This window comes from Gallinula chloropus (assembly GCF_964237585.1).
Source record: "Gallinula chloropus genome assembly, chromosome: 3".
NCBI lineage: Eukaryota > Metazoa > Chordata > Aves > Gruiformes > Rallidae > Gallinula > Gallinula chloropus.
In genome coordinates, this window is record NC_140087.1 from 31,761,721 (window position 1) to 31,833,809 (window position 72,089).

Below are 72,089 nucleotides of genomic sequence, written 5' to 3' on the forward strand. Positions count from 1 at the left end.
CGCTACCAGCCAGCTTTAGCCAGGTGACAGAGTGCCGCCCGCCCTGATGCCGTGTCCCTGATGGCGTGTCCCTGCGGGTACTGCTCCTCCTAGCGCAGGAGAGGTCCTTAAGGCTCGTTTTGTCAGCGCATTTCCATGTCGCTCAAGGTCCGCATTTCAGCTGCATCGCCTTCTGTATTCTCAATTGGTTTGCCCTCCACACCAATTTACATAGACTGAAGGGTACAAACTACTTCAGAGCAACGAGCGACACTTCCCTGAGTTTTACCCAGAGTTAGAAGTCAGGTTTTTTCCGGCAGGTCGGGTCGTTTGCTGCCCACTTCTGCAGGGGATCCTGGCCTGAACACTCTTGCTGTTGGATTGGGGGGGGGGGGGGGGGGGGCAGTTCCAAAAGCACATTTGCAAAACAAAAAAGGCTGAAATAGGTCACTGAGATGCTCCATTTATTTTAAAAATCCTAGATAAAGCCTTAGAGAGTTTCAATCCCAAACAGGAGGCGGAGGCGCTAACCACGCCACCCCAAAACAGAGCGCCTTCCTAGTAAGCCCCGACAGAACTGAGGGTGCTGTGTCATCGACGTCTGCACTCGCTGCTTTCATGAGCACCGGCACTGGGGATGCTGAAAGAGTGACAGCAAAGGGAAAAGCTAGAAGAGAATCAGAGAGCTGATGGATGCAAGAGCCAGACAGAGGCAGCGGCCATGTAGTGATGAGTACGAAAGAGACCACGATGCAGTCACCCGACATGAGCAAGAAAGGGGAAGCATGAAGTAAGAAAGGGAGCATTCACAGGGGACAGCACAAGCACGTAGAAGTAACCTTGCTGTATATTTTCCAGCTGATGGTTACTTAAAACAAGGCAGAAGGTGGGAGTGTAAAGGCTGCAAACGCACCTGTGCTGCTACAGAAACACCTGCCGAACATCACGCCCTGCGCTGGGGCTCTGAAACGCCAAGGAAGAGACGGCCAGGGCTGAGTCAGCGCAAGGAGCTGGCTCAGAAACATGTGTTTAAAGACACCTGCTAGGATTTTATTTACTGTATTTGCAAGGCTCCTGGCTGAGAGTAGGAAGCCACTCATAAATCAATGAAAAGCACATTTTGGGAAGGCTGAGAAAAAACAGACAAGGCAGAAAGGTTCAGTGCTGTGAAGGATGGAAAGCCACAGCATGCAAGGATGTCATCAGCTGCTTCATCTTATTTTAATGACAACAGAACAAGATGTTTTACCACAGTTCTTCACAACTACCATAGCCTAATGCACAGGAAAGGTGTGTTTAAGGTATCTACACGCAAAACAAATGACCGGACAACACAGCTATAGAGGGAGCAGGAAACTTGAATGGGTGAGGGACTGGAAAGGACTGGAAAGCAGGCAGGGCAATGGAAGTTTGCAACTACAGGGAAAGAAAGGATCCCTGAAGGCTAATTCACGTGCAAGAGGCAACCTTCTCCAGAGTCCTGAGCAGAGCATTATTCTAAGCAGATGCTCTGAGTCACCCATTTCCCTAAGCAGAGGCCTTTGAGGGCATCCTCCTCATCCATAAAGCACCTGAAACAAAAGTTCTCAATTAACCTCAGACCTCAGATGAAGCCCTTTCTCCATTATAGAGAAAAAAAAAAAAGGATTTGGCAGAACATGGTAAACAAGATACTTTGTCTGTTCCTAAGTTCATAATAAAGACACAGAAGATGTAAACAGATGCCTAAATGTGGCTGAAAACAGGACTTCAGCTTCTCAGTAGCTTCAGGGAACATTTTCAAGAGCACGTGGCAGGTCAGTTCCTCAGAAGTGCACGATGCAAACACTGGACTACAGAGAAAGATGAAAAGATGGAAGTGAGATCTCAGGGTTTTGTTAAGAAGGCAGGGGATTAAATCCTTCTGGTTTTCAAGTGCACTGTGATGAGCCACAAGGCAAATTCTTCCCATTTCTCCTTCCTGAAGCTTTCAGGCAGTTTTCGGGAGGCAGCTGGAGCTCCTCCATACCTATTCCAGCAATAACTGTGTCATTCAATCCATCACTTAGAGAAATACCATTTCAGGCCCTGCCCGCAGATCTGCTGAGCACATGAACACCCTGCCAAGAGCGCCCGAGAACAATCACAGCCTTTCACAGGAACACTCCCAACGCATCAGCCGCGTTACAGGTTTGTGCTGCATATAAACCCCCCAACAAACACAGAAAGCAGCCCTGCACGTCAAGGGTGAAACCTGAGAGGTGAAAGTGACCCACGTAGGAAATCTCACAGCATCTCACCAGGTTTCAGGCCGTCCCCTCAGACCCAGCTGAGGCACAGAAACCCAAAGCTTGCTGCTGTGTGCTCTGAGCACGCAAGTGCCCGTCGCTTGGGGCAAAGGCACAAGGGTTCGCGATGCGATACCTTACGAGTGCCTGTGCCCTTCCTGTAACTGCTCTTCAACCTTTCCCAATCATAAGCAGAGGGACAAAATCCCAAATAGAGCCAACAAAGGCAAACTGAGCCCACCAAACCAACCCAAACGCCATGCTTGAAGCCACCTATTGCATACCACAGCGCTGCAACCCTGATCTACCTTCCTGATGTATAAATGCAAAAGACCAACTTCAGACCTTATCATCTCCTGCATCCCTGCACACACATGCTACCTCTTGGGGAACCCTTCCCCTCTGTGGTTTTTTGGTCATTCTGTACTGCAAAATGTGCTTGCATAGCCTCATCATGCCTTTTTGCTGAGCCAGGACCACTGCTCATTCGCCACAGCAGAATACCTCTTCCATATCATTTGGGACAAAGAACAGGGGTTCCATAAAGGTAATGAGCATTATCGATCTTTAAGTGCATCACAACTTGCTCTGCCTCAAAAATCAGCTAAAGGGAAGCAGAGCTGCAAATCACGAGCTTGGTTTGTGTTACTCACCCTTTGCATCACATCAAAAATCAAGAAGGAATTGTAATTGCACCCCCTTTGTGGGAACTGCATGTAAATCAAAAGTGGCAAGCCCCAGGCATGGCAACACGCCAGAGGGAGAAGACGCCGCTGCATTGACACCCCCCTGTCTGGCAGGAACGACAGTGTTAGTTCAGAGCTTTCCTCAGTGTTTCAGTTTACCTCTGTGAGCCGACGGTTAATTCCACAGCCGTCCCCCGCACTGGTGCTTGTCACCCTGTCCCAAAAACTCTGTGCAGGCAGAGAACTGCTGCCAGCTGGACGCTCCAGAGCCTACCACAGAGCCCGCATCTCACTCGCCAACTGCAACACAGTCCAGGAATCGTCCAGGTGGCCTTGACCCGCGGTGCCGGCGCACACCCTCTGTGTGCTAGCTTCCCTTCCAAAAAAGGAAAAAAAAGATGATGTCATACCTCTAATTTGAACAGAAATAGCAAACAAACAGGCAATTCCTGCTACATGAACAGAACACATCCCCGCGGCACTCCAAACCGCTCTTCCCTGCGGAGCATCCATCGCTCTTTGTACGGGCTCTCGACTCCACTGCTCAGACTCGGTAGGTCAACCCAACGATCCCTGGAGTCACCGGTTGGCCAGCCTGGTCTCCAAGGTTGGGCTGGTTTCAAACCACCACAGCAATCCAGTGAAGCATCACTACACCCCGTACAGAAAGGTCAACTTTAATCCTCGCAAGGGGCAGATCCCACACTCCCAGCGCACCAGATTCAGCCGTGGGCAGCAGGCAGAATTCGTACCCGCACACGCAGCCCCTTCCCCAAAACACACGGATGGGAACAGAAAGAAATTCCAAGGAGCCAAGGAAAACACCACTTCTCTTCATAAAGCATCACCAGGCTCAGCAAATGCCGCGAAGGGCTGCAACACCCTAACCAGCTGAGCGGAGACACGCGGAGCTGGTCCTTGTGTACACACTCGCTTTCTTTTCAGACGCGGGAAGCCCCGGTAAGATTACCTAAACCCCAAGTAGCCAAAGCCAAACAGCCAGCCAGATACAGCTTCCTCTCAATCGGTTTTATTTGGCAAAGTAGCAATTCCGACAGTTCACACAGCATTTATTCAAGCTCTTCAAGTCTTCTGCATTTCAACTTGTCCTCTTCTCCAAGAAGTTTGTACTTCAGAACCATTGCTCCATCACGGAGGGGTTTTCCTTGTTCAGTTCCTAATCGCTGCTCCCGGATACTCCTACCTTGTCTATCAGCAACCCCTTCAGCGGCACGGGTGCGCTCACCCCGACAGCCTTGGTCCCTGAAGTCTGACACCTCCCGAAGCGGTTCCCCCCAGAAGAGGTTGTCGCCAGGTCTCAGCTCCACCACCTCTTCCGAGTGAGGCTAGCTTATTACACTGCGTCCAGAGACAAGAGTTTGGATACAGTTGAGCTCATACCTTTCGTTTAACTGATTAGTTTAGTGAGAAGATGGAAACAAAGCTGAACTCAAACTGAATGATACAGCGACCAAAAGGTTGAACATTAGCATGCATCATTTAGGATACTTCACTTCAACACCAAGAACTAGATTCACAGTTGATTGTGGGTTAGTACAAATTTGTCAGACGCGAGTGGGTTCTTCTGAATTGTGTTTTCTAGAATACATGCTACAGCAACTCCTCTCTACGTTTAATCTTCGTGTATGTGCTCCCAGGCTGCAGTCGGGTCAGGAGGTGGTACATTAACTTCCAAACATCAAATAATTTAAACCATACATTTCTTTTTTTTTTTAAGCACAGGAATAGGGCCAACCCCACCCCAAAAGGCTATTTAAAATGTTCCTCTTTCATACTGGAAGCCTTTGAATTTTAACCCTTATGCTTTCAGGGATTTATCCCACCACAAAGTTATTGCTCTCCCACCACAGACACCCACAAGTATTTTTGCAGTGATCACTGTGGGTAGCGTGTTTTACACAAGTTACTTTATTCTATAATCTTTTTTTACCAAGTGATAACATGCTGTTTCATTTCATTCCTGGCTGCTCAACCCTGAGCAAGAGGACTCCAGACACACTTCCCCCTCTTCCCAAAGCAGCTCACCTTACTGAGCTGCTTTGCCATTTGCTGTTGACATTTTACAGTCCCAAAACAGAAAACCTGGGGCAGAAAAAAGGCTTATAGCCTTCTGACGACTTCTCTGTTTGGAAACTCAATAATTGCAGCTCTAGCTGTCTTTTGGAGCCCAGGATTCATTATTCCTCCTGCATGTATCATGTTTTCCTGGTATAGCAATTTAAAAAAAAAAAAAATAGGCCAGATCTCTTTCCTGGGTGCCCACAGTTAGAGAAATGAGAATGTTAATACAGCAAATGACCAAATGGCTTTGTCAAAAGCAACTTTCTTTCAGAACCAAATTGGAGATTTATTTTTTTTAATAAAGCAGCTAGCAGTCCATATCTCAGTGCTCTACCACACCCCACTCCTGATCTTCCACACAAGCACACAACCCCCCTTTGCTTTTAACTTTATTTGGCAAAGCAGCATTGCACAAACTGTTCAGTGGCTGGGACACAGCTTACATCATACTTAGGGATTTAAATCCATGTGCATGGCATCAGTAGTGAGCAGTAAACCAAAACAGAATTTCAAGACTCCATTAGTTAATTTTAGAAGGGGAAATCCACATCTGTTATATCCAACCCCAACAGCAATATTTGGTAAGAGCAGCCACCCACCTCCGATGTCTTGAAGTTTAATATGTACAAATGCCTGGTTTTAAGGTAATCAAGCAGCTGATTGTATCTACTACATGCTAGTCTATGACACCATGTCAAAAGCTTAAAAGGAAGTTCATTTCCTTTTAGTAGCATCTAGCAGACATTGGAACACAGAAAACCTGGTATTACCTACGTAGTGTCATAAGGTGCACAGAAGCAGTTTTACCAAGGGACACAGGAGCCGAGAGAAGTGAGTGTTCAAGTACCCCCGTCAAAATTAGAGTTCACAAGCTAGAGATCTTCACCTGCAGTTTTGCAGAACTTCACTTTGAACAGATGAAAGTAAAATAAAGGCATGTTAAATAAAACAGTGCCCACATAGAACTTTCCACCATTTCTTTATCTGATTTGCCTTGAGCATCTAAAAAAATAAAACAAACACCACGCTTTTCCATGCTGATAACAACAGTATAACAAAGTCCAAAACAAGCTGCAATGCTGTTGGTTTTCAAAAAGCTTTTAGAACTGGAGATGAGCAGTCCACTGTAACACTATGTTTGGGTCAAGATGACGTAGCCTTTACAATTCATCCCTGTAGAAAGAAAACACACGCAGTTATGTTTCTCCTGCCCTTGGAAATCATATTTGAAAAGTTTTGATACTGAATCAGATTGCATTTAAGTGCTCAAGCATATCAGCAAAACCTCAGAAGTTGTTTAAGAAAAAAAAAAAACCACAAACCCACAAAAAACAGCACAAAAACCAACCAAAGGAAAGGCAACAGCAATCCCATATCATCTCATACTATTATGTGATGTATGGTGAAACATGGGTCCCTCTACTTTACATTTAATGGACCGTTTGCTTACATGAACATCCCCCGCACCACAGAGCTAGTTACACAGCTACCTGTCATCCCAACTGCTGGCAGCGTGCCAGCAAGGAACCGAGCCAACTTACTAGAGAGGGTGTTGGCTAAAAGCATTCTCTGTAGCTGCCAACAGGCAAGGTTAGCTTCAGCTACAGCCTCTCAGGAGAGCTAGGAACACGTCCTTACATCAGCGTCACACAGTTTGTACCGCCTGTGTTATTTCATAGAGGAGCTCAATTAGCTCATGAAGGAATGGTGCTAAATCGGGACTAGGGTACGGGAGGGGGGGCACAGGAGGGGTGCGTGTTGAAAGGCGATTCAGGGAGGAGAAAGGATGCACCACAAGGTGTCTCTGAATCACTAGGAGAAATCTAGAAGAATGTGGGCTTTTGTTCCTGAGGGACATTTAAAACACGTGGAAACAGAAAGCCCACAGACCCCTTATTCCAACAGTGAGATTACCAGACATTGGGGATTTGTTTAAAGATTTCTAAAGCATTAACTTCAATGCAAAACGTCCCTCAAGTCTGAAAGCTGTGTGCTGTGCCGTTAGGAATGGCAGAAAACTCAAACAGAAGTTTACTTCCCCCCTCGCCCCTCCCAAGGCACAAACGATCTGTAACTCACAATGGCTTGCTGCAGTTTTTCTTTGAGTAGATGCATCGCCCTCAGCAAACACTGCCCGAATTAAGAAAAACTTGGCTGATGTGATTGCTGGCTCAGTACACAATAGTGTTTCCCACCACCGTGCAAACTAACCCACGAAATACACTGCTACATGCACACAAGCAAAAGCTTTCAAGTACCAAGGGCGTTATCCTCCAGGAACCACACGGCATGGGATGAGCATGCAAAACATTTCCAAAGCGACAGAAAAGGCTGTTGCAACTAGTGCTTAAATGACTCGTTTTCCATCCAATGCAGCCGGGATGCACACCTTGTGATTTGTTAGTGACAAATATTTGCATTCTTTGCACTTTGCACTGCCTTCTAACAGTGAGGTTCCAATTACACGGCTTCAGAGCGCTGCAGTCATCACAGACAGCAGAAAAAAAAGCAGAAGGGAAAAGAACACATCTTGGCAGGGCTAAAAAAAATAAATCTGTTTATAGCCACAGGTTTGGAGGTTCTCCATATTTGCCTATTTCACAGTATGGGTGTTTGCTTACTTTAAACAGATAAAAATAAATTAACATCTGATAGTTTAAAATGCAGTGCTGGTGAATTTAGGACAAGCACTTCATTCATCCTTAATGCTTCTAGGAGCTGTATCATCAGTTAGTATTTACAACTTCAGAAAGCATATGCAAGGAATGAGCACTGCTTTGCCAGTTTAGTCTCTTATGCCTAATTGCTGATGTGATTTTCATCTTGATTCCTACCGTACACTCTCATAGCTTTGTAAAAGCCTGGCCTCTTACGGTGAGAAATACTCCTTAATCCTTTAAACCCAAGCGAGATCCTCAAGAAATTATAAGCCTCAGAAAAATGCCGTATTTACTCCAAAAATATTCAACATGGTCATTTTACCCAGCCACAGATGTTGGCAAGGCTTTTGCCTAGTGTTGCTAGGGCACTTCATGTATTGAAGCGTGGGGTGTTTTTTTCCTGTGACAAAATAGTATCTGCACTTAGTTTTCAAATAAGCATTGTTAACAAGCTAATGTTTGCATTGTTTTAAGCTATTCCTGACCAAGTAATAACCTGTAAGTTACGTGTATCCTAGGTGTTACCTTCAAAATAAAGATTTTAATATTCTGCTTATTAGAACATTTACTGTATTAAGGGCATCTGCCTCCCTCAACAGATTTTCCCACTCACTTCACTACTTCATCTAAACATGGCATGCCAGCCCCAAACAATCCATGATGCAGCATTTCTTTTCTATTATGAGAAGCTGAGTTTAATTACATATATGAGAAAGTCACAGCAAACTCTTAGACCATCAGGCAGGGTAATGGTTCTCAGCTTTGCAACTAGTGTGAACAGCTCACAGACTTCGACGTTGCAAAGCAGCATCTGAACTTCAGATGGACGGAACAGAAGCTGCCAAGCTATAAATCCTGCCAAGTTGCAACTACTGGCAAAAACCAGGATCCTGTCCTATCCTCCAGTGATAGAGAGATCTATCCTGCTACAAAGCTTCACAGGAGACTCAAAAGATGACTACTGTTTCATTGGTAAAAATATCCTGCTGTCCTCTAGAGCCATAGGAAAGATCTACTAATTAACTTGTGGTTTTCTCCCTTTTTCTGGCCGTGACTATTTGCTGTCATTCTTACACAACCCATGTAATTTCCCAGCACCTTCACATACAACCTCCTTCCAATGTGCTTACTAGCTCCCACTTAGTAAGCGTACATATATTTAGGTTTTAAGTCATCACAAGTCCTTTCTCAGGCCCCTGGAATTCCAGCAAGGGAATCACTCATCAGATGTTGTCAATTGAGGCATCAAAGTAACTTCAGAAGCTGAAGTCAAAGAAAATTTCAAAAGTCATTAGATCAAAACTATTATGATTCTAAAAATAAATTTAAGAAAGTTTGGAAAACTTTGGTTTACTGGTAGGGAAAGACATATACAGGAATATTTCACATTCCCATTGGGAATATCTCACAACTAACAAGCAACATTGTCAGAGAAATCTAATAAGTAACATTGCAGGTAAATGTCAGAGTTCAGTATGGGAAAAAAAAAAACCCATAGATCTTATTAACAGTAAGAAATAACAGACATTTGGGACCCAGGAAAGCCATGAAGCTTTGTGAACTGTCTCCACCTCTTTGGTGGAAGGTGTTCAAATTAAATACTTGAACAAGCATTTGTAAGTTTCTAAGATTTGTAACTCACTCTTTTCAATTCACTTCAATTTTCTTGTCATTAGGCATCGTTTCACTTTCTCTTTTTCATACATCATTCATCTATGAAAAATATGGTGTCATTCCTGATACTGTATTTCTAATTCATATTGGGATACACACTGAATTTCAGTATTGCTGTTTCAGCAGCAAATTATTTTTCTTTGTAATTTTAAAGTAACTAGATGCAATATTTGGACTTGCAGCATAATACATACATTTTAAATTTAAACTAAAATATTTTGTGCAGACATTCTTTTTGCTGAAGTAAAATAATAGTAATTATTAGTATGCACAGCCAAAGGAATTCTGGGCAAACAATTCCTGACTATCTCAACTGAACTCAGACAACTAGCTCACTGGCGGCACTTGAAACACTGAGTAAGAGTTTTAAGTAGAAACATACTAAACTATTTCTTGATAAACAGTTTTTCCAAAAGGGTGCTTAATCATGTTTTGTGTAAAGAAAGTAGGAAACACTAACAGCCCCAGTCTAGTCATTGTGGTTTTTTGCTCAGAAAGGGTATACTGACATTATAATTTTGAATTCTATTAGCAAATATGAATTTAGCATGACATTTACAAATAACTGCTACTAATACAATATTTTAAGTTTAAAAAGTATATTGTTAACTCTTTAAAACAGCTGCCTTTTCAGAAATAAAATCTGTGATTGCAAATGAGACTCATGGCTAAGCTAACTCTTTACATTGTTATTTTCTTTAAATTGTCTTTCCATATAAGCAGCAAGTGAAATCTCACAGATAAGTAAAACCTGAGAGATCCCATTTTACACTGCCAGTAAGGCAATCAATAAGCTGTGTTCTCCACTGTGTGGCACAAGAGGTCTTCTTTCCTCCTTAGTTACCAGAAACAAAAAAAAAATAGTAATTGGGAAGTTTTATGTGAGAGGATAAACATCCTCACCAGCAGCAAAAGAAGCATGACCAGCAGGTCAAGGGAGGCGATTCTCCCCCTCTACTCCGCTCTCACAAGACCCTGCCTGGAGTACTGTGTCCAGCTCTGGGGCCCCCAGTACAAGACAGGTATGTGCCTCAGAGTGAGTCCAAAAGAGGCCACAGAAGTGATCAGGTGGCTGGAGCACCTCTCCTATGAAGACAGGCTGAGATAGTTGGGCTTGTTCAGCCTGGAGAAGAGAAGGCTCCAGGGAGACCTTACTGAAGCCTTCTAGTACCAAAAACGGGTCATACAGGAAAGCTGGATAGGGACTGTTTGTCAGGGCATGTATTGACAGGACAAGTGGCAACAGCCTTAGGCTGAAGGAGAGGAGGTTTAGATTAGATATTAGGAAGCAATTCTCCCCTGTGAGGGCAGTGAGGCCCTGGCAGAGGCTGCCCAGAGCAGCTGTGGCTACCCCTCCCTGGCGGTGTTCAAGGCCAGGCTGGATGCGCTTTGGGCAACCTGGTCTGGTGGAGGGTGTCCCTGCCCATGGCAGGGGGTTGGAGCTAGGTGGGCTTTGAGGTCCCTTCCAACCCAAACCAGTCTGTGATTCTACAATAATGACGTAAGTGGGCACCTACCACAGGATATCTGGTACATTAATCCATTTCACTTTGTACCAGCAATAAGGTTCTGGTGTAATATTCTACTTCCAGATGTCTCACGGAGTCACGCCTGATAAGACTTCCACTAATGTCTGGAGCTTAAAAATACTACTGCAGCTGAACACAAACTAGAAAATTATTGACTAAATGTAAAGAAATTCAACATTATTCACAAAATAAGATTATTTAGCAACACAGCACCAATTTATCAAAATCCAGTGAGTCTTTTCCTACCGGCTAGTCCAGATTTTCTTTTGTTAGAAGTTCCAGTTTTACATCTGAAGTTCGGTTTGGCCACAAACACCACATAGAGATGAAGTCACTGTTGTGCTGCTCTATAAGCAGCACCTTGCAGCCCTAGTAAGGAATTGTACTAACTTCTCCAACACGTAAATGTCTGAGCAAAAATTCATATGGCTTCTCTCTTGTAAACTGGAAGGTCTGCTAGCCTAGGAAAACGCTGCTGGCCTACTGATTGTGTTTTGTGAAGTTACCTGGTATTGAGAATGAAATTGCATAATGTGAACTAAGAGAATGATAAGCTAAACACACAGGATTCTTGAGCAAACCTCTTTTTTAGGAGTAGCTCGATGAATTTTAGATTTACAGCAACTATAGTCTCTCATACACTACAGGCCCTTTTTCAGAGGAGTCTCTAATTGATCTCTGCTCACAGGTCTTCAACAACTTAGAAAAGATCAATTATGATCTAGGAAGTGCAAAAAGCAAGTTACTCATCTTTCATCTTTGATGATGCTAATATAGATAGCAAATGCTGACATCTTGGCCTCACCAATAAGGAAAAGCAACAAAAAATACAGGTGTGACCTCCTGTAAGGTCAGCAGTGCACTGACAGTTTTCATTGAGAATGGAATGGGAATTTTCTTCAGTTCACAAAAAGGAAAATTAAAGAAAAAAGAAGCATTACAGGAAGCTGACTTCTGAGATTTCCTCTAACAGAGATGTCCAAATCCAAACCAAATTTAAATGCACATAACAAGGGAAAGTCTCTATGCCACTGTAATGGTCAAAGTAACCCTTCAGGCCGAGCATTTACCTTTCCTGATAAATGTTAACAATATAAATTTGCATTAAGTTAAAAATGAATAAAGTATTATTTCAGGAAAAAAACAACAAAATCACTAAGAAAATCTGGGGAGAACCACCCTAGGATGCTCATAACTGAAGAAAGCCCAAAGACGATCTGTTACTTCTTCCTGGGCCAGCAGAGCAACCGGAGTACAAAACTGCACAGAAGTCATGCAAAGACCTTAGAATTCTAGTACTTAATACACACCTCCACCTTCACCTACAGCCAAGGGTAACTAACCACTGCCATTCCAGAAACCCTTCAGTAAGCACCGATTGTAAGAACACACATTGCTGCTATGGAAAACCCCAGAATTGCTGCTACAGTCAGAGCTGGTGAAAATGCAGAAAAATGTATAAAGCCTGACTGGAAAAAGCAAGGCTTCAGAAGAATACTTCTCTTTCCTGGAGCAAGCAGAAAATGGACTCCAAATTTAAATAAAAGTCCACCACATTTGGCAGAGAAGGAAACTGACCACAAAGCAAGACAACTGAAGGCTTACCAGAGGCAGGAAACCCCAAGTACCATGCTGGGGGAATATTGGCAATATTCAAGGACAAAGTATTGATTTGCATAACAAACACAAAACATCTGAATAGCGAGCATGCTTCACAAGCTTTGAATTAAGCAGTAACTCATTAAAGTTGTTCTAAGAGTAATTTGTAGGCGGTGACTATACAGTAATTCAGGAAACACTGAAATGAGGTTTCAGTAAGCAGCGGTAATGCTAACCGCTTTGTTTGTACTTTTTATTAACATTTTGATAGCTTAAATTCTAAGTATTCATGTACCCAAATTACAAACTATACTCCAGAATATGAGGGGAAAAACCCCAAAAATCTAAACTTAGGAGCTATAAAGATCAGAAGTTGCTTTCAGAACTCAATACACATCTATGCACTTCATTAACACAGATAATACATTCACAGGCATTTTCTGCCAGGAAGCACAAAACAGGGCTGCTGCTTTGTTCATTCGCATACTAATGCCTAGCAGGGTTTAAGCTGACAGCTGTGTTATGTCTATGCAACTGGCCATTCAATTCAGCAAATTGGAAGGTTTACTACCTCTAGAAAGGCCTTCAGAGTCTGCTGCGTTGGCAAACACAAGTATGTCCCCATCAGAGACAGATGACAGACTTTTAGCAGCATGCCTGAGAAATTTTTCTGAACACTACTCAACTACTTTTACACTTAGGGAAGAAGGGATTACTTTCTCCACTTCCTGCTACTTGGAAGCTGCAGGAAGTGTGCTGTATTTCCCATGAGGGTTTTACAAAGGTTTTTCTTCATTGGTGACTCTTTGGAAAATAAAAAATGAACAACTGATTACCACTAACTTACAGGACAAAACAGTATTTATTCTTAAATGGTATTTTACACTTTACCCTAATTCCTGGGCAAGCTGGTCACAAGGAGTTTGTTAGAAGGGAAATTTAAATTTAGAAAATACTGTGTTCAAAACAACAAATAAGAAACTTCAACACAACAAAGACTAAAGAAAACATGTCCAAAAGAGACAAAGTGCAACACATGCAATATTTTTCTTCTGCTTTTAAATTAACTCAAACTTAGCATAACCTCCTTTTGGTGATGTAGTAATGCAGACCGAGTCGCTTTTCATGGTATGGAGGAGCAGAAAGCAATGACAGCAGCAAAGGCAGGCCTTGCAGTCTATCTGCTTAAAATTCACACCCTTTCACCTTGCGTGTTGTGTGTGGAAGAAGTAAGTGGAACAGAAAATCACTTCCACCTGGACCACTGCTTCTCTTTATCTGTTAAAGGCACATATATCACTCCCATCAGAGGCTTCATTTTGACACTGCCATCTTCTAGTTTGTCATACTGTTCGAGCATCTGGTTTCCCCCTGCAGGGCCAACTGGTAATATCAATCTTCCGCCGGGTTTTAACTGATCTATAAGCTAGAACACAACACAGAGGTTATAATGTAGCCAGCCACTTCAGAGCAGCCAGAGGCAAAATTTGTTACATTAGATTAATAGCTCTGCCAACAGTTATCTATCTACTGTTTTAAAAGTGCACTGAAAATGAGAGTATCACGACACGGTACATCAATGGGTATTACAGAAGCATTTCACAGTTTCATATCATTCCAAAAGGAGGCAAAATAGTCACTGGATTACCAGCTTGGTGGCAGTTTCAGGCTACGTAAGAGGGGAAAAAATGTATAAATCACAAGTTATTTTTATGGTAGATTCAATATTTTTAAATCACTAGTTTTAACCATTTTGATACTTATTATCAATACAAGCCCACTGTCTAACATTTTTGGGGTAACTGATCTCCCCTTCAGCTCTCAAAATAAGATTTGAGATTTGTGACTTCTTTAAAATTATCTTCCTGGAATAATTTTAAGTTGTCTAGAATGCACTCATTAACCAACAGCTCATCTTTCATTCTGTGAAAAGAACAGTATTTTATGAAACTAGTCTAAAATGTATGAAAGTAAGTGACAAGTAACAGAGTATGGGAGAGAAATGCTTTCCTAATTAAAATGAGGTGGCTAATCACAGTGGCCTCAAGGAAAATTCAGTACTTCCCAGAAACCATGAAAAAAATCTTAATCCTTGTTACTAAGAAAAATTGCAATTCAGAACAGTTTCCTTCACTAATAAAATTACCATTTAAATTGTCATCTGTCAACACTTTGCTGGGAACAATCCAACTGAAAAAAACCTCTCAACCAAACAAAAAACAGCTGCTAATTTCTGGAAATAGTTAACTAGTTTATAGCACCTCAAATCTCCAGTCCTTCACTATCCCTGATTAAAATTTAGATTAAAAAAAACCTTTAAATGGAATCTAGCATATCAAAACTATGCCAGGTGAAAGAAGGAGGAAAAATATTTAATCCTATCTGCAAGAGTGGACTTCATGTATGCACACTCTGAAGTGCCTAGGTACTCTTCAGCTTCTCTGAAAGCCACACACACACATTGTTTGTACTTCCAGCTGATCACATTACTTTTCCAACAGGCTTAGTGCCTTGGAACCTGGGAAGTAAATACTTAGACTTTGTAATTCAGTGTTTGATAAAACCAAATTAATTTATAAAATAAAATGCTCCAGTTCATTGTTGTATAGAGGGTTGTACACAAGTAATTTTAAAATATGTTTAGAGGAGAGTTATTAGAACATACAGCTTTTGAAAAACAACCATAAGCCAAATTATAATAGAAACAAAGAAACCACACTGTACAGTAATACTACCCTTCCCCTGATACTCCCAGCAGTGCAAGTCTACCAAGTATTTTACATATTATATATATGGACATGTGTAAAATGTTCTTTACAGTTACACACACAAAAAATAAAGGCTTACTGCTTGGGGCACAACTGGTGCTGCAGCTCCTACATGAATTGCATCATAGGGAGCTTCCTCTGCATATCCCATTCTTCCGTCTCCCACTGCAAGAAAACACATTTTTTCTTAACATTTCCAAAAGGAGGGGAGAAAACAGCTCATCTGCCATATCTATAGGTAGACAGAACACTATGCTCGGATTTCAGCTATAGTTCTGCTGAGCAGTAATAGTGTGATGAAGTCAGTTTAAGAATGTTAGCACAATTGTAAAATAGATGCAACAAAACCCCTTATATGCACACACACACTTACAAAGATATGAAATCTTACTGAAGCACCTGAAATTAGAAAGCATGGATTTATAGCATAAGTCCTAGGGGATGTGATCCACCCAGAAAAGGTACTGAAGTATTTATGTGCCCTACCATTCCAAGGCAAGTGACTTTCCCTTCATTTACCCTCTTAGAGCATACACTTAGCTTTGCCTTGCCTTTACACACACCACACCCAACATAATGCAAGTCTCAAGCATTAAATCCCAGAAGCACGTACCAGAAGACTCCAATGGTGAGGAACAGATAAAGCAAGTATTGACATGGACCACACACCTCTAACTGCACTACCAGCTGGAATGAGAGTCCACACTTACATTCATACACTAATGCAGTACTGCACTAATCCCAATGCATCCCCCTTTGCCAGCAGATGGGTCTCCCTATCCTTCCTGAGGACAACTGCTGGAGTAACACAAATAGACAGGTCAGACCATGGCTAAAGCTCCAGGTGGCTGCTGGGAGGATGTTAGGAGTAATAAACTTATTCGGATGGCTACCAATGCAGTTTCAGCTTTGGTGGAGAACCCACATAGAAGTACCCTATTACCAATGGCTCATACCATTCCAGTTATTCAGGGTAAAAGGGGAACAATGTGGGGTATTTTTAAACCACTGAAATGTAGCAAACTAAACTAGACTATGAGTTAAGTTTTGAAAGAAGACGATGTGAATGTGGCATGCACAGTATTTTACATGAAGCCAACAGGAAATTCAGAGCAAGTCAGGCAAGCTGTCTTTAGAGTTATGTAGGAACAGTAGTAGTAAGTGAGGCTAAACCATCCATAAATTCACACTCAGTGAGTGCAGAAGTCCCAGTAATCAGTCAAGAAGAAAAAGCAAGGAGGCTTAATGAACATAATCCTCTGCTCAGAACAAGTAGTTGTTTGGGGTTTCCTGGGGTCTTCAGACAGCTTTGACTCCTGTGCAATCACTGTTATCACAGGTTAATTAAAAGGCTGAATGAGTCAAAAGCAGTTCTAAGCCCCTGCCAGAGGCTGAAAATTTGTCAGCTTTTGCCTTCCAACAAGTCACAAGGTAAGAAAAATACATGGTGGCCACAGCAGGTTTGATTTGACCTCAGAAGACACCTGGAGTATAATATCACTCTTAAGAATTCAAGAGTGTACAGGAAGATGTGGACAGCTCCTTGAAATGATTAAACAAATTGGGGAGTTTGTCATCTTTCATATTAGGTCCTGAAACAAGACCCTGCAAGGACCTTCTATAGAGCATGTTTCCCCAGTAGCTGAGAAGCCCCTTAAAGCTCAGTGACTTACTTTCTCTATCATCAATTCTGACCAGCACAAGCTCCAACCAAGGGCCACAGGCACAGGCTGCCAAGCAAGAACTTCCAATGCTTCAAGAGAAGCCATGCCTATTGATTACCAATTCCACTATCAGCTTTTACTACTGTTGCCAGTAAGAAAGATGGAAGTTCCATTATTTCTAGAGCTTAATCTCTCTGACTCTGCCAAGGTGGATTCTACTGGAATAACCGCTTGAATGCAGTCAAGTATAAAATTTGTATTTGCTTAGTAGCATTGTACACCTCCTCTGAAGAGGCCGTAACAGTGTGGTACTGCACCAAGCCACTGTTCCATTAGAGAAGGCAGTGGAGAAAGACTGCTTTAGCTTAAACATAGATACTGCTTTGAATGATGTTAGCTGCACAGGGAGACAAACCTTCAGGCCCTAAGGTGCAGCAGTAGGCATTAGAAGCAGTGGTCTCTAGTACTGCTGGCAAAGAAGAGATTGCTAAGTTTAGGAAACAGCTGGGAAAGAAACCACTCCTGTTCCTTAATGAAGAATGTGTGTATTCTTAAGTGTTCCTTGTGCACTGTCCAGAGAAGTCTGAATGTCACTTCTGCACATCTTATCACTTCACTGACAGTGGTAAAAAGGACCCAAAACATCTAAACCCTTTGCTCTTAGACTCAGTAATCCAAACCAAAGCTGCTATCTTCAGAATCAGCACACAGACATCCTCCCTCCCCCCGCCCCCCATCTCCCCCAAAATCATGCTCATTTATATGCATCAAGGACAACATGCTTCTTCTAACATCCACATAAATTCTCCTGGCAACAGCTGTCAGGTATATCTCCACCCATAATGGGAACATACTTTTAGATATCCAGAAGATTTAAAAAGTTGGCATTTTTATATTCAACATGATACAAATTCTTACACTATTCAATGTCCAAGGGAAAAGAAACAACAGACCTGATTTTGAGCCTGTGCCTAATCCCAAATAACATCACCCACCCTACCGAGATTTCCAGTTACATGCAGCCTGTTAATGAAGTAATCATGGTGGTGGGTACGAGGTGGAGATGGGAGGGAAATAGTGTCATGATTTTCTGACACAAAGTTTTGTAGCTTCTTTTTGAAGACTTGATTTGCTAATCATGGTACTCAAGCCCTCAGTGTTTCTATGCAGACCTGTTACACCCAGGTCTGTAGCATGAGCACAGAAACAGAAGAAAGCTGTTTCACAGTGGCTAGAATACCCTCATCCCCTCTAGCTATGTCTGCATCAGCAAATAGCACAGTACAATAGAAGCAGATCTGTACAGCAAAACAGTTTTTGCTGAGAACCTGATGTCCATGCAACATACGCATTTCAGAATGACTTCTCTAGTCTAGTTCCAGTCTTACTGGCTCAATATCCATTAACAGATCAAACAAATTGGGTTGCTTCTTGGAGCACACAATTCAGTCTAGTCTCATGAACAGGAATCAAATTTGTGCTCTCCAGGAGTACTGCTATGTGACCCGAAGTGTGGTAAGCAGAAGCAGTTGATTTTAAGAATAAAAAAAAACCCAAACAAACTACAAACACCTTTCCCCCAAACACCTTTCCCCCAAACCAACCCCAAACTACACAAGCTAACATAGACATACCCTAAGAATACCCATTGCCTGAGTTCTCAGTGCAGTTCTGTTAGTGAGACACCCCAAGACAGTGTCGGTGCTTCTGAAATACAGTTATGGCATGTCTGAGGGGTAACAATGCAAATGGAGAATGTTTGAAGCATACTTGTCAAAAGCCAGCAACTGACTTGCCCAGTCTTAATTTACACAGTTCCCTTCCTCAGCAATCAACCTGTGCTTTCAGTGTTTTTTTTATGTTTGTGTGGTTGGAGAGGTGGGGTGTGTTTGGGTGGGTTTTGTTTGTTTGAAAAAACAGCTCTGCCTGGATTTTAGCTTCACCTCAAAGAACTGCCAGGAATTCAACACAGTTGAAACATCCTTCTCCACCTAATTCACAGAAGGGCTACTTGTTCATCTATTTGTTTTTTCAAGGTACCTCACAACAGAATTCTTTTAGTCAACCCCGCTACACAGTCAAATATAATACAGATGATGCTGTTTACTTACAATTCTATGCTCATAAGAGCAGAGTTGTTTTCAGGTAAAACCAGGAGCATTAGTCCAAATTACTCTTGTACAGCAACAATGGAAATTAGCTTCCTATTCCCCCTCTCCAGCCCCAAAAATCTCAGTAAACCTTTTTGGAAGAGAAGTTAAGGCACAAGTATTCTCAGTGAGGGACACTGCAATTTTATAAATGTGAACAAGTACTTGTGTTGATTGGCTTATTTAAAAAAAATATTTTGAAAAGTCCCTCATTTAAGGAAAAAAGACCAAGAATCAAAATAGTAATTAAGTTATGTATTCAAACCCAATTTTAAATAGCAAGTTTAATATGACAGACCTTCAGCATATAAAGTATTTTCATCAGAAAACTCTGCCCTCAAGTTTCTCCAATAGAATGATTACATACTCTAAGATTGCCAGAAGTTATATTCTCAAAACTGTTGAAGTTGATATTTTTCAAAGGCCTAAAGACAACTTGGATTTTTAAATTTCCATTTGGATCTTCTTTCTTTGGTTTAACTTCTTAAATTAGATTTTTTTTAAAACCACATCCAATTCCAGTCAGTTTCAACCAGCTGCTAGAAAGAATACCAGTTTAATTAGTAAGTATATCAGTCTGATGCTCACCAATCAGTTTCACTCTTCCTGAAGACAGCAATGTGGGATCATCTTTTTTGACATTATTTATTGAGTCATCTACTAGTTCTTTGATATGATCAATTCCTACAACTTGTCCTTTGGGACCAACCTGGAATAAAAATATAAAGTTGAGTAATTTCTGCTAGTTGTGGTTTATTTATAGAATAAGTTTTTCTATCTCTGAGCCCATTTCTCTAAAATTAAAAAAAAAAACACCAAACCAAACAGCAGTAATGTGGTATTATGTTTTTCCAATGTTATTAAAACTACTGCTTAGAATGACACATCCCGACTGCTAGAGGCAACTGGTAATTATAGTTTCTCTGTACAATCTTATAAATGCTTGTCATTGTCAGCTTTTTGAGATGTGATTCAATTAAGTTACACTATTAATACAGATTAGAGTTTTCTCCTCTGAACTTTTAGGATCAAGAGTGTCTACATTACCAGCAATAGAAAGTAGTAACTTCAAGGACAAAGACTAAATAAAACTGATTTTGTTCTAAGTCATCTCAGGAGTCCTATTTCAGAGGCAAATGCAGCAATTAATCAGGGACAAACTACTTTCCCCCTACCCTTGCATTCATGAATCTACTTTCAGATTCACAGCTCTCTTCCACAGGAAGAGTGGAACTTCTGAGAGCTCCAAATTCATAAAAGGCCACAAACCACCTGTGTACTCTGCAGGGAAAAAAGGCTTACTAACAAAAACTTCTCCAGTACAGGCTTTTCTTCCAGAATTGTGTCTATTCCAGAAATACTATTCCAACTTTGGAGAGAGAAAAAAAGGAATCCAAATCTTAAAACCTGACCATTTTTAACAGGATCAAGGCCAAAGAACACAATGACACATATATCCTTGAAGGCAATGTTGTCATACAAGTTTGTCTTTGGAGACATTTGAACGCATTCGTTATATTTCTGCATCTTACATTTCAATGTTCTTAAGACCTGGAAAATTAATAACTGGTTATCAAGTAAGATCTGGAAAATAACTAATTATCAATATAATGGTGATTTTTTCCCTGTTTTGTTCTGGACAAGTCCTATGTTAAAAACATCCAAAAAGCAGTGTTATCTCTTCAAGTGGAAGATCACAAGCCTAGCCTTTCAAATAGAGCAACACCTGGCAAGCTTTCCCTATGACAACCACAAGTTACTATTCAGAGGAACGCCTGGCAGTCAGTTGTAGCAGAAGCTGGGAAAGATTCTGGTAACATCAGAAATTAAAATTTAGCAAAACAGTCATAGCACAAAATAGCCTGGTATAAAATAAGACAACCTCCTGTTGTATGTCACGGCCCATTTCTGATTCCTCATCAATTACCTCTTGCTATTACCCTGGAACTTCAAAATGTGTGCGGCTGAGAAAATAGCAAAACGGCACAAGTTTTGAGATCCCCGTGGTCTATGTGGAATAAAAATATATCCCACTCTCTTTAGAATTCCAGCACTTACAGAATGAAAACTAAAATTAATTTGATTTGCCAGCAACCTTTAAAAGTGAATAAACTTAAGTTGTTATGCTATGCAGATAACTTTACCACAGCAGTTTAACATACAAATCCAAACAAAAATCTGGAAGATGCTTTACTGGTCTAAGTAAACATAAAGCTTTCATATAAGTACCACAAATGAGACCATCATCACAGGAGTAAAGCTGTCATGACATCAACATGCACTCGGGTACTTGTGCCACAAACATGAGCTATTCATTCTAGGTGTCTAGTAGACCGAGAAGTAACATGCACATGAGCACTTCCCCAGCTGGATTTTGATAGCACTTTACCATCGCTCCCCATAATGCCCTTCTTTCAAGCTTTTGTTACTGTTAGAAAGAACTTTACAGAGAAAGACAGAGCAATACATATTGTCCCAGCTACATTCATTCAAGTGGATGAAGCAAGACCCGCACTGCACAGTAACAACGCTACCAAACAGAACAAAAGCATTTATCCAACGTTTCACAACACAATGCCTGCAAGGCATTCCACTGCTTACAACCAAGGCAGATTCAGAAGGGCAACATGATGTTCACATGGCAATAAAAAGATGGTGTGATTTACTTGAGCAAAATTGGAGAGAAATTTTCTGTGGTGATTCTAATTTCTCTAGAGACATTTACACCTATTTTTATATAGGCCTCTTAGAAGAAAAAAATTGCACAGCCACATCTTATCATGCCTCATCTAAAAATGGTTATTCCTCTATGCATTCATAACTTTTAATGAGAAATACACATAACTTTCACAAAAGTTAACACTTTTAGGATTGGAGTTCCCATGTATGTTACTAACACTTAATTATTGACTACAAAGTTAGACCAAAAATAATAGATAGCAAGACGAATAAGTGACATTTATGATTTCCTCTAAACTGCAGCTTGGTTAATTTATTTCAATGACTTTTTTTTAATATTGCAGCTAACATTTAAAATACCTAAATACTTTCACTAATGCATTGCCTAGTCCTAAACATTCTTATCTAATTCTTAACACAGGACAGCAGAAATTGCAGAATCAACAGATCTGTGCTTGAAAACAGAAGACTAAGTAGCAAAACAACCTACACGAGAATTTATCACCCTATTCCAAACTAAGTTCTCAAAGACAAAAAAATCTAGTTGGCTGTTTGAGGTATCTTCTAATTATAAAACAATGATAAATTCCTGGAATGGAGAAAGAAGAAATGATTATATTCCATTACAGAAATTATTCTAACAGTACTGTAGTTACAGTCATCATAAACCAATTTAAATCTTCTTTTTCCTGATGTAAGACGGGGCGGAACACCATAGAAACCCCTACATACAGATTGAACAATCAAAGATTAAGTTACTTGGAAATATGTAAAAAGAATATAATATCTAACTTAGAAAAGGTTAAATGGATACTTACACTGATGCTCATGCAATATAGTAACAAGAAAAAAGAAATTAAGTTCAAAGACAATTCATATACATACAATATATTTTCATATGGAAATAGGATTCTTTTAGGTCTCACTAAGCTCTCATGATAGCAGGAAGACGTGACAATTGATCACAATGAGAACACTCATAGCCATGGACAAGACAAACAGCTCCTTCCTCCAGGCTATAAAGCAACAACTAAAAATGTAATCAAGAAAAAAACCCTTTCCCCTCTAGGCAGTTTTCTCACCACCACATTATTTACTGGACCCTTTAACTCAAACAGCTAGTATCTGCTAGGGTAAGAAGTGGATATTTATCAAACCCAGGAGACTAATTTTTTTTTCTGTAAAACTTACATCAGCCCACTGTACAAAGAATGGGTTTCCAGCCCCCCATCTAAATCAGTTGTGATACAGTTTGAGCAGTTCTGATGGCCAAGTGACTAAACCAAGTTATCTCACCATTCGTGAAAAGCATGCGGTAAGGATTCCACTTCCAGATCCTACATCAAGTGCTTTGGCTCCTTCATGTAACTGATCAGACAGAAGTTCAAGAGCATACGCATGCTAAGAGAAGATGACAGAGAAGTTCAAAATATTTTAAGGTCTGTTTTACCCAATATGTGTTCTTCAGTGACTCTGGGCAAAGCACTTCAGTTAAAACCTTTCAGAATTATTTTCTATTACAAAAAAGGAGGGGAGTTAACTACATGATATAATCATTGCCATTTCATCGATAGCCACAAATTTTGTGCGTGTGTATGTATTTCTCTTTTTTTGGTGTATATAAACTCACCTGACTATTCAGGCTTCTAGCACACACTCAATTTAGATACAGTTATTGGGAGAGACAACAAAAATCACTTTCAATTCCCTTCAGGTCTGGTGGTTCTTATTGTTCCAGCAGTATATGGCCCATAAAGAATTTAGCTTATCATTACACCATATACACTGGAATATGCTTGGACAGAGGGTAGTTGGGAAGAAGGCAGCTTTGGAGCATCAAGGAAAAAGGCTATTAAAACTACCTCGTGGTACTTGCACACTTGCTGAATCAAAGAGTAGGAAAAGAGACTGCCTGTAACAAAGGCAGACAGGTTCACACATGAAGTGTGGCACACACAGACACACTTCATGCTTTCCTACATGGTGGACCAGTACAAACTAAAACTTAGGTCACACACTACTAAAGAACAAATTGGTTTTGTATTTCAGACATAGTCATTACCACACTCTTACAGCTTAATCCATCATACATGGAAACCAGAAGTAATTAGAACATACAGTGTTCGAACATTTATTGTTAAACATTTGCTTAAAGGATACATTTCCTTTTTGCTCTAAGACTTCACATACTACTAGTGCTAAGCATAGGATAATTCAAGGATAATGACTTGGGTGAGTTAAGAGTTTTGAAAGCATAATTAATACTTATTTTCTTACTTAGCCACAGCTTTTATTTTTTTTTAATCTGGGTTTGCTTTAATAAAATCTTTCTTCTATATGAAATTCCTGGGCTTTTTTGTATCACTACCTAGGTAAATTTTTATCCAACTAAGTTGGTTTGAGTCAAAAGGAGCAGACTCACTAGGTTTTGACACTTTCCAAACACTGGAAGAACAAAACATACTTCCATGAGTCCCTCAACTCAAAGAAACACAGAAAAATCATGTCTGTGCTAGATTCCTCACGAATGTCCTGGACTCAAGCCACTTTGCAAAAAAACATCATCTCTTCCTTTTTTTTTCCTGCCCAAAGAATTAAAGGCATTACTGCACAAAAGTCAGTTATCCACTCCTGAATTCTTGTACTTTCGTAAGTTACAGAGTTGGAATAATTTAGGTTGGAAAGGATCTCTAGAAGTCCTGTGGCCCAATCCTCTTTCAACACAGGGGCAAATTACATTAGGCTGCTTAGAGCCCTGTTTAGTCAACTTCTTTGTATATCCAAGGACAGAATTTCCACAATCTGCAAAATCTGTTCCAGTACTTAACTACCCTCAGTGTGGTGGGTTGTTTTTTTTTTTTCTTTTTCACCCTAGGAACTAATCAGTATTTCCTATATTGCATGTTTTTTGTTCACTACCCCTCATCTTAGCACAGTGCATCTTCAAGAAAAGTCTGTCTCAGTTGTACTGGTTCCCTCCTACTAGGCAGTTCACAACAGCATCACTCCAATCAACTGCTCATTACATTTGCTACAATAAGTATTTCATTTCAGAAACATCTGAATGTTTACGAAGTCACCTATACTAATCACGTAATTTTAAATCTTACCATATGTGGAGCACTGATTGTTGCTTGGAAACCTGTAAAACAAGAGAATGGAAGAATGCATTGATCATTGTTCAGGTGGCAACCTTACTATCTTTATCATCCTGACTGTAAAACGAAACACCTCAATTGTTGTTCTCATTTAGGGCACTACACACACATACACTAATGGTTACACAGGTACCCTACTTTAGAAGTGAACTAAGGTACATCATCTGTAAGCTATGCTGTGCCAACTCTGGACAGGAAAAAAAAAAAAGAAAAAAAAGATATTCTATCCTTGATCTCAGTTACAATCGCCATTGTCTCACTATATTTTGCCTTAGCTGGAACAAGTATGCTGAATTCAGAAAAGCAATGTCTCAGAATAATGTAATGCCTTTTTCACTGACTGCTACTTAAAAACCTGGATTTGTTAGAGTTTGAGGTGGTGGGGACCATAAGATTTCTGGAAACAATCTCATCCATTTTGCAAACAGCACACACCTATGAGAAAACAAGGAGGAACACACACCTATACTTGTTTCTATGGAAATATATAGTCAAAAGCTTGTGTATCTTCAAAGACATCTGAATCTTCCTATCTAACTAATAAAATCCTAATACAATTCATAGTTCTCCCCACTCATGATTAATGGGGTGGGAGGAATCAAAAAAAAAAAGAGACATTAGTACATTTGCCTTGAAAATATGAAACTGGGATCTGGATGTGAAACAACTGTCCTAAACAAGTGTCCCATCAGGAGATTTTTCTAAGGAAAGTCTATTTTCATTTAAAAAAAAATCTCATGTAAAGGTTTAAGAAACTCCACATTGATCTCAACTGAAGCATTTCTATGAAGACTGTTCCCGATACAAACTGGAATCAAACAATTTTGAAGTATTTACACATCAGCCGGTGCACCAAAAGTTGCTGTGGTTTAAAAATTAAATACATATTTACACATATTAATATTGACTACAGAACGTCTATCTACTTGATACTTAGTTAAAAGGTATGGAATAAACTGATAAAGAACTAAAGCTTTCAAATTTAAAAGATTACGTTCACAATCTTAGCAGGTATATGTTCTAATTTGCATAACTGACTGCCTTTTTCAATCTCAATCATTTTTACAAGATGCTCTTACCTATAGACTGCGGAGAATCCATATAAGGGTTGTATTTTGCATAGTGGCAGCGGTCAGTAGCCAGCATTACTTCAAATACCTTGTCTGATTTGATTATTCCATTTTCTGTAAATAAACAAATAAAATTGAAGGCATTGTTTCTCTTGCCCAAGGCAAGGGCATGGGTATATTTCTAATGTGAGAAATCATGCTACTTTACCCTCTGTAGCACTCTAGTGCTTATCACAGAATCACAGAACATACCAAGTTGGCAGAAACCCATAAGGATCATCAGGTCCAACTCCACACTAAAACTTAAGCTGAGGTTCATAGATCAAACTTCCCTAGCAGTTACAGAGTCTATACTGAAACAGTAGAGATCAATTGCAAAGATCTAGCCTCTTCAAAAATTCAACTTAATTCCTACCTTTGATATATCTGAGAACACAGTCAGTAAGAAATTCATATTACTCTACACACTAAACATATACTTCATATTTTTAAGAAGCTATATAGATAATTACTGAAAAAAATATACCAAAGCAGGTTGGAAGTGTGGAACTGAACAATCCTGGCTCAGTATTTTATTTTCAAGATCTGTTTCTCTTCTGTGAGGCAAAATGAAAAAAAATCCTTTTGTAAAGAAACTCCTACAGAGTCTGCTTAGCCTGCTGGGGCAGACTAAGGCCAAAGAATTTTTATAACAAAAGACTTGGAATCTTTGTTCACTTTTCAAAATAAAATGTAAATGCACATGCATGTAAAATGTCAGCAGCACTGTGCAGTGCAGCCACTTTTCCTTGCAACTTTATTCAAGGGTTTTCTTAAACGTTGTGGGTTTTTTTTAAAGTTCTGTAGAAACATTTATGAGTAACAAAACTTCACAAAAATGGAATAAATTAATCAGTTGCATTAAAAGACATGCTATAAACTACAAATAACTGAAATTTCAAATGCTTCATTGAACCACATTAAACAAGGAAAATTTGGCAATTCTACTTAAAAGGAAAAAAAAAAAAAGGTAATTGGAGTACTTTTTAAATCTAACCCAAGATGCAGTAACATAAAAATCAGATTAAGAAGCTTTTGCAAGATTTTCCTATCTGGATTTGTATCAGTGGGTTTTTTTAAATTACTACCACCACTGACACACCTGTGACCAGGCCTGGCCCAACTTCTGCAGAGGTCTCCCTGATAGTTTACAGTGTGCTCCCAAACACACTTACCAATCACAGGATTTGCTCTTGTTTTTTTTCTTATCTACTACCTGTGTCCAGCATTTAGTTAGACTACATAACACAGGTTTCAATTCAGAGAGCAAAATACACTCAAAACTTTTTTTCTTTTTGGTCTGAATTGCAATGGGGAAACACTGCCAAATTATAAAAGAACATTCTTTTTAAATATATATATATTTGTTTTCAGAATTCTTTCTATATCTGATAAATCCCTGAAAAAGTATATACTCCCCTCATAGATTACATACTACAGGTATCCCGTGCTTTGACTTTGTTTAGAACTGTATACCACAGCTCTGGTTAAAGAAAACTCATTTGAATGCAAGGGGTTTTTTAATCTGACACAACAGGAATTTGCAGCAGTTAAGTAAGTTTACTTACTGAGCAAAATTGTACCCCAAAGACAAACACATAAATCAAACTACTGGCACTGACAGTGCAAGATACTAAGGAAAAATAATTAAATTGTTTTCCCTTGACTAATTAAAATTAGTTGTATGTCAATTCTGTGAACAAAACTGTGCCGGTTTTGGCTGGGATAGTTCGTTTTCTTAGCTAGTGGGGCTGTTTTTTGGATTTGTGCTGGGAACAGTGTTGCTAATGTAAAGCAGTTTTTTACTGCTGAGCAGCACTTGCATAGAGCCAAGGCCTTTGCTGCTTCTCACCCCACCAGCGAGGAAGCTAGGGGTGCACAAGAAGCTGGGAGGAGACAGAGCCAGGACAGCTGACCTCAACTGACCAGAGGGATATCCCATACCATATGGCATCATGCTCAGCATGTAAAGCTGGGGGAAGACAGGGACATTTGGAGTGATGGCATTTGCCTTCCCAAGTAACTGCTGTGCACGATGGATCCCTGTGCTCCTGGGGATGGCTGAACACCTGCCTGCCCACGGGCAGTGGGGAGTGAATCCCTCGGTTTGCTTTGCTTGGGTGTGAGGCTTTTGCTTTACTTCAGCTGCCCATCTCAACCCACAAGTTTTCTCATTTTTACTCTTCAGATTCTCTCCCCATCCCACCAGAGGAGAGCAAGCAGGTGGCAAATTAGTGCTTAGCTGTCACCTGGGGCTAAAGAACAACAAAAGTCCAGAAACAATTTTTTAAAAAGAAAATTATTTCCTTGGTGGTACCTAATGAGAATCTAACAGTATCTCTAAATATAAATGTATTTTTTAAAAAAAAGAGAGGGAGGAGAATAGCCAAAGGTGATAATAACACGAGTGAATAGGAAGGTTCTAGGGAGCAAAGGGGAGGTAAAGAAAAACCAGCAACTGAGAAGCACTCAGGAAAAATCTAAAATAGTGATTTATTCCTTGAGACTGCCTATTGTGCAAATAGATGCATACATTCTAAAAGCTGTAGCTAGCCATCTTCTCTTTCTTTTTGTTCCCTGGGAGGGTGGGAAAAAAACCATGCAGAGAATACACAGATCAAGCTTCCAGCTTGGAAGAACAACTGCAGGCCTCTGGCAAGGCAGACAACCTCCACTACTTTTTAGGGGACCTTCTCTGTAGTGCTGTGACTGAAGCTTCTTCCAAATCTCTTCTTTTACACTAACCAGATCTGTTTCACCATTTTACAAGACTCCATGCCTGCCACCTCTCCCAACTACTCCTGTCATCCCTTCACTTAAGAGTATCAGTAAGTAAATTCTCCTCTCAGCATTTACAAATTTTATTCCACCTCCATATTTTACCCAATTTTTCCCCCACTTGTTTAATCAGCGTATAAGAGTTCTATGGCAGAGATTGTTTGTGATGTCTACACTAAAAGCAGAAAACTTTCAGCCCAAATGCATATAACTTTGCCAAGTCTTTTGCTTACACTGACATGCAAATGACAAAAAAAGAATTTGGAAAACAGTAGCTATTAATATTCTACAAATTCGGAGCATTCAAGATGCTCTCATTCAGCAAACACTCATCTGGAACAAACTTCTATCAGATTCTCAATGAAGTACAGAAAACAAGTATGTCACCTAAAAAAGCCAATAATAAAAGTTTATATCACAAAGATGACATTCTAATTTCATGCCATCTCTAAGTGCCAAAAAAAAAAGAGACAATTAACAGTGCATTATTAATATAAAATGTCAATGCAAAATATTTTCTACTTCTTAAAAGAAAGCTATATTTTGCAGGAAAATAATTCACAATTAAATACATACAGGTTGATTATCCTTTCCAATAATAGTCTGTGCAGAAGACTCCTTAAGAAAACTGCTAGGTTTCAGGACTCTAATATCCAATTCATTTGCAGTACTGATTATCAAAGTGTTTACAAGCAAAGGCTAATGCATAAACACACTAGCTTACAGATCAAAACCAGAAGTATACTCTACAAGTCCTAAACTTCAAAGGGCTGAAGTCAAAAAGTAACCACTCAAGAGTGGAGCATGGCCTGCAGAGTTCAAGAGTTACTCTGGGCAGTGGCTGCAGCAATGACAACTTGACATAATTGGAGCGTGCTTTGAAAACTCACTCTGGTCCGCTTCTTTTCCACAAAAAAATCCCCATGAAAACAGGAAAAGAGCTCACAGAGCAGTCCTTGGATTTGAAGGTGGAAATATACCACTGCTGAATGTAACCTGGGAAACTGGGCAGTTGGCTGCCAGAACAAGGCAAAAAAAGAGCTAAGGTCTGAAAAGACACCGTGGACTTGCAACAAGCATACAACCTATCTTTTTGTTTAGCAACAAATACATTCCTGAAGTGCTTATCTTTCAAAGAACTGCTTACATCACTGACAGTATCTTGACTGTTGATCAAACAAGTTTCCAACCAAATCATAAAATACTAGCAGTCAACATCTACACTAACACTAGCTTCCAGATCAGAAAAAGGATGTCTCATTGCCACATGATAAAATTCCTCTCACAAGCCTGCTATACAAACTATAAACAGCTATTCAAACACCTCCTGCTGCTGGCTTCACATAAACAACATGCTCATGCAGATCCCAAAACCATTTACTGCAGGACTATTTCAGCATCCACATAGTTCAGTTTTTCCCCAGATAATTTGCCCATTATCACCACAGAGTACTTCACTTACAAAGATGTGTTTTCATCAAAACAGTGGTATTTTTCAATTGTACAGAGCTCTTGAAGCATGATGTAAAGCACATACAGCTCTGTATAACAGAAGATGAAGGCAAGTAGATTAAAATGACAAACAACAGTATCCAGATGTCTCCACCTGACCTACACGAACCAGATAGCAACTTTGAAGAGGAAAGTGGGCTGGAACAGAACCACATCTTGATTTTCAAGCAATGTGAAGCTAGTTTGTTTTAAGCAGCTGCTCAACTGATGTTCTTAAGGTTAGGGTATTTTTGTGTAGGGAGAGGAAGGGAAAAGATAAGAAAGCAAGCCATTCAGTTAATGAAGTTTTACTGAAGCAACGAGCATAGGAAGATTTCACTGTAAACCATGAATACAAAGAAAGCACTTTGAACAAGAAGTGATGGATCAGCATCCCAAGATTCAATAAAGGACACTGACGCAAAACATACAAAGCTCTTTGTGCTAAAGGAACTGAAAGTAGGTGTTTGCAAACAAGTGTTTTTTAAACTGCTCATACATACAAACCTCTTGTGCTCTGCTGGTAATTTCAGAGTATCTGCCTCAAATGCTTAGCTGCATGTCTGTTATCACTATGATTTGCATTCACAATACCATGTTATTCAAACAGAATGTTGCATATGGCTAGCTGGAAGGAATTAGTTGAGACACTGTGGTTTGGATAATTTCCTGTCTTTCTGTCATTGTGTAAGGGTCCACCAGAAGTTAAACACAAAAATCTAGTCACAGGAAAATCCCCCAAGGACAAAAGTAAAATAAAATATTAAAAAAAAAAGTATCTAAAGGTTACTCAAAACATGCAGAGGTAAAACCACATAGGAACCAAATGCTAGGTTCAACACAACAAACTTGTATACAGCCTCAAGATTCAGTTTAATACAAACTCCAAAATTTTACTTCTACTTTATGGGAGTACTCCTTCCATATTTAGTGATGACCACCTTCAAATAACCTGTCCATTTTGGTATAATGCATAAGAACTCTCTATCAGTTTTCATGGATCTGAAAGTTTGCAGATGACTAAGGCATATTTAACCACAGCTGTATTGCTCCCTCATATGGCAGGCCAATGTTGTAAAGTTGGTATTAACCATTTTCTTCTGTGGAGGTAGAGAAAGACATGCCAGTTCTTTGCTCAGAGTCCTCAAAAGCTATTCATAATGCACTCACACTTATCAAAATGGTTATGCTCATTTTAGCTAAATCTGTGTCAGCAGCTGAGCAAAGAAACTTTCGGGACTACATGAAAACTTCAAGGTTGGGTTGAGTCTCCAAGAACATGGAGCTGTACTTTCCAATAAATGTTAATGCCTGTGTGTAGAAGAGGCAGACTTCACATCTAAGCACACCTTGATCCCTCTACATTTGAGAGGGCTGAACTTCAGTTACAGAATGGAATGTCAAAACTCAAGAGTTCAATACAACGCAGCAACAACTATCAGTCATAAGTAAAAACTGCTGCAGAGGTTAAGATAAGTTTGGCCGGATAGGACAGACAGATAAGTAACTCTCCTCACAGCAAGGCTTGTAGCAAGACTTCTTAAATAGCTTTAGATCTTTAAAGAAAGGCAGATCCTGCACGTATTACACCTTACTGAGCAGATTCCATGCAAGAGCTTTGCTGACCTGTTTTCAGAAAAGCCAACGCTACCAAGACCAGCAGCCAGACCACACAAACAAGTGTTGTTATGAAGGTGGTTTCACTGAAACTGGCACTAGTACTGCAAAAGCTGAGGAAGATTGAGAGATCAGCAAAACACAACCCTCACTCAGGACAAAATGACATAAAGGTGTCATACTAGCAGAAACAAAGAAGAATTTCTAAAGTTGTATTTGTCTGACCATCTTTTCTAGATTTTGACAGTGCATTTAAAACTATTTTGTGCTCAAGTCCAATGTTGCAGTATTCAGGATCTGAAGTCTCAAAACATAACTCACAAGTCAACTAGTTCAGAAGAGATGTTATTCAAATAATTTACTGGGCTCAAGCTATGAAAGAGTTTCACAGAACCACAAGGTTGGAAAAGACCTTTAAGACCATCAAGTCCAACCGTCCTGTGCTAAGCCATATCCATAAGTACCTCATCTACCCTTTTTTTAAACACATCCAGGGATGGTGACTCACCCCTCTCCCTGGGCAGCCTGTTCCAGGCCCTGACAACTCTTTCAGTAAAAATTTTTTTTCCTAACATCCAATCTGAACCTGCCCTGGCACAGCTTTGTGCCATTTCCCCTTGTCCTATCTCCTGTTACCTGGCTGAAGAGACCACCCCCCACCTCTCTACAACATCCCTTCAGGTAGTTGTAGGTGGTGATAGGGTGTCCCCTCAGCCTCCTCTTCTCCAGACTAAACATCTCCAGCTCCCTCAGCTGCTCCTCATAGGATTTGTGCTCCAGCCCCTTCACCAGCCCGGTTGCCCTTCTCTGGATTTGCTCAAGGACCTTCTTATGGTGAGGAGCCCAGAACTGGACACAGTACTCAAGGTGTGGCCTCACCAATGCTGAGTACAAGTTTACTTTGGTTTTGTCAAAATGTCCTAATTTAAAAACTGGCATAAAAACAAACCTCATCTTATAATAGTCTTAAGAAAAAAAATTACTTTAAGTGTTATCCTAATACCAACAAACATGACTTGAAGGTGTTATATTCACAGAAATAATCAAAGAACACAAACATTATGCATGTCTTTCCAAGCTCACCAATAGCTCTTAGTACCACATCAAGATGAAAGAAACGGTAGCATTAAAAGAAAAGCCTGGAGTTATATCAAACCTAAAATAGATGAGATTCCCTATGTTTAACATGCCCACCAGCAACAGTAATCACCTGTAAAGCTATTTTTCCTTTCTGTTAAGATTTCTTATTTTCTGGGATGTTAAATTGTTCTAATCTACTTGAAGGTCTCTCTTACCACGTCAGGAGCATACAAATTCCTTCAAAACATTTCACTGACATAGGCAAATCACTAACAAATACATTAATCAGTAATAAGAAGAGTCTCATGGTACTCTTGTAGGCAATTACTGGAATTACTTGCTAACAAAAAAAAAAATCTAATTGCTCCCAAAACCAGCAGTTGTCAACTCTCTAACACCCAAGGCATTCTAAAATTTCTTAAATTTAGTTATAATCTTAACATCAGTGGATGTGTTAATTTTGCATTTTAAAAAATAGTTCAATTTTCAGCCATTCCACTATCTGGATGAGTTGCAATGCTTAGTCATCACTCAAGCCTCAACACAACATATATGTTAAAGGAAAGTGTGTTCACTGAATATAAACAGGCACCATAACTGCTGATATAGTAGAGGTACTAAATGTGGGTTAAGTAGCTTTTATTGGTCTAATTTTCCATTGCTATTTCCATTCTTTGATTTGGATAACCAAGGAAAATGACATCACAAGGGAGGAAAAAAAAACCCAAAACAAAACATAAACAAAAATACAATGTTTAGTCCTTGCTCAACCTAGCTTAGGCTCAACAATGCCAAGTTCAATGCCTTCACATTCATGGAGTTCTGAAAGAGATTTGTCCTCGGCAATCAGAAGCCTGCAACAAAGGTGCAGATTCATTATAGACAAGACTTTACCATGAAGAAACTTGCCAAGATGTCATCTTTAATTATTTAACATCTAAATAATAAAACACTCAGAGAAGTATCTTTAGCATGTCTAAGAATAGAATTTGCAAAGCCTGACAATATTGATACCATCTGAACATAAACTGATTCAAAACACTATCCACACTGAAAAATTAGGAACGTGTTCTCAAGTGAGGCGGGAAATTCTATGGAATCTGTGGTATTTTGTAAGCTACAATTAGTATTTATATAACAATATACATGTTCTTTTTCCAGGTTAAAGGTGACTCGTCCACCTAAATAAAGACCACTGACTAATGTCTTTTAGTAGGATAGATGACACACCATGAGTTTGAGCCCCTTTGGTCTCTACATATTATCAATACCCTACTGCTTGCCCTGTTGTCTTTTGCCCTTCAGCACTCTCCCATTAGATAGAAAGAATCAATTTATTTACAACTCATCAATTCATACAGTTGCAATTGATGTGTTTGTTAAGATCTAGTCTAGTGTTGTCCTGGAATGTTACCCAATCTTTCTTTTCTGCTTTACCTACCAACAATTCACATAGCTGGTTATGTTTCTTTATCCTAGCATCTTGCACTGCAGGGCAGTATCAAATAATATATAAGCAAATCTAATTCTCTGTCTGACAACACTGACAAGATTTAATTTGCATCTCTTGTCTTCCCCTTGCCAGAAATTCTCTCGTGGGGTAGACATGAGCTCTTAGTTGTAATGATGAGCTTTCTGTGAGGAATGTCTCTGCAATATTCAATCCAGTTGTTACTGATTTTATCCTTGTCAAAGTTAGAAATTCCATGGTCCAGGAACAGAATTTTACTCAAATTCACAAATTCCTGTTTTCATCAGTTACAGGGCCACAGAAAAATAACTTTTGCAGCAGGTATCTTCCATTCTGAGACTGGTTCCTCACAGCCTACTTCCTCTGAAAATCACCACGACTGCACTAGGGTGCCAAATAAATGGAATTTTATCCTTATCTCCTCCTGCTACAATCCATAATCTTTCAAATTCTTTCTCAATAGCCTCTTGCCAAATGACTGCTTTTACTCTCTCATGTGAAGACAGCTCAATTCTGTGTAGTCTTTGAACCTGTACACTAGGGATCAGCCCCAAGTATCTGGTAATACCCCAGCCTCCATCCTGGGTGCCTGAATGCAGGATAGCACCACAGCTAGATACTGGTAGATGTAGCCATTCCTTGACAGCAGCCTGAATTACTAAATCAAGAGTTTCCAGGTACATATCTTTTATATCAGCCTGGTCTGCTAAGTAAATCAATTGCAGAATAGTACATCCTTTTAACATATCAACTCTTTGAAGTGTCTTCAAGGAAGCCTTCCCAATCCATAGCAACAACCCTTTCACTTTTTCCGGTAGTTCTGGGTTTGATATTCCAGCCCATGGGTCAGTACATAGACCCAGGTACTTTTCAGAGCTACCAGGTTCAATCATACTGAGGGAAGTATCATTAACAGTCCACAGAGGACAGTCATTGATCATATATGAATCTTTCATAGGCTTGGTGAAACTTTTGTGATACAAGTTTATTAGATGAGTGTAGCAGGAAACAGGCCTACAAGTTGTTAACAACATTAGGAAGCATTTTAGCCACAGTCAAGTTAATTCACCTTCACCTGGAAATGTGGATTCAAAAGCATGTATATTGCTGCAAAACCATTTGCACAGCATGATCAGAAAAATAATCAAAGAAAGATTGTCATATGGCAGCATATGCTATTGACTGGAGAAGAAAGTGTAATAAAGAAACCGAATTAACTGATGGACTGTGTGTTCAGTTCTGCAGGTGGGGAGTAAAAGCTGATTTCTAAGATGCTGGCATGTAACCTAACAGAACTTGGCAAAAGCTGAAGTATAAAAGACAGAAGGAGATCACAACGAGGCAGCAATTACTCAGTCTTTTCCTGCTTTCACAGCATCCCTATACCATAAGTTATAACAAAAAGAAACTCCAGCCAGTTATGTATCTAAACACAGTCAATCATTTCTACATTTAGCATGATTTCTAGCCCTACAGTAGCCTGCATTTAAATAGCTCCTAGAATTATTGTCTTCTAAAACATCTTCATTTATATATTTTAGGGAAAAGTTTACTCAAGCTTGAAGGCACATATTCAATTATTTTTAGTAAGGAAGAATATTGAAATATTAAAAATAAAAAATTTGCCTTTACTGAGTAAATAGCTCTAATGCTGGAAGAATCAAACATTCAGATAAAAAAATGCATTTTTAAAAATGAGAATCAATGTCAAGAATCACTGGAAAATAAAGCAGCTGAATACCTCATGGAAACAGCACATTCAAGAACATTTTTCGCTGTGAAAAAAGGAGTGCATTTTAAGCAAGCTTATTTTGCATGTGTCACAAATTGTGCATCTATGATCCCTCAAATTAATGGTGAAAGAGCATATTTACAATGCAACAAGCAGCTAAGAATCAAAACCGCAAAACAAGAAGTCCTGTGACCTTCTTCGGTGTCTCAGTATGCACTGAAAAATATGCAGAGTTCCAGGGCCCTCTTTGTTAGTTCGTCCCTTTTAAGACATGAAAGCAAATATAAGACTCTTAAAGAGCACTTGCCTAAATCTGCATGCAAATACACAAAAGCATTTATCACTACTCTAACACAATGATCATTACCTTTATAAAAAAGGTAATGCTGTGGTTAAGGCAAAAGGGCAATGAGCATATGTTAATATAGTTTTATGAAATCAAAGTGCTTTATGGCCACAAAATAGAAGGGTTAGTAACTGGCCATAACCTATAACGAAGAATAATCTTTACAACTGTTTTAAAGTCCAAGTAAAGCCTACGTGAGTTTTCCACTGATATATTAATTTGGAAGCAAAACAGATCAAGAAGCTCACACTCTCCCCACCCTACTCGTACCCCAACAAAGTTCACAAAGTTCTCTAACTGCAGCAGTACAACAGCTTACATATTTTGAGGAGTTTAAACCCTGATGTTACACAAAGGGAGTAATGAGAAAGTGACCCAGTCTTACAACACAGCCTCCCTCCCAAGTCATTCTATAAGCACAGTGAAGCATAGTCTAAGGGCAGGAGTAAGAACCTTTCAACCCATCTTTGCTGCAGAAGAAAACATACTGTGTAACTACAACCTGCATTATTGTTTCCTTTATTTTCATTTATACAAATTACACAGTTACCAAGTTGCACACAAAAATGAACACTCAGACATCATCAAATTAACCTCATCTGCATTGTGCTCTTCTGGAATAAAAATGCTAGATGTCCTATGCTACTTAGCTGTTTTAGAGGGAAAAAAGACTAAACAGATTGAGGGATCTAATACATAAAAGGAATTCTCTAGAACATTTTAGTCTTTCTGTAACCACTGCTTTTTAAGTTTGTTAAAAACATATCCCAGAGAATTATACATCATATGAAACAGTACTTTCTTCTAAACTTCTTCCAAACTTTAGCAACAAACTATCATCTTGCCTGGGGAACTATCTATATGCTATGGTCTTAATCCTGCCCTACACCATCCCTGAAGTCTCACTGTGGTAAAGAACCTGATCTTACTGCAAGATTAAAAGCCTCAGTGCCTCTGCAACATTTTGTTTCCAACTCACTATTCAATACCCCCATAATATTTTGGCATCTATATGCAAACCAGAGGGGGGGAAATTACAGACTGTAATTTTCCAACTAATTACTATCACTGTATATTTTGAGATTACAATATTAAACACTTCTAGTTTACTTTCCTCTTCCCATACTACTATTGTTATATACCAATTATAATGGCGTTTAGCTTTTTCATTACCATTCTTTGTAAAGCCCTAAAGAGTCTCCATGCCTTGGAAATTGCTGCCATTGTTTTCTTCAACAATGAAATCAGTTTGCCTTCAGGTTTTCAGAGCCACAGACAATTCTGGCAGTAAATTTTTTAAAACATATATTCTGCAGCTTGACTTTCATTTTTACATGAGAAAGTTTTCCCCTGCTGTGTAAGGAATCAGGATTTCACTAAAACAGCATTTCTAATCCTTACGGTTGCAAAACAAAAACGTGCACTGCAACTCTCATAACCAGAAATGTCATTATCTATTTGTTAAATAGACAGTTTTTACAGTGAAACTGAAATTAACTTTGGCATATACATCCCTACAGTATGGAAGAGTTCTCAGAAGGGTGGCAAAAGAAAATACTGAGAAAAGACCACAGCATCAGAGGATCCTTTAACTTAAAAAGACTAGAGAAAACAACAAGGAGGATGCTCCTATGCCTCCAAAGGAGGCCAAAGATGTGAGGCTGGCTGTGGTCTTGCAGCATAGGAGTCAAGTGCCACAATAAAGGCTCCAAATCTATGTACTTTTATGTCTAGGGCACAAACTTGAGAGGAAGGAAAAGACCAACAGTAAAGAAAAGAGACGCTACAAGCAGACCTAATACAGACTAATCTGAGGCTAATATGAAACGTGGAAGGTCTGAATAGAGAGGGTATTATCTATCACCTATCCTCTCAGCCTGGATCACATGTAAATGACCCAGCAGACTTGTACTGAAGTACATCAGGGAAGAGCACCTACCCAACACTTCCACAGGCAGCACTAGGACAGAACAAACCTTCGCTAAGGACAAGGAACGCCAAGTACCGGGCAGTCACCGGAGAACTCGGCAGCAGCGTGAATCTCTAACCTCAGCAGCTCTTCTCCTCTCCCAGCGGCCCTAGCCCACCTCGGCACGGGGGCCAAAAGGGAGCATTCGGACCGCAGGAGCGGACTGCTGCCACACGCCACTTTCACCAAACAAAACCAGCCTCGGCCTCTCCGGCGCGTTTCCCAAACGCGGGCAGCTCCCGTTGCGCTGAGCCGAAGCCCGAAGCAACGAAAGGCGGTCGCTGCCCGCCCGCCCTCACCACCATTCCCCCGCCCGCCCTGCGAGGGGCCTCGGGGCGCCGCCCCCCACCGCCCGGCGGGCGTGCTGACCGGGCAGGGGCGGCCGGAGCGAAGCCAGAGGGACGCCGAGCCCGGTGCGTGCGGAAGATCACGGGCCCTCCAGAACTGCCGCCGCGGCCCCGCCTCGGCTCGCACAAGAACGTTACAGGCAGGCGGGAACGGGGCCGGGGAAGGGGGGGGGGGGAAGGCGACGGGCTGACAACAGCCACGGCCGCCGCACAGCGTTTCCCCTTCGGGACCGCCATGGGCGCCGCCCCTCCCGCCGCATCTCCTCCCGCAACAGCCCCGGCCCACCCTGCGCCAGCGGCCACCGCCCTCCGCCCGGCTGCGGGACGGCGGCGGCGTTCGCCGCGCCCTCCCGGGAGGGACCCAGACGGACACCCAGACACACACCCCCCGGCTGGGGCGCCGCCTTCGCCTCCTCCCCCCGCCGGCGCTGCTCCTTGACAGTTGGCGGCTGGGCGGGCGCCGCGGGAATGCGAAGTGCGTGCGGCCGGTAACGGTCACCGCGCAGCTGAGGCGAGACGGGCCCCGCCCGCCGGCGCCCCCCACCCGGGACTCACTGCGGAGGTTGTGGATGAGCTCGGAGTGGCTGGCGCCTCCCGACTTCCAGGCCATCGCTAGACACACTCTGCGGAGCAGGTACAGAGCCGCCTTCAGCGCCGCGACTGCGCACAGCAGCTTCCCCAGGAAGGACACAACCTCCAGCGCCGACACAGGCGCCGCCTCCTCGCCGCCTCCTCCTCCCCCCCCCGCCGCCGCCGCTGCGGCTGCCGCGCGCCCGCTGAGGGGAGGGGCCACGCGCCCACCGCCCCGCGCGCCCGACATTCTCCGGCCACCGCCGCCGTCGCCGCTCCGCCGGCCCGCGCTGACCCCCGCGCATGCGCGTCCATTGCCCCCAGGGGCGAGCGTGGGGAGATCCCCCCCGCGCGCGGGGGGAGGGTGGGGTTGCTCTGCGGCCGCCCGTCAGCGGCCGGTCCCCTCCCTCCCCGCCGAGGCTGCGGGCGGACGGGCCGCCTCTCCGCTGCTCCGGCAGCCCACGAGGGGGAACCGTGGCTTCGCGCCCCCCACCCCCACGGTCGCAGTACTATCGTGACCACCCGGTAGCAGACGAGCGTGGCCGCTCGCACGGCACTGAGGGCGCCTTGAGGCCGCGGGACATGCCCGAGCTACCGGGACACGTGGATAGACCAAGCCTCAGCGCCAGTAGCGCTCTCCCAAGCGTAGCCGCCCGGGTACCGAGCTCGCCCCCCTTCTCGCCTCGCCCCACCCCTCCCTCGTCTGCCGGCTGTGGCGCCAGTCGTGCAGGCTCAGCTGCCGCTCCCGGATCGCGGCTTTGGTTGCGGGGGCCGCGGATCCCGCGCTGGCAGCGGGGACTCGGCCCTGCCCTGGCCAAAGAAGCGGCAGGGCTGTGGGCGCTGGGGCCGGGCCAGGGCTGCGGGCTTAGGAGTTGACGAGCTCCGGTAATGAATGGGCGAGTGCAACGGCGCGTCGGTGCTTCCCCCTCCGCCCAGTTTTGGCTACTGCCGCGAAAGGAGCCGGCACACGCCGCGTACGGGCGAAAAGGACTGGCAGGGGCGGCAAGCCCCGACCCGCCGGTCACGATTGTACCGCCGCGACGGGTGGGCCGGGTCCCGCCAGACCCCGCGTAGCAGCCCGGCACGCGCCCCACCACATTTACGACGGAGCCAATTATCGCCGTCCTGCGGTGTGGCTTTTTGCACGGGGCGCGCCTATTGGCTGCGGCCAGCCCGTTCGGGCCAGGCTTACGTGTTGGAGGCTGCCATTGGCCAACTGGCTCGGGAGCGCCGGCGGCCGGGGAGCCGCCCCTGAGGCGGCAGTCGCCTCGGAGGAAGGCGGAGCGGCGTTAGGCTGACAGGGGAAGGCAAGTGTGGCTGATGCTCCTGGGGAACAACGCCAAAACATTTGTGGAGGGGTGAAAGGTTATGAGATTTGGCACCTGCGTGTGCGGCCAGAGGCTGACAGAGTACCAACGATCCGTTGTTACGCTGCAGGAGGATAAAGGTACAACTTTAAAAACTCCTTTAAAAAGGCATCTAGGTCACGAAGTCAGTAACTCGGGATTTATTACACGCCGAATGGATACCTCTGACATGGCTTTTACTCTGTCCCGCCGTAGTTACACGATGAAGTAACGATCCCGAAGGAAAAGTGGCGAGTCCGGTTCCTCCCGCAGCCCGTGGCATAGAGCAGAAAACCACCTCGTTCATTTCCTACAGGCCTGTGGTATTCCTGAACTCCTTAACGGTTAACCTTGCCACCAGCCTTCATTTGCCACCTGTTACTTGCATGTGCGCTTCTATTGTCTTTTAAGGGAAAGCAGATTCCACGACTGCAGACCGTTTCGGGCAGCCTGCCAGCAGTGCTGTGACTTTCGCGTTCGGGCCCCTTTCTGGGCCTGGCGAAAGGGGGTCCCTTCCGCACGCCCGGCTCTGCGGTTTCACAGCGTTCCCTCTCCAGGCACAGCAGTGCAGGTGTGTCATCTGTGTGGTACCAGGCAGCACGGGTTTCAGTTCTTTCCTTTTGAAACATGAGAGTAGTGTTACGTAACTAGGAATACGTAAGCGCTCTCATTTGTATGTTGTTTAAACATTAGGGAAAACAAGGTGTCATCCAGTAGATACAAATTCAAATATTATATTGTTTCTTAAAAGCCTTCTGATACAAGGACATGCACAGCCTAACATGCCACCACTGGACACACAGATATTGTCTTCTGTGCAAGAACCCATCCTGAGAGGGATGAGCCTGATCCAGTTCCACATGACACAGGCACTCCATCCCATCATTGCTGGTTCAGGTGAAGTGAAGGTGGGAGCCCGCTTTTCTGGCTAGCAGTCAATCCAAAGCAAGTCTGGCAGTTGCCCATAGCATATATCAGATCCCATCCATAGACTTCTCAGACCATTCCCATCTGGTTCTTTTAATCCTGGAGACGGATCCACTGCTTCATTCTGTATTCTCTATCTAACTTCTCCTAAGCATGATCTGGCAACTGCTCTACAGTCCATGAGAGACACCCAGCCAGCCCCGGAATATAAAAGGTCTCCCTGTTATATCCAGTGGGCTGGGAGAGTAGGAAAGAAGCCATGGAGTTAGAAGAATTCCCAAGGGCAGCAAATAGAACAGACAGACATTGTAAAAATACACACACAAAAATACTTCATTGTTTTAAATGCAAAAGACATTTTCTGTTTTCAGATGCAAACAAATTGCATTGCTCTCACATAGAGAGGCTGTTGGCAGAAGCTAGCTGGCTCATGTTAAAAAACATTCCAGGGATACTTACCCCCCAGGGAGACCAGAAACACTAAAGAAACCACTTACAAATTGACACTGCTTACCAGAACCAGTTTGAATTAGGGTTAAGCTTGGCACAGAGAAAGAGCCCACCTTGATCTCCCAGGAACTTGCAGGCTTGCCCAGGCACTTTCTGACTGAATGTACCTATTGTCCATCTGTTGGCTACATTCTTGGCATGACTGTTCCAGAGAACAAGAAGAACATAAGCGTGAGCTTTCCTGAGTGATATCTGGCATGTCTTGGATGGGTACCAGGCATGTGTAAAGGAAAAAGCATTGGTTCTGCAAGTTTCCAGGAGCTTTAAGACAAGCCAAGCCAAGTTGCCTCAAAGGGCCCTGAGACACTAATATGCACCCACAGTGGCAGGATGCACCCACTAGTGCAGTAAACAAGCATGAGGGTCCCTAGCTCTTTCTGCTTTATAACCCTAGGCCATGACTCCAGTTTTTAAACTTATTAAGAGAATACCAGTTAAGATAAAACTAAAAGGAACATAGACATTCTACACTAGAGGAAAAAAGCAGAAATTTTGAAAGGAAAAAGTTTTGTGGCCCTCAGGATTCATGTGGAATCTCTCCATCTGCTCTGACACTCAGCATTCCTGTATGTATGTCCCAACCAGCGAGAGCACCTTGGTCCCTGGATGCCCACTGTCGATGGCAAACACCCATGTCTTCCACAGGTACAGCCATCTCCCTAGCCTCTCCAGGGAGCTGGTGCATGGAGCCCATTTAGAGAAGAGGCATGGGAATGCCAGCAGCCAGAGTGGGCTGTCACTTGATTGTTCTGACATGGAGATCCCACTAATTTTAAGCACATGTCGGATCTTTCTCCTTTTCTGCACATTCACCCACATCTCAATCCTTTGGCAGTAGTTACATACATTTATATATAAACCCCTCCATGCTACTATTTCTGTTTCATCTCTCTCCTCCCACCTCATGAACCCATTAGATTTTAATTTTTTTTTAAATTTAAGAAGCATATGAAAAGTTGATCACTGATCCCATCTGCTCCTACATGTACATACCACAAGCAGAAATTTCCTTGTGAAATGTTCCCACTGAACATTTCCTCAGTTATATCCCAGGCCCCAGACTAACTGGCTTCTACACCTACAGTCACTCCTCTCCCTGCCTCTGTTCTGTTTTTAATTTAATCGCTCTCCTTCGTCTCATTTATTCTCCTGTAATCTCTAGCCAGTTTGGTGTGTACATTCATTTTGTATTTCCATCTCAGAAGTTGATGTTACTTGGAACTCGGCATCCCTTTTTTCCCAGCCCTGCACTCAAAGAGGAGCTGAGAAGGGCCCAGGCATGTTGGTGACTCTGCATGTAAGGGAGCCACAGGACTGGGACCTGTCCATGAGAGAGGGTGAGCCTGGAGCCAGGCAGCAGCACGCCATCCCACGGTGTCTGAGCAAGGCAAGCAGAGCAGGGCTGGGGGGCAGTAATGGTATTGCCATCAAGCAAAAGCAAAGCAACAAATCAGAACCCAAGTCAAGCCAGACACCAGGTCAGGGACATGGCTGGGCACAGACCTTCCTGCAACGCAGCTCAGGCCAGGAGCGGGTGGCCCAGCACAGGTGGGAGCCCCAGATGAGGGTAGGGTTTATGGATGCATTCAGGGCCCTGCACTCTGCTTGTAAATCTGCTCTGCAGTCCTCTGCACAGCTACAGCACTTGTTCAGGAGATGGAACTGGGCACAACTCCAGGAGTTATGACCAGCAGTAAATACAGCATCCCCAAATAACTTTCTTTAAATATTGTTGAACGATATTTGGAGGGAAGCAGATTATAAGCAAACAGGGTTCAGAATTAGCTTTATCCTGCCCTAGTACATCCACTGATCTAGTGCCTTCATTCCCAGGGCCCCTAACCTCTGGCAGAAAGAGAGGGATGCTTTCAGCTTTCTTCCCTTTCACTCACACTCCTAGCTTTAGCGGCATTTAAGAATAATACTCAGATGCTCCTTGTTGTCCTAGCTAATATGTTTGGTCCCAATGCCCAAGAGTTGGTTTCACCTAGACATAACTTCCTTTTTGACAACCTCAGAAATATTTGATGAGGTCTGTTTTTTCCCAATGTTTATTTTCTCCTTTTATTTGTTTATTTAAATCTGCAATTACACTGAGACAACATACTGACACAGTACACATCTTTCACAGTGATCAAACACAGAGAATATATTTAAAAGCTGACAGAGCAGCCCTAAATCCATCACAGCTCCACCATTTATCACATAACATGCTGCAAACATTTTCAAGAAGAATTGTGATTCTTCTTTCACTCCTAAAGAAAATAAGCCTCTCTGTCCGACCTGCAACCTTTTAATACCAACCTTATACTTTTGAACAAGCAATCCTGAGCAAAGAAAGAAACAAGTCAAGATCACAAGAGGAAAAATACACACAGAAATTACAAAGTAACCAGCAAAAATATTTGCTTAACAAAACATTTCAATATTCAACTGTGTCATCCTCTCATATACTTTCAGCTGTCTGGTCTGTAGCTGTATTCTGAGACTGGCTATTGACCTTTATCACAAGCGTTATGAGAATTAGCTGAAAATACCCTTGTAGTAGACGGTGACTTGCAGGATTGCTGTTAGCAGCTTAATACAGGGCACCAGAGGTGTTTGCTACCGCATGATAATAATGCTACTGCAGCACGCAACAAAGCTGGTTTAAGGCTTGCAGCACAGCAGACTGCAACAACATCCAGCCTTTTGAATGTGTTCGATGGTGGATTCTGCTCTGCGTAATTATGAAGAAAACAAAACCCAAGCAACAAACCTGCTCCTCACAATTGAAGCTTAAATTATACGTAAAGCATATAAAACATCAGTGATCTGACATCACACCTGAAGAATGACAGAGCGGCACAGCAGACTCGATGAGGAGCTGGATGGAAAAACGTGGCAGACGGCGTGGCAGGCAAACTGCAGTGACACGGCTGCAGGTCTGACCAGGCCCCCGCTGCTAACGCTGCTGAGCCCACCTGCCAGCACCTCGGAGAGCTGGCAGCCGCCCCTTTGAAAAACTGCAGCGGAGAATCAGCTTGTGAAGGCAGGAAGGTGCTTATGAAGTCCCTCACCACGCTGCAGGAACGGGACAGATCGTCCCATCCGAAGTGACCGCATAGCTGTGCCAGCCTGTGGCTCACTTTACAGCTAACCTCTGAACTTTTTCTTGCACAGTTGCTTGGATCCCGAGTGAAACACGATAAAGGAAGTACCTGTCTGCTCGTTTGATTTAATGCGCTACTCGGGAGATAACTAAACACCGTTGTACTTCTCTCTGCACAGGGGGGAACCTGCCAGAGGGAGGAGAGCGTCACTCGGGGCCTTCCAAAGCGAACCTAGGCTAGAGGTGGTTGGTCGCTGCAACCCATTTTAAGCAAACAGAAGTTGGCGACTTGGCGGAGATGACACACAGGTACCTAACTGGGAAATTCATCCCTTTATTGCTTCCTCTCCCGGACCCGGCTCCGCAAACACCGCCCGGGGGCTCCGCGCTGCCCGCCGTGGCGAAGCCCGGGCTTGTAGCGGCAGCGCAGGGCGCCCACCGGCCCCCGGAGGGCGTCGCGCCGTCACCCCAGGACGGGGACGCCCCCCCGCGCCCGGCTCCTTTGGCTGCCGGTTAGCTGATCAGGCCCGGCCCGGCCCGGCCTGTCCGTTTCCTCGGAGGCCGGCAGCTGGCGCCGAGCGGCTGCTGTACGCGGCGCTCCCCGCCGCGGCCACACCCCGCCCGAGACGGCCCAGGCGCGCTCACGCCGGCCGCCGCGCCCCAAACCTGTCCCTCCGCGCTCGCCGTCGCGCCTCAGCCAATCAGCAGGCGTGCCGCGGGACGGGCGGGAGCCGGCGCGCGGCGGGGGCGGTCATGGAGGACGTGTGCGCCAAGTTCGTGTCGCAGAAGATCAGCAAGACGCGTTGGCGGCCCCTGCCCGCCGCCGCGCTCCAGCCCCCCGACCTCTTCGCCACCGGCTCCTGGGACAACGAGGTAATGGGCGGGCGGGTTTGCAGGCGCGCCGCGTCCTTCCCGCTGGGGCGTGGGGCCGGCGGCGGCGCCCCCCGTCGCTTCGCGTGGGAGAGCGAGGCCGCAGCTTGCCGGGAGCGCTGCCCGCGCCGGCAGCCCTGGTGTCCGTTTGACTGTGTCTACCTAACTCGCGTCCCCGGGGAAGCCGGGGGGCCGCCCCGCTGCTCGGCAGGCGTATCCCGCTGGCTGGCGGTAGCTTCCTCGGGAGCGGTGCACGGCCTGCAGCCTACTGCTTTCCCTGGCTGTAGGCGTGCAGAAGTCCCTGGCTGTGACATCTGAGGTGACTTTTTGTGAGCTACTTCGGAAGGCGTTTTAGAGTCAAACTGGGGGTGTCGTTTCTCCACAGGATAACAGGATCTCCATTTGGTCTGTTGGACACCTTGGAAATGTGGGCCTCAGCGGTGAATATCAAGGAGAACCACAGCTGCTGTGTGACATCAGACACAATGGTGATGTCATGGACATGCAGGTAAAATAGCTGTGTTGAATAGATTCGTATTTTTTAAGGGCTTGTCGCTTAGGAGAAATTAAGGGACAGTAAGATAAAAAAATTATGAGAATGCAAAAAAAAAAAAAAAAGGAAGAACCAAATCAGTACCAGTGTGTAGGTTTGATTTTGTTTCCTTATTTTTTTTTTATGTTTGGGTTTTTTTCTTTACTATAATTTCCAGTACTTGAGGTTACTCTAAATCTAAAATCAAAATCATCATCTTGGTTCTGTTACCAACTAATAGTGTGCTTATTATCTCTCTCTAGTTTTTGGATCAGGAGAGAATTGTGGTTGCTTCATCAACAGGAACTGTAACTATATTCCGTCATCATCAAAATAACCAGGTAAGTAACTGGTACTGGCTTGAAGCTGCTATTCTGTGTAGCACAGGTCACTTTGATCTTGGCATAAGATTTCTCAGAACTGCTAGGTCAAGAAATATCTGCATAGCAAAGTCAATTTTTGTAAAGCCTGTTAGAAACATACAAGGAAAGAAAAAAGCATTTTGCACACATACTACATAAATTATATTCCAGAGCCAGATACACTGGGGTATCTGCTAATACACATCTATAACCTAATAGTTCATTCACTGAAAACATACTTTTAAGAGTTTACATTGTGGGTTTTGATGGACTTGTACCTGCATTCTTGAACTAAATTACTTATGGTGAATTTCTTCTCATGAGTGTCATGTGAGGGAAGATATGTAAACTCTGTAGTCTTTTGCTTTGATTATAAATCACTGGAAAAAAAGCACATAATGAATTTTATATATATTCATAATGACACAATAAAGACTAATCTGTTAAGATGTGGTAACTAAATTAAACTAAATTCCTTGCAATCAAAATCTAAAGCTGACCTTGCATTTTTTAAAGGCCTTTTTCCTTGTCCTGGGGAAAGGTTGAAGGGACAAGTCTAGCAAAAGACATTTAATGGTTTGTAAATAGATTGTGGGTTTTTTCTGATTTCTGGCTCATATGAAAAGGTGGTTCAGAGAAGAAATAGTGTTTCATTGAAGGGTTGTGTGCTTAAGAGCTGAGGAAAATTTAGATCTCTGATTCTTTTTTGTATAGGAGATTCTCATTCTTGTGAGGTAGTGTGGCTTTCCTGGAGCTTGTTTCTGGTTTTGTACGTATTCTGGAAGCTTTTGTCTGTCAGGATCACTATTTAACAGCAGACTTTCATGTCTGGTTACTGCTTAGACTTTATCTGCCAACCAGCGGTGGGAGAAAGCCCATTATCATGTGGATCAGGACACATGTTGTGGTGGAGCAGCGTGTACTGGCGTCATCTGCAACAACCCAGAAATTGTCACTGTGGGAGAAGATGGTAGAATAAATCTCTTCAAAGCTGACCAAAAGAATGCAGTAAGAACTATAGGTATGTCAAGTAGCTGTTCCTGTTAGTGTCATGTGGTTTGTTTGGGTTTTGGCTTCTGATTTTAAAAAAAGTCAGTTTAGAATTGAATTAAATACTCAGAGTTGAATGAGTTTGCTCTAGTTTATTCCTGTGTTCCTCCAGATCCCGTATACTTGAAACATTTCAGAAGTATTTCTGTATTCACTCTGGTATTTGAACATTAATGCTTTAACTGATGGAGAATTCCAAGCCTAATGTTCTCTGTAGGCTTCTGTTTCACCTGGAACTGTTAAATGCTATGATGGTATACATGAAATATGGTTAGATTTCAACAAGCATTGTGTTCAAAGCTCTACATGACTGGAGGTCAGTGAAACAGTACAAATAGTGAAATGAGTGGCCAAGATTAACCCTCATGATGTCCATATACAAACCCACCTGTTTTTCTGTGTCTAAATGAACACCAGAGACTACTGTTTGTTCTTCTGTCAGATATGGCTTATGGTGGTTGTTTCTCCCTTAGTGAAAAAGCTCTGTGTTTTCTGGAGTAATAGATGATGTGATAGAGTGAAATGTTTGTGAAAGGTGTCAAAACTTGGTTATTCTCAAATCTTATACGGTGCTGGTCTCACAGAAATAGAACAGAAGTTTGTGACACCTGTTAAACTTCAAAGCAGAAATAATTTCAAGGACAGTAACACCACGTCTGATAGTAGTAGTATTAAGCCAGGACTTTCTCCCTGAAACCTTCAGTTTGACACAGCACCTGTGTTTCTTCTCAAGCAAAATCTTTCCTCCAACGGATAAAGGAATGCACACAGTGATAAGCCAATTAAGGAAGGAAGTGCTCTGGGATTTCTAGAGGGGGTATTTGTGTGTGCGTGGCTGTATATACACACACAAGATAAATCCTATTAATTGCATACAGCCCTTTACTGAAGCTCCTTGAGAATTCCTGGAGGAAACATTTCTATGTGAGTTGTTTTCTTGTTTAGGTATTTTTATAAGTACCAGGGCACGAGGTAGATTTTATTAGCACATGCACACAAAACGTGGTAACTTCCCCTTTGAGCAGGAAGAACATAAACTAGTTTAAAAGGAGTCGTTTATTTTTAATTTTTTACATAGCACAGTGTTTTGGTACAAGAATGTTTTGCTGACTCACAGGAAACTGATGTTCAATATATTTATTTTTCTCTGATGCTTATGTACAGATTTAATGATGTGCAGGATGCAGTTGTTAATTTTCTTAGTGTTCACCCGATATTACTGTGTAAAAGTGCTTGCTTTGCAGTGATACCATCAGCCAGTGCTACGCTGCAGCAGGCTTTACATTGAGATTTTCTGGTGCATAAACATTCAAGAACTGACCTGTGAGAAATGCCCTTTTGGAAATGGGAAGGGAAATGTTGAAATAGAAATGGTCTGTAGTCAGTCAGTCATGCCTAAGTGAATGTTAACGGGAGTTACGTGGAAGGGACTAGCACATTCTCATTGACTAGAGATCGTTCTACAGTGTAAGTTGGAGAGGGGAGAGAGGACGTTTTTGAAGATGCTTTCAAGTTCTTCAGGATGGAGTTCTGTAGTGTAAGCAATCCTTTGTACTGGTTCTCAATTCACTGGCATCTTCACGTTTCCCAGGCACTCGCCTGAACCCTCAATGTGTTTTAACATGAGGATAGAACTCTTGTACCTCAGGAAGTATTTGCAGAGGAGTACCTTGCTATTTGTGCTTAATGGATTTAAGAGTATAATACAAGGATGATACATTTATAGTCAGTTGTGGTAGGAAAAAACCTCCAAAGTTAAGAGATAATGTGAAAATATTTTGGAGCCATAATGATGTATTATTGCTAAATTAAATTTTTTGAACAGAATAACAGTAAGTAAATGTTTTAAAACCTCAGTGTTCAGTAGTCTAGTATTTCTTTCTAAAGAAATGTTTTGTTTTGTTTTGTGTTTTCTTCCCCTCAGCTTTCATTTAAATGGTAGGCAGAAAAGAAAACTTACTCAAATACCTATAACCAGGCATCAACCAGCTTTGTCTTGGTAGTGTTTGATACAGGAATCAAGGTCTCCTTTTTCACAGGGTAACCTTGCAAAACTTAAGAATTCAGAACACTGGTCTGACCGCCCTGAAAATGCAGAGAGATTGTAACCATGTTTAAACAGCAGTGTTCTGTCTGAAGAGCTCCTTTGTCAGAATTAAATGCAGACGAGCATTCCCTAGGTTTACCCGGATGCTTTCCTTGTCTCTCTTGCAGACAATGCAGACAGCAGTACACTCCATGCAGTGACTTTCCTTCGCACAACTGAGATCTTGACAGTAAATTCAATTGGACAGTTAAAAATATGGGACTTGAGACAGCAAAGAAATGAGCCATCTCAGATATTTTCTTTGTAAGACCTTCATTATTTTATATATCTACTGAGAAGCAAGTGCTATTTTATATAACCTGATTTAAATCTTTTGTGATGCATTCCTTGTATCAATGGGATGATGAAGGATTGATTTTTTTTTAAGGTTTTTAACTTTTTTGCTATTTAAATAATGAAAAGCAGACTGTTTAATGGCTGAGTTACCGTTGTGTCTGAATATTGTATTTGGGTGGTCTGTTTTATGATTTAACTCTTGAAGGACAATAGCATCTGTACATTTGCTCTTTTTAAGAAGAAAAAAAACCCCTAAAACACCACAAAGCAATCCTCATCCTTTATCTTTCCCTAATTAAATATACTTTAAAATATGCTTAACATCTGTTTTTCTCCACAGTCCTAATATAAAGTTTCTGGCGTTTGAAATGTATTTGAATGATAACTTTGTGCCTACATAAGGTATTGTGAGAAAACAAACTGAGCTAGATTCAAATCCCGCTGATGTCAGTGGAGTAATTCCCCACTGCCGTTAATGGGCTGTGGTTTAGGTACCTGCTTTTGTTAACAAAGGGAGACTGGGCACTAACTCTTAGTATATGTTGAAACTGTAATTGCAACACGAATTTCAGAGTAAACTTATTGTAGGCATACTTAGAGTATATTGTCTGTGTGTCAGATGCTGTGTAAGCAGGACACAGAACCTACCGCTCCTCCAAGAGTAGCTCTGTGCTACTGCCATACCTCTGATTTCCAGTAGATGTCATGCGGCCTCAGCCTGTAGTAACCGGCTGCTACAGGAACTGAAGCTGCAGTCGATGATGCCATTACCTCGTTTGTCAGTGCTCCTATGGATTAAGGATAAAAGAAGTTAATAATTCACGTTTGGATTGGTTGTTCTGTTTTTTCCTTCTCCTTTGCAGAACAGGTGACAGAGTTCCATTGCACTGTGTGGACAGGCATCCCAATCAGCAGCATATCGTGGCCACGGGGGGCCAGGATGGGATGCTGAGTATATGGGACATCAGGCAGGGTACTATGCCAGTGTCTCTGCTAAATGCTCATGAAGCAGAAAGTAAGTGTCTGAAGTGGAGGGGGGAGAAGAAGGTGGCATTTTAAAAAAGTTTCTAATTTCTGTATAAAATGTAGCAACAACAGAAAACGACACGTAGTTACTGTGTTTTCATCTAGTTGGCTTCTGTTTGTTACTTCCTCTGTATATGAGACTGTTCTTATCTAAAAAGCCAACTCTAAACTATGACTAGACTTAGTAAGCAGCTATTTAACGAGTCATTAGATGCATTTAATCAGAATGGCTGTGTTTCTAAGGGTAGGTATATAAAGAGTCATAGAAATTGATGCTGTGATACAGAGGTATAGTAAAGCAAGAATACAGTTACTAACAGACATGGAAACATGAGAAAGGAAGGGAAACTGAAGATGGTGTAGATCCATCTGGTGACTTCACAGTGCTGAAACGTCTCGCTTTTCCTAGCAACTCTAAATGAGCAAGACAGCAATTTTATGTTGAAAATTTCTTGATCTGATGCCACAACCAAATTTAAGAAGTAAAAATAATTTTTCAGATGTTAAGTTTTACTGACTTCAATATCCTTTCCACAGTTGTATTTAGACACAAAATAATAATGGTTTAGCTGCTGTCTGCAGATTTAAATGTCATAGCAGAAAAGATGGCATGAGAACCCTTTAACAAAATGCAAAAAAATAGTGTCTTTTTTGTCTTTTTCTTTTTGAAGTAAATAACTAATGGATGGGGGTTTGGGTCTCCTGTGCACACACACGTAAGAATGTAAGGGGCGGGGGTGTGCTGGGTTCTTGCAAGTGTGTGTCCACATCATACTAGCCAAAATGCACTGAGCAAAGTACTTGATACTTGTTCTGAAGTGGTTTTGCGTGATTTTGGTTTGATACTTACAGTGTGGGAAGTTCACTTCCATCCCTCCAGCCCTGATCACTTATTTACGTGTTCTGAAGATGGATCTCTTTGGCACTGGGATACTTCTGCAGATGTAGCTGAAAAACCATCTTTTCTTCATCAAGGTAAGGATATTTGAAGTCAGTCTGCACTGACTTTGTCACATGGCAACATAATTAAAGCCAACGTTCTCACATGACCCAATTAATAACACAGTCCTAATACAGAAAATTAAAAACTGGCTCATTTTCTTAGAAAGAGCACTCTAATAGGTACTTCAGGAAAAGTACTTATAAAGCTAACAGTTGTGTGAGATTTTTCTGGTGTGTGTTGGTTTTTCTTTTGTTTGGTCTTTTAACATGCTGTGCTCTGTCCAATGTGTGAAGGGCACCTCTAAGATTTCAGAGATCAACCGTGTTCACTTAAAAATTACCTGTGCATAGAAATACTTGAAAGCAGTCCAAATGACAGATTAATGTCTGAGTCTGAGGGAGATATACAATATGTTATAATTAAAAAATAATTGCTATGTTAATAGGATAGCGGAACTATCAATTTACTATTCAAGAATGTAATTAGGACTTTCAATGAATAAAACTGATCCCTTTGTATTGTGTCAGGATATGATACTGACTTAATATAAACATTTTATTTTCACATTCTAGTCACAAATACTGCTTAATTGCTTGCCACTTCAAATTGTAAACAGTGTGGAAACTTTCACATGTCTTCTGCTGCCTTTGGCCTCAAAGTTGCCATTCAAAGCTCAGTTCTATATAGGGAAACAATAAGGTAACAGATTCAAGTTGCACTCTGTGTGTTTTGGGGTATATTACACATAAACCCTGTAGTACCACGTCAGCCACTTGTTAATAAACTTGGTTTTAAACTGTGAGATTTCAGGAAGATGTTATGTGGAAAAAATCTGAAGTCAAGCCCAAGTATATTGCTGGCTGCAGAGTAAGTAGGGAGAAAGGACAGTAGGGAGTAAGTGTTACTAATGTCCCAAATACAGCAAGACACCATATAAACAGACTTCTGGTCGTAGGTCTGTCCTTTCTTTAGTCTCTAGCTAGTAAAACTTGTAGATACAGTGTTCAGCAGGTTGAGTGTTGGACTGTCCTGTTTGTCTTAACTGAGAACAAAGCTGGTAGCAGGTTTCTATAATCACTTCAAGTACACTTTCCTTAAGCCATTTTTTCCTGTAGTTAACATGTCATCTCTTTGGTAAACAATCTGAAAACTGACTTAAAAGTAAAGTGATATTCATATAATGTCTGTGACTTACCTACTATGTTTCTTCAGATTCTGAGAATATATAAACTAAATTGGAACTTATTTCCCCTCTCCTTCTTTCAGGAGGAAGAAGTACTACCTATTTTTCCCACAATACCATTAACCAATCTATAGTAAGTGCCTGGCTAAGCAACGATCCTACCAAAGACCGCATGGAAATCACCAATTTGATTCCAAATCAGACTTTGTCTGTGAATAGTTTGGATGTTTTAGGACCATGCCTAGTATATGGTACTGATGCAGAGGCCATCTACGTGAACAGACAACTTTTTGCATGAAACACCTCCAGTATTCTCTTGAAGTACTGATCACCTTGAGCTACTGGTAAAAATCAAGTTCATTCTTAATGATACTCATTAGTCTGTTATCAGCATGTGAGAGAGGCGCCCACAGCTTGGTCCCAGTACTGCAGAAGAAATTATAGATATCTCAGATTCTGATAGCTGTCACTCATTACTGATGCTCCAGGATGGGTAACTGATTTCTCCCTCGGTGCCTGTTTGGTCTTAGTAAGCAGGAAAGCAGTCATTGGGGCAAGATACCTGCTGTGAGTTGGTTTCCCTAAGACACACGTGCATACAAAGTGAAGCAAAGGTAACACCACCACTGCCCCCCCCCAATTTATTTTTTTTTTATTCCCCCTTCAAGATATTTTCCAAATACTAATTTTAAAGCCAAACTATGGGGTTCTTTGAAATTGTTTTTATGTCACCTCAGAGATTTTTTTTAAGCTGAGCTTTTTATATATTATGGGGAACATAACTTTATGTTAGTTCATGAGAATTGGAAAGGAAAACTGTTTAAGCTGGGAAATGCGAAAGGTTCTTTAGGAATCTTGGCATTTTATTAACATTTTATATTATTTTTGCTTCACTGAGGCTGCTGCATGTTAAAGGTTGTTAATGTGCTGGTAACTCAGTGGAAAAGTGGGGGTTTTTTATAGTTCAGAAGTCATAATAGGCAGGGGTGAGACTAAGACTGTCTAAACTTGAGACACGTCTTTGTCACAATCAAAATGTCCCATCTGGTCTGTTGCAATCTTTGAGAAGTGGAATGTTATGATTAGTATTGTTCCTGCCTTTTATTGCAAAGAACCCTTTCTCTTTTTAATAAAAAGTTTTGCACAAGAACACTGCTCCCACTGACTGAGTTGCTACAGAAGTACCTGTGGTCACCTCTGCAGGAAGCTAAATAACCCCAAGTTATATGGACTGATGGAGGGAAACCTCGGGATTTGGGCAGCTGCAGACCAAGCCACGGGGTTTTACGTGCCATTTCCCATCACAGCAGGGTTAAGAGCGCGTTTAACTTGCACCCCCTCGAGAGCGACGGGCACCCCGTGCCCTGTGTCTGGCTGGAGGAGGCGGGAGGTGCGCTGCGGCCAGCGCTGCCTCCCCTGGCGCCGCGGTGGTTCCAGCGGCTTGATCTTTGCTTCCACGTGTGCTGGCAACGCAACGCTCCGCCTGAACTGAAGCGGTCGGGATGCGTCTCTGAGGGGTCAGCGCTGCCTCTTCCTAACCGGCGGCTGGCACTGGCCGGTCCGTAACGAACGCTTCGCTCAGGCGGTAACGCCATCGCGGCAGCACTTCCTTCTCCCCTTGGCAAACCGGCATTAACCCAGCAGGCTCAGTCCTGCCACGGAAGAAAAGCGCAGCGGAGGGGGGAAAGGGTTGCTGTAGTTCGGCCGAGCGGGCTTGCTGAGGCCAGCAGCACGGCGCCGTACACGAGGCAGCAGAGGCAGGCTGCGCACCCGCCCCGCCCCGCCCCGCCCGGGGCAGCGGCGGCCGCCGCCCTCCATCCGGGTCGGGGTTGCGGGGGGAGCGCCGGGCGCGCAAGGCAGGCTGGGAGCTGCCCATATCCGGGAAGCCCTCCGCGGCCCAGACACCGACAAAATGGCGGCGCCGAACTGAGAGGCCCGTGGCGGCGGCGGCAGGCGCTGGCGGAGGGACCGAGGAGCCGCTGCCGGCATCGTGGAGGGGCGCGCGGGCGAGGCCGAGCTCCGTGCGCCTACGCCCGGGGCGCTGCCGCCGCCGCCTTCTCGCCGCAGGTAGATCCGCTCTGCCGCGGTGGCGGAGGGGGGGCGGCGGCTGGTCTGGAGAGCGGCCGCGGGTTGGGGGCGGGAGGCTGAGGCGCGGGGGCAGCGATAACGAGCCCTCACGGCACGACTGTTCGCAGCCCTGGGCTCTCTTCGTTCAGCCGGGAGCGGGTGCCTCCCGCGGCGGCTCTTCGGGAGAGGCGGCGGGGCCGGTTGGGCCCCGGTGCTGTCGCCGGCCGTGTTGGCCGCGCTCGTCCCGCTGGTTTGTGCGGGGAGAGCCGGGGGTGCGGGCCGAGCAGGCGCTGGGCGAAGCCGACCTCGGGTCAGGGCCTGCGGCCGGCTGAGCGACAGACGCGCAGGTGTCCCGGTGCCGCGGGGCGAAGCCGGTGTACTCGTGTTTGCCCTGTGCCCGGCGCTCGTCCCGGCGCCGAGACCCGCTGGGTCCGGGCGGTCCGTGAAAGGCCGGGTCCCGCCGTGCTGCGGCAGTTCCCTCGGTGCCTGCCTGTGCCAGCGCAGCTTACACTTTGGTCCTCGGCGACGGTCCTGCCGCCGCCATAAAGATCGCGCTGGCTGGCGTGCCTCGGAGCGGCTGCTGCGGCGGCTGCTGCCCGCAGCAACGGGAGCGCGCCCGTGCCGCGCCGAGCTGGGCGCTGCGAGGCGCGTAGCAGTGCGGACAGGGGCACCGTGCTCCCCACAGTGCTTCCAGCTCCCTTTCCCTGTCCCCGTGTATCTGTGTTTACTTGCTAATTGCAGGATCCAGCTTTCTCCTCACCCCGTGGAAACTTTGAGCACTGGAAATGCATCCTTGGGCAGATTGCTTTATGGCTCAGTGTCTTGTTAGCTGAAGAATAGCTTCCTTTTTTGGTTTGAACCAAGCCACTATGAACTTAATGATATGTTTTCTGAATTATTGATATTTTTTTTCTGTAGAAATACCCTAATTATGTTTAAAGTGAGTTACTAGACTAGGTACATGAGAGAACCAAAATAGATTAGTATGTGGCTTTTGATATCTAATTGGAAGTAGAAGTGTTTAAAAGTCTGCTGAAAACTTGTAGAAATAAGGAAGGGTACAGATATATTACAAATCTGTGTATTCGTTTTCCCCAGAAAGACTGGGAAGTCATGGACAGTTCCATACACCCACTCTGTGTTTTCATTCAAACGCCTATCTTTAAGTCCAGTCTTTCATGAGTGTATTGTATAAAGACAAATATTTTTCTTTCCTTATTGTTTGGCCTGTTTTGAAAAGAAATGAAAAATTATTTCTTTAACTCCTTTAGGAAAGTGGAGAACTTCATCAGCGGAAACAGCTGTATTAACAAACAGGTCTGTTGTTTTCATTTAACAACACAAATTACAAGGACGATTATATTGGATGCAGTTAGTGTTTGCTACTTAGAGGTACAAAATTGAGATCTGTTTCTTGCTGAGCCATCAAAACTTTCTTGCTTGAAAACGTGTGCAGATGTCTGTAAGAAGCAGTGGTATATGGATTTTGAGGCTGATATGTAAAGCACAGTAAACAGGAATGATACTGGCTTTCTTGTATTTCATGAAATTGGAGGACCAACTTAATCTGGTTTTGAGCAATTAAGACTGTAGTTTCACATACACATCAAGCTGCTTTTACCCATCACTGCTGCCAAAAGAAACAACCCACCAAAGGGAAAAAAAAAGTACTTTTTTTATCTGGGTAAGTTCCTCAGCTTGATTCACTCTGTGTGGCCTAACAAACAATTATGCTGCCGCTGGTAAGTGGTGGGAGATAACTGGCCTGGCTGGTTTACACTGGTTAACGTTCTGCTTCTGCTAAAAAATTATGTGAAAGTGCAGCTTTATTTTCCAAGACTGTTCAGTCCATATCCTGTTATGCTGCATTTGCCAGCAAAGTAATAGTATCAAACGCTTATAGCACCCCTTGTCTTAAAGTTCTCAAAGCACTTCAGAAAGAAATACAAATCTCTGTTTTACGCCAACTTTTGCAAGAAATTGGAGCACAAGTTGATTGATTCCACACCCCCCATCCCCCCAGTATAGGTGATGGGCTCTATGTCTCTTTATTTATGTTTTGAGTGTCCTGTTAATTTAACCTTTATTTCCCTTCAGGGTATTACTTTTGTTTATCTTCACTATCCATGATGGAGCCATAAAGTGAATATTGAAATACCAGGTGGAATTTTGGTAAAATATATAGCTGCACACCAGCTGTTTTTCTCCTGAATTCCAGGCCTTTGGAACTTGTTAGAAGGAATAACTTGTATATGGACCTTTCTTTTTTTTTTTTTTCTGTCATTGGTATTTGTGTGACACAAGATCCATACGAACTGTTCTATCTAAATCACCCTGCCAATGGTGAACTTGCCATTACTCCAAATTTTGTCTGAATGTGAACACATAATCTAGACTACTAACCCTCTGAGCTGTTTAGCCCTGTTGTCGTGTGTTCTTGGATGAGTTTATGCTTAGAGCTTTCACTTTTCTGGAGGTGGTGGGTTTTTTTTGTGTGCTATTAGCATATATCTTCACACTTTGTTATCCATCCACAGTGGTTTTAACAGAGTATTTTCAATGTGGTCTTAAATATGGCATATTTAAAAATGACCAAAATGAAAGTACACTTTAATTGCTTTCATGATGTACTTTCTGCTGAATCTAGATCTCTTCAAGCAAAACTTCAGCCTTTAGTATTGAAATCCACTTAGAAGTCTGATGATCTAATTCAGTGAGCACCGAAGAACTGTATGCTACCAGCTCACAGGGAAAAGCTCTACTCCAGCTGCCAAATCACACTTATTTAAGGTTTCAAAACAATCACAGGGCAAAGAAAGTTTGTGGGTGCAGTTACAGCACCTCGGGTTTCGATAGTTCCATTAGAGAAATGAAGTGGTTCTCCAGGAAGAGTGGGATTAAGTGTGTTGTCCCTTGGGTTTCTATTCACAATCTTTATGTATGTATTACTTAAAGCTTTTGGGGCTTATTCATATATGATTAGCACATAATTTAATTTGCATGTGTATTAGAGGGTTCTTTTTCCTGGTAATTTCTTCTTATGTTCTTCCTTGATCACTCAATTATTAATTGGTTTATGATAGTGCACATATTATAGAATCGAAACCTGGATGAAGAAAGGGTGACTTCTCTATAGGCTTTGTAAAACTTGGATACCTGTTTAACTCATGTCTAAGATGAGGAACACTGTTACTTCAGGAGACAGAAGATGCTTCCAGACATCCAGATCCTCAAAAATAATGCAATTTTTAACAGCTTGAGAAACAGAAACAAGGAAATTGGAACGTTTCAGTATTGCTGCTGTTAGATGTTGCAGTATAGTAAAGGAACAGTGTGAGTTGAGTTTTACCATTGTGGTAGTTGCCTGTGAAGAAAAGAGTGCTAAAATATCTACTTTTTATATCTGGTGCTGTTTGAGTAACTGATCTTCCTCTGTGGAGCAGTAGACTGCAGAAATTGTATTTCATGGTACTTTGGAGAGGCAAATGCCCTGTAACTTCTTCCATGTTTCACCTTAGTTGCTGTATCCCATACAGTACCAGTCACAGTAGTTACGATACTAAGGAGTGCACAGTGTCCAGTGCAGAGATTTTTGGTCTCTGCAGACACAGGGTTCTTTCCCTGGTGAGTCAGCTCCATTAAATGCAAACGTTATTTATTTGGTTTTGGCAGAAAGTTCTGTTTCCCTTACAAATATCACAGCTATGCTCTCAGTGAATTTGATGCTTGAGTTGTTAAACAATTTTACAGTAAAAAAAGTTTTGATTACATTATGTTTTCCCGCTTGCTCTCATCTCCCCTTAGGTAAAATAAATTTAAAAGAATACTTAACTATTAATAAAGACTGGTTCAAGGAGAGTCGAGCTAAGAGACTCTGGCAGCCTTAGAAAACTGAACCCTTAAACAGGATTAGATGGCAGATGGTACAAGAAATCATAAAGTTGCATGTGATGAGCTAGGCAAGTGTTTACTGTTTACATAAGTGACTGCTAAAGAGTGGATAAAGTCATGGTGGTGATATTCTCTCACTGGTGTACTTTGTACTGCTCACCTCCCATCTGTTTGTGGAGCTTGATGTCATGGTTGTCATACCAGCTCTGGTGTTTGGTCGGTGTCCTGGCTAACTGGGTAGTAGAGCTGGAGCCTTCAGCTGTACAAGTGTTGATGGAGAGAATGTGAGCAGTGAACAGAGACAGCGCCCAGCCGAGAGGGAAGGCGAATGGGCAGCGATGGGCTGGTGCACACAGCACTGTGTGTCAGCTCTTGAAAGCTTTGTCCACATCCTCTGCAATTCAGGACTGTTCCCGACTCGAGGCACCCGAAACGTGTTTTGTTAGGAGACTACTTAGAAGCCTGGCATAGTTTGTAATTTAGGTTGAGTAAAGAGTGCCTGAAGGAGTAGCTTAGCATGCTTTTAATAACTGTGAAGCACCAGCTTCTACCCTGTGAACTTCTTCCACTGCCGTGTGTATAACAGGGACACTTTTGTGTGTGTTTGTCTAACAGGATAGCTGTTGGGTCCTGGCAAACTCCAGCGCTACGGGAGCCATGGTTTCCCAGTGAAGAGCTGCTGCTTTCACAAGTTGTGACACTACCAGCCCGTCTTCCTTGAATTTTGGTGTGTGCGAGTCCCTGGTGGAGGTTGCATATATACATGTTTTCATGAAGAGAAGTGAGAAGCCAGAAGGTTATAGACAAATGAGGCCTAAGACTTTTCCTGCCAGTAACTATACTGGCAGCAGCCAGCAGATGCTACAGGAAATACGAGAGAGCCTCAGGAATTTACCTAAACCCTCAGATGCTGCTAAAGCTGATCACAGCATGGGCAAAATGTTATCTGAAGATCCTAGACAAGGCCGAAATCCCCCCAAATTTGTAACATATCATAAAGTTTTGCAGGAGATAAGAAACTCACTTCTGCCTTTTGCAAATGAAACAACCTCAGCTGTCAAAGGAACATCAGAAGTTAATCGACAAATGCTGCAAGACTTACAAGCTGCTGGCTTTGATGAGGTGAAATGTTTTATTTTCAAGATTTGGTATTCTGCTAACTATAAACTATTAGTGCATGGTGAAGGGGATGTTGATTGTGGAATGTTTGAACAGTGTATGATTAATTAGCTTCATAATCTGGTAGGTTTCTAATTAAGACATGAAACAGGTAATAGTGAGGGATGAAAAAGAGGAATAGAAGGATTTAGAGAGGGTTGGCTTTTTTGTTTTTTCTTTTGTAAGCTTCTTACACAGTTTGTTCTTATGTGGTAGTGGTAGGTTTTATTTATATAATTTCAGGCAGAGGTACACGGGCTCCCTAGAACATGAGTGTTGCCTCTGATACTCAATGGGATTTTGCATTATGGCCAGTTAAAATTTGGTGATAAAATATGGCCATTCTAAATCGAAAAGGCAGTGCATAATATTTCAGAAATTCATTTTAATCAGCTTTTTACATCTGTGGTTAATGGAAACACTGTCCTTACTTTATGCACTGTGTCAGATGCTGACAAAAGGTACCTGAAAATCAGCTGCAGGGTGTCTTCTCTGGGGTATGTTCTCAAGACAAGTCTTGAAAATCTTCAATATATGAAAAAATCAGCAGAATAATAGATACTTCATAAGAACAAGGAACAAAATGTCAAATTTATTTACTTTTAAAATTAAAAGTAAATTTAGTGAGTAAACTTCTTCCATTTACTTTAATAAGTGAAGAAGTCTGAAGTGTAGCTTCTAGGAGTAAAAACGTAATACATTTTGAGCTCATGTGTTCTTATTGAGACTTACACATCAAAGTAAATCACACATTTTTCCATGCCTTCTCTGTACACCTGGATACAGAAGCAACTTAAAAACCTAACCAACAAGCCACTCTGCTTTCCAAAGGAAAAGGGCACAGCACCACAGCAGACATGGTTGTTCCAGGAGTCCACTGCTTGCAGTGTGACCAGCTCATGAGCTCTGCTGGCTGGGATGCTTTGGTAGTTACAGATAGATTGGCTTCTCCAAAACCATCAGCTGGCTTTTCCTCAACAATAAATGACCCAGTGTCAGGTGCTGCTGGTGGCTTTTCATGTTCGTTTTGCTCAGATGCACAGTTTAGGCTGTGTTTTCAGTAAGAATGGAAGGATTTTGGTAAATGACTCTGTAGTAACTTGCTCCTGCGGTTTGTTACTGAGTTTGGGGTTTTGTTGTGGGGCTTTTTTGTGGCTTTTTCTGTTACGGTGTTTTGTTGTTTTGGTTGTTGAGTGGATTAGTTCTCAGATCTGTATTTACAGACAGAATCTGCAGTCACTTTTGCAAACTGAAGAATAGGTGGCTCGATAATAAGCCAGAAAGGTATCTTAAGTTGGTGGTTTTGTTGGATCCTTTGTATCTCAAAGCCTTTTGCTCCTACCCTTTGTTCTTGGATGCAGCTGAGAGTTCCCAGGATGCTTGTGATTCTGTGGACCTTTTTCAGGCACAGTGCCAGTGTAAGCTGTGTCTGCCATGCAGTAACCCATAGTTGTGTTGCCACAGTAGTCCCTATGGCTTTGGCTCCTGAACACCACTGGGAACAGATAGAGCAAAGCAGGAAAGCATTTTTTTGGTGGTGGGGGAGGGGTATTTGAGCCAGCAAGTAGGAATGAAATGAGAATGTGTTTTCAGCTGGGATTGTTTCATGGACTGGCTTGTAGCTGGGCTACGCAAGCCAGCTGTAAGTGCCTGAACTGGGCTGTTTCTGCCTTGCATTAGGCATGTCTGTGATTTAGCAGATGGAGGGCAGAACTTTCATGATATCAGGTGCACTGCCAGCTTGCTGTAGAGCCTAACCTACCTGATATGTTTATAACAGGGGCTAGCTGTAACTGCTAGGTACCAAGTCCATTTATTGTTTTAATTTACTTTGATTTGGTCCTATTTGTATAAGCAGTTATTTCCTCATCTCAGATTTTAATGAGATTTCATTGAAGTATTGAAAGTGGATTTGAGGTAACTATAAATTTGTCTCTCTGCCATATTGTGCTGCTTGGTAACTCGGTCACCTGTTGAAGTTTTGAAACTTTTTTTTTCTTGTTTTTTTAATATACTGAATGTTGCAAACATTCTGGTTATTCCCCCACCCCTCAAGTTGTGGGTATTATTCAGGGTTGAAGGTGATCAGTATCAGGTGTGTGTCAGTGTGTGTGTGTAGATAGTAATATATGTATAGTAGTTATTGGAAAATACAGTTCACTGTGTTTGTTTTGGTTTTTTTCTTAAATCTTATATAGCTTAAAGGAAATCTCTCACTAAGGTTCAGGTTCAGTCCTTGTATGTTCTGTGTAGGTGATAATCTTTAGGACATTGAATGTTTCATGTCTTATAGGTGACCAAGTTTATTGTTTTGCAGCTACAGAGGGCTCTTACTCAGGTCCTCTGGTAGTGGAGAGGAAACTAAATTTAATCTCTTAAAATATTGCTGGTTCCGTACTTCGAGATTCCGTGTGTGTTCATGGCTTGGTGACATGAACGTGTAGATTTAGGTTTCCATGTTGTAGAATTACTTGGATAAAAAGACAGTGAAATTGGTTTTGAAACTGATTAAGAAGATGATTGAAGTCGACAGGTAGAAATGAGGAGTCCTATAAAAGTATATCCAAATTGGAAATTAAATACTCTGATGACCTTCTGTTTGCATAGTGATCAAATAGCATTCTGGTGCTGCAAATGTACTTCTTGTGTAGCCAAGGCTGATCTGTTACATAGTGACATGTTGCAGGCATAGCTTTCTCCTGAACGAGCTAGGAGGTCAAAAGTCGTTTCTGCTTCTTCCATCGATGCCAGCTGGTCTGTAAAGATTGTGACAAAACCTTATATGTTTTGGGGTGCTTCTATTTTAAAGGTTCTGCTTTGTTCACTGAACTTAATTATTGTTTCTAAAGGCTGTATGTAATTATGTACATTTGTATTGTTAGAAATGTACAGAGATACGATGAAGGGATAAACATGGGGTTTAATTTTAAATTGATACTGACAACCTCCCTCTGAGCCATCCCTGAGGTCCCAGTAGTAGGAAGTAAATGCTGTCATGCACAGGTAGCCTGCTCAAGCATAATGTGAGCTGAAATGATTGCTTCAGTATGACAAAGCAGGACCATAACACAGCACTGAAGACAGTGTGCTTAATTGTAGGGAGTTATGTGGTGGATTTGTTTCAGATCGAAACTTGTGTTTGCATCTCTAAGAACGCAGAGCCTAAATCTACCATAAAAATAACAGAACTTCTGCCAATAACATCCTCTTCATCAGGAAGAATTCCTAGGCAGAAACCAATGGACAGTATTTGACAAGAAGTCATTCTGAGTTGAAGGAAAATGAGCCAAAACTAAAATTCTGCATTTCACGTTAGGGTCATCTTTCATGGAATAACTCAGGTTGGAAGGGACCTCTGGTCATCACGTAACTAGCTGTTACCTGGGTAGTCCCTATCAGTAATGAATGTTTATATAATCATGTTGTACAAAAAGCAAGATAACACTTAATTTACATCATGTTACAGTGCTTTGACAAGTTAACACACACACATACACCCCTGCCAAAGGTCTGGAGTGTATTAGTGTTTTGGAGGATCTGTTGTGGAGAAAACATTTTAAAATTAGATTTAAATCAATTGAGAGAAATCAGTTATGTACTTTGGTAAAATTACTGGAGGGTATTTGGCTAAATAACTGTAATTTTTTTGCCATTTTCCTGTAAATTTTTTATATATATATAATTTTATCTTTAGGATATGGTTATACAAGCTCTTAGACAAACTAACAACCGCAGTATAGAAGCTGCCATCGAATTTATAAGTAAAATGAGCTACCAGGATCCTCGTCGGGAGCAGATGGTTGCAGCAGCAGCAAGACCTGTAAACTCAGGTATGAAACCACCAGGTAGGTAGGTGTACCCATGGTAACTCAGGAGCTCACTCAGTGTATTCTTGTAGGGGGGAAATAGAAAACAGCAAATTCCTCCTTCATGTGCTCACAGTGGAACAGAGGACATGTTGACATCAGGGGTTTTTTTTGCTTTTAAAAATAGCATGTAAAATGTGGAATAGAATTCTTCTGAAAGGTGCATTTGACATGAATTTCCTAAACCCACAGAGTTATAAAAAGTAGCATTTAATATGGCATGTGAGTATTTTATTTCAGATCTCATTTTAAGTAATTTTTGTACCTTGTTCATGTGATGCTCATACTGTGCTCTCAGTGCCAGGTGCCATTTATAAGTCAGCAGTGAGCACTGAATTCTTATTTTAATTTTTTCTCTCTCTCTTCACACACTTTACCACACAGCAGCAATTTGTATGCATGTTTTTATGTGTGTGTGTGTGTCTATAGCTATGTGATATAAAATTTTATTCAGTATTTGTATTTTAGGATGTCTTCTGTCAAAGATCCCACTCTGCTTAATTTTCTGCTTAGTTCCAGATTTTCTTCATGTTTAAGACAGATTTAATGTTTTTATAGAAGTGAGTGGATAGACTGTAGTTTTAGTAGTAACAGAATCAGAATTCTGTCACTTGCTATTGCACCTCTCTTAACACATAAAAGCACATTTTTCAAACATCTCAGTGCTTTTTTTAACGAGTTTTAGGAGCATAAACCAAAACAAATGGTAACTTCAGGTACAGCAGAAATACAGAACTTTTATTTGACTGAAGTTGAATGAATGCTGAGCTTTCTAGCACTGGGCCATTACATTTTAAATTGACCAAATAAGTATGAGGAAAAATTAGTAGCCAAGAATAGTGAGGTGTGGCATTACTTTTGTTTGGCCCCTCAAGCAGGCTTAGTCAGCTGCTAGCTGAATGCTACCATTAGGCAAGATTTTCATTGTTACTTATACAGATACAGTAACTATTGTGCTTTGGTTTTTCTACAGGAGATACAGTGACCTTCAGCAGTTACAGTACTGCTTGTGCTTAAAAGTATCTCAGTAGTAAAAAAAGAACAATAAGGCTGCCTGCACTAACAGCTCCTTGCATGTTACTTTGTTTATATGATGCAAAATAGCATCTGTGAAGCAAATATATTGTAGACTTTAGCTCTTTAAGTTTTGCTTTCGTACAGTTTAGCTCTTGCCTCTATACAATACTTTTACTCATAAAGATGTAACTTTTAAAATATTTAATCAGATTTCACATGCAAGGAAAATAAGAATTTGGGATGAACTGTACACATACAAGCATATAGGCAGGCTCTTTGATTTTAGAGCATTTGGTAAAATTTTACTTTAAGAGCACTCGGTGTTTTATAAGTGTTAAACTGCTAGGAATAGCAACAAGATTAAACATTTTTTTCTATGCTATTGCCTTTTTTTTGCATTTGTACTGAACATCTCTGAGAGTCACTATATTAAAAAGATAGTATGCCTAATTTGCATATTAATTTTTAATTAAAAATCAAGTGCATCTGCAATGGAAGCAAAATGCATCTTCAGAAGTGTGATTTCTGAAACCTCTGATACTATAGTTCCATTGCATTTAGTGCTCTTACAGTACATACTGAGTACGTACCATAGCACTCTGTGTATTACTAGCTAGAGATAATTTTTTAATGTGGAATATAGTGGCTGATGCTATGTTGGAGAACTGTCAGCCTCATTCTGTAGTAGTTAATGTGGAAGAACAAAATACTCGAGGCAGTAAATAGAAGTAACTCCAACTAACACAAACGTGTTTTCTTCTCGTAAAAGCAGGCACTGTGCAGCAGTCAGTTAACCGCAAGCAGAGCTGGAAGGGTTCTAAGGAGTCCTTGGTTCCCCAGCGGCACGGCCCTGCCCTGGGAGATGCTGTAGTTTATCGCTCGGAAAGCCCCAGCTCTCAGCCTGACGTAGGAAGGCCTTTATCCGGATCTGGCATCGCAGCATTTGCTCAGGCTCATCCTGGCAATGGACAAAGAGTGAATCCCCCACCTCTACCACAGATAAGGAGCGTCACTCCTCCTCCTCCACCTCCTCGAGGACAGACGCCCCCTCCAAGGGGAACTACTCCTCCACCTCCTTCCTGGGAACCAAACTCTCAAACAAAACGTTATTCTGGAAACATGGAATACGTGATCTCTCGTATTTCTCCAGTGCCACCAGGAGCATGGCAGGATGGTTATCCACCCCCACCTATGAATCCTTCACCCATAACTTCTTCCACGCCGGGTCAGAGAGGCATGAGTGCCGTCCCCATTGGCAGGCAACCGATTATCATGCAGAGTTCTGCCAATAGTAAATTTAGCTTTCCCTCAGGAAGAGCTGGGATGCAAAATGGCAATTGTCAGACAGAATTCATAGTTCACCAGAATGTGGTGTCTGGGAACTCAGTGAGTCGACAGCCACCCCCATACCCTATGAATCCAACCAACAGGCAAAGTCCCACAGCACTACAGATGCAGGCAGGAGGATCTGCTCCTCCGTCAGCTTACACCAATGGGAACCTTCCTCAGGCGATGATGGTGCCAAATAGAAATAGCCACAACATGGAACTTTATAATACAAACGTAGCTGGAATACCTGCGTCCTGGTCTCAGCCTTCCTCCGTGCCACCGCAGTCGTCACCTGGCAATGGGCATGACATACCTACGTGGCAACCCAACCTTCCTGTACGGTCAAATTCTTTCAACAACCATCATGGAAGTAGGCAGAGTCACTCCAGCAGCTCTCAGCCCTCAGCTACAACAGTAACAGCTATAACGCCAGCTCCCATTCAGCAACCGGTGAAAAGCATGCGTGTGTTAAAACCAGAGCTACAGACGGCGTTAGCGCCCACTCACCCTGCCTGGATGCCACAGCCAGTGCAAACCGTTCAGACCATTCCCTTCTCTGAGAGCCCAGCTGCGAATATGGCAGTTATGCCTCCTGTTGCAGAGGCTCCAAACTACCAGGGCCCCCCACCGCCTTACCCAAAACACTTGTTACACCAGAATCCCTCTGTCAATCTGTATGAAACAGGACCCAAGCTCAACAAGGAGGAGCCGCCTGTTTTATCCAAGGAAGATGAGAATGAAAAGAATTATGAATGTGTCGATTCAGTGGATAAAGAAAAGAAACAAATCACAACATCGCCTGTTCCTGTTAGAAAAAACAAGAAGGATGAAGAGAGAAGAGAGTCTCGTATTCAAAGCTATTCCCCTCAGGCTTTTAAATTCTTCATGGAGCAGCATGTGGAGAATATACTCAAGTCACATCAGCAGCGTTTACATCGGAAAAAACAGCTAGAGAATGAAATGATGAGGGTAAATTCTTCTTTCTAAATCTATAGCAAGAACTGCTCCCATATTAATTTTAAGAAATGTCTTGATTTTAGATTGTTTAAATAGTACAGATAAATAGAACACTGTGGTATACTGAGGTATTGACCTTGTCTTCAGTTGGCAGATTCTTCATTGCTTTGTTTACATACTTCATTGTCATCTTTGAAATTAATTTTAAGTAAGTTGGGTTTTTTTTGCCTGTCTAAATGTAGTTTATCTGCCTCATCTATAAGAAAGGAGAAACAGAACCATTATTGCATGAACTGGGATTTAACTACGTGGCTCATAGCTTTTTGTTATGGGTTCTATTTAATCCTGACCTTTTTTAGAGAGTTATATGCAATATTTTAACAAATTTTGGTATTTTTTTTTAAATAACTGAAGGGACAAGCAGTTGGTTGGTTAGTGTTTGTGTAGTCACCCAGTGATACCTTTTACGTTCAGCAGTTTGTTTGCAGTAGTGATAGAATTTTTCTAAGTTTACAGAAACCACCCCTCCTTAATATTTAAAAGTTTCATTTTTAGAATGAAAGAGACATGGTGCCTTTTGCCAAAGTATTTTATAATTGCAGCTCTAAGGGTATCTGTTTCAACAAGGGTTAATGGAATGGGATCAAAAAACAGCTGTCAACGAAGACATGTAAAATTACCTTCTTTGTGCCTATGTGAAGTCAGTGGTCTGTTTCTGGGATTTCAGTGTTCTTCTAAAGCGGGGGGAAAACGTATGTATACATACATCACTCTGTATGCATACATCACTTCTAAAGAGAAAACAGAAATAGTGAAGTTAGGATTTGCAGAAATAGAAATTTGACATTTATTACTGATTTCTTAACAATTGCTGTTGAAAATTTGACCTAAGTATGATGATGATTATGTGCCTTTTAATTTATTCTATGAAATAATGTATTTGGCTTATCACACTTTCTTGAAGTGCTCTTTTTTAAATCCATGTTGTCTTACTCTTTGAAAATTTTTACTGTAAGCTGTAGTGTTAAAAGTATGTGCTTAATTACAAATATGTAAATGTTAGCAAAATTTCTTCCTGGAACTCTTTCTAGATCTTTATTCTTAGTCTTCTCTTTTTCCTTTTCACTTCCACTAACAGCTGATTTAAACTGTTAAGGTGTGGGAAGCTTTCCTGAACTCTGTAGCCTCCATCCCTGTGTAGACAAGTAAGATTTTGGAGCAACAGTATTTTTTTAAGACTAGCATGATCACTTTTTAGAGGGCTTTGCATGCAATCCTGCATCAAAATTAAGCATGAATTTATCTTGACTGTTTTTGAATAACTAAATGTAAAATTACAACTAATGTTGATTTGCAAACTTCACTTCCTTTCCTACTGTGTTGTGTTCCATAGCATTGCAAACATTTACGTGAAAGCACCAAAAGAACTTCTCTTGATATTTTTCTTGTGCATTTAAAAGACCCTAGTAAATGTCTTTTCTTATATTGAAAGCAATTTGTAATATTTATGCCAGATATAAAGCTGGGATTTTTAATTGCGGACTGTAGGGTGCAAATGGGGTATTATGCTGCAGCAGACCTCTCCTTTTTCATCAGGGTATAGGAGGGGAATGTCACAATGATGACACATATTTTTGGTCTTCATGAAAAGTAGAAAAAGGGAAATGAGCTCATTGCCTGGGGTAATCAGGTCTTGAGATGTCATCTTGACGAAGTCTTCAAAAATCCCTTCTGTATTGACTTGTGGCTTAAGCGTGTTCGTTCACAGAAAACGTTAAATGTTTCTGGCTTAGAACACAGTGTCTGAGTAGTCACAGAGTGTCAGACTAGTTTGGGTTGGAAGGGACCTCAAACCCCATCTTGTTCCAACCCTCTGCCTTGGGCAGGGACACCCTCCACCAGACCAGGTTGCCCAAAGCCCCATCCAACCTGGCCTTGAACACTGCCAGGGAGGGGGCAGCCTGTGCTGGGGCCTCACTGCCATTGCAGGGAAGAATTAGTTCCTAATATGTGACTTAAATCTCCCCTTTTTTAGTTTAAAGCCATTACCCCTTGGCCTGTCACTACATGGCCTTGTAAACAGTCCCTCTCCAGCTTTCCTGTGACCCCCTTCAGGTACTGGAAGGTGTCCTCGGAGCCTTCTCCAGACTGAACAAGCCGAACTCTCTCAGCCTCTCACATTCCTGCATTAACATGTTGAGAAAGGTTCGACTCCTTACTCCAAAACAAGAAATTGTCTGTTTCCCACATCCAGTCTTGAGATGACTGCTACCCAGTCCTAGCTATCACCTGTCTGATGTAGACAAAAAAAAATTTGTCTCAAATTTAAAACAGCCTTCCCCATTTAAATCTTACTGAGTTAATATTCCTTGTGACGTTTGGGTAGATAAGCATTTTGTATGTATCTTCCTAATTGCATCTCCTTTGGATCCATTTTTGTTATGATGCCTGTAAGAAATTTTCTGTGTTCTAACAGCATTTTCTCTAATAGCTGAGATTCAGTGTCTTAAAAATGCTTTCAGGATACTGTATCATCTCTAATTGATCTTTTATCTTGCCTTTTTTTTTTTCAGTCACATCTAATTGTACTTTGTGTCAAGTTACATTCTAAGTGAGGCACAGTGGAAGCCCTCTATTGACATGCAGTTTATACAGGCCTAGACTGGTTGTTACATAATCCTGATGAAGGGCCTGGCTACGGTTACCCAGGCAGTATCGTAAACGTTTGAAGCATTAAGGAGATGTTAACAAGATTTTGGTGTTAAGAGTCAATAAGATGTGACAATAAGAAATGGAAAGCTTCTAGAGTAGTGCCTGAGTAACAGTGGCAGTGTTTGCAGGGATTCAGGTGGGCCATGGTCAGTTTTATGAAGGAAACATACTGTAGGTTGAACTTGGAAACCGTTGCCATTTCAAGCCAGGTAGGCAGAATAAAATAATTGAGATGCTCTGAGAAAGGGAACATGCGAGATTTTGAAAATGCTGTCAGAAAACGCAAGAAGGAATGAGCGTAAAGCTATGTGGGGCTAGTGTCACGGATGTTAAAGAGTATAAAAAGCTGAAGAAAGACTTTGCTGATGTTAAAAGCAGAAGGAGGGGTTATTCTGATTCCAGGGCCTGAAATTTGCCAAGAAAGGTGTCTGTTATTGAGTGGCACTTCAAGGGAATTGAAGCCAGCAAAAATACACTAGAAGGAACCCAGGTTGGAATACAATGAGAATGCTCAGTGTGATTCTTGTAGATAAAGGTTTCCATGCTCTAGATGATGATTACGTGTGGCATGTGAAGGCTTCAGCTGTTGGAATGTTAGTGATATTGGCCAGAACACCAGGGGTGTCCCTTCAAGATAGGGATACATTCACAGATGGGAGCCAAGACCTGATACTATGGGGAGGAGCTAGCTACCTCAAAGAAACTGCTCAACTTGTTGGTATGTGGAGTGGAGAGCAGCAGAGAGGGCGTGCCTGAAGTCCTGTTAGAAAGAGGTGGGTTGTGTGGTAACAGGGAAGATCAGGTCTTGGCTTGTGGCAGAAGCACGTGCTTGCTGTGGGTGGACAGTAGGGAACAGTGTGGTGTGGATCTGGTTTGTGTAGATACACAAGAAAGCATGAGAGTCACATACTCCTGCAACTGAAACTCCAGTCACAGTCAGGAAGCTTAGTGACTTCTCCTTCAGCCAGTCTAGAGAGTGGAAGCCTTTCCCACTTCAACTCCTTGGTTAGCCTTGACTCAGCGGCCTCCTGCTCCTAGGCATGTCTTGGCTTCCTTCTAGCTCTGCAGAGAGAATCAGATGAGTGTTATTTGCAGTGGTTTTTATCAGCAGTTTGTAAATTACTCTTTCTGTCCTTGAGAACACGCTCCCTTCTCAAGAACCTTCTGGTGGATGGCACCTTATGCATTTTGCTGCTGAAAGTAGTCATGTGTTTTGTTTTGTATCACTCCTATACTTTGATAAAATCCCAATGTGTAAATTAAAAAAAAAAAAGAACCAAAACTATCTTTAAAATATTATTTTCCATGCTGTATATAAGTATTTGGTTTGCTTTGCCTAAGTGTTGCAATTATAAGATCTCGAAGAATTAAGAGCACTGTTCGCTCTTCACATTTAATTCTGTTTGCTGCACAGGTTGGATTGTCACCAGAAGCCCGAGATCAGATGAGGAAAATGTTGTGCCA

At 42.1% G+C, this 72,089-nt stretch overlaps 3 protein-coding genes across 5 annotated transcripts in view; 2 read left to right on the forward strand and 1 right to left on the reverse strand.

The window, feature by feature from the left end:
- Positions 1-5,977: 5,977 nt before the first annotated feature.
- PCMT1 (protein-L-isoaspartate (D-aspartate) O-methyltransferase) lies at positions 5,978-39,655 on the reverse strand (the record flags this gene model as incomplete). Of its 2 annotated transcripts, none has more annotated exons than XM_084262527.1 (8): positions 5,978-6,187; positions 13,733-13,902; positions 15,324-15,409; positions 19,647-19,767; positions 23,034-23,138; positions 24,848-24,879; positions 25,975-26,079; positions 39,391-39,655. In XM_084262527.1, 8 exons carry the CDS (start codon positions 39,653-39,655, stop codon positions 6,175-6,177), a joined length of 897 nt encoding a protein of 298 aa, XP_084118653.1. In that variant the 3' UTR covers positions 5,978-6,174. The 2 variants fall into 2 exon arrangements, with proteins under 2 accessions (XP_084118653.1, XP_084118654.1); XM_084262528.1 differs by having other exon boundaries at positions 13,683-13,902.
- Positions 39,656-46,032: 6,377 nt separating this feature from the next.
- NUP43 (nucleoporin 43) lies at positions 46,033-54,114 on the forward strand (the record flags this gene model as incomplete). Its single annotated transcript, XM_084261278.1, has 8 exons — positions 46,033-46,152; positions 46,535-46,657; positions 46,945-47,022; positions 47,887-48,064; positions 50,308-50,443; positions 51,340-51,491; positions 52,355-52,477; positions 53,712-54,114. The coding sequence occupies 8 exons, from the start codon at positions 46,033-46,035 to the stop codon at positions 53,924-53,926; spliced, it is 1,125 nt and encodes a 374-aa protein (XP_084117404.1). The 3' UTR covers positions 53,927-54,114.
- A 6,243-nt stretch (positions 54,115-60,357) lies between these two features.
- LATS1 (large tumor suppressor kinase 1) overlaps positions 60,358-72,089 on the forward strand; it is a gene marked incomplete at both ends in the record, with an annotated part of 15,343 nt that continues 3,611 nt past the window's right edge. The window contains 4 exons of one of the 2 annotated variants that reach the window (XM_084262254.1): positions 60,358-60,708; positions 64,439-64,589; positions 66,397-67,925; positions 72,040-72,089. The exon at positions 72,040-72,089 is cut by the window's right edge and continues 533 nt beyond it. In XM_084262254.1, the coding sequence (XP_084118380.1) occupies positions 60,358-60,708; positions 64,439-64,589; positions 66,397-67,925; positions 72,040-72,089 (2,081 nt within the window). The remainder of the gene's footprint in view (positions 60,709-64,438; positions 64,590-66,396; positions 67,926-72,039) is intronic. The other variant, XM_084262255.1, reaches the window with a different exon arrangement.